At 36.4% G+C, this 72,089-nt stretch overlaps 2 protein-coding genes and 1 long non-coding RNA gene across 3 annotated transcripts; 1 reads left to right on the top strand and 2 right to left on the bottom strand.

Annotated features, from left to right (window-relative positions):
• Window positions 1–13,987: 13,987 nt before the first annotated feature.
• On the bottom strand, window positions 13,988–16,956 carry LOC110681798. Its single transcript, XR_002503344.1, has 2 exons — window positions 15,822–16,956; window positions 13,988–14,396 (listed from the first exon to the last, which is right to left on the bottom strand). It is a non-coding gene; the product is annotated as an uncharacterized LOC110681798 (long non-coding RNA).
• Window positions 16,957–25,044: 8,088 nt separating this feature from the next.
• On the top strand, window positions 25,045–28,912 carry LOC110681677 (putative clathrin assembly protein At4g02650). The gene is made up of 4 exons (XM_021857816.1): window positions 25,045–25,271; window positions 26,055–26,373; window positions 27,070–27,502; window positions 27,612–28,912. Exons 2-4 carry the CDS (start codon window positions 26,131–26,133, stop codon window positions 28,715–28,717), a joined length of 1,782 nt encoding a protein of 593 aa, XP_021713508.1. The 5' UTR covers window positions 25,045–25,271; window positions 26,055–26,130; the 3' UTR covers window positions 28,718–28,912.
• A 392-nt stretch (window positions 28,913–29,304) lies between these two features.
• On the bottom strand, window positions 29,305–49,076 carry LOC110681797 (phosphatidylserine decarboxylase proenzyme 3-like). The gene is made up of 15 exons (XM_021857922.1): window positions 48,490–49,076; window positions 39,314–39,397; window positions 39,114–39,205; window positions 37,306–37,461; window positions 36,135–36,220; window positions 35,295–35,405; window positions 34,306–34,406; window positions 33,298–33,345; window positions 32,945–33,091; window positions 32,092–32,187; window positions 31,924–31,997; window positions 31,722–31,812; window positions 30,991–31,077; window positions 30,849–30,899; window positions 29,305–29,848 (listed from the first exon to the last, which is right to left on the bottom strand). Exons 1-15 carry the CDS (start codon window positions 48,664–48,666, stop codon window positions 29,738–29,740), a joined length of 1,512 nt encoding a protein of 503 aa, XP_021713614.1. The 5' UTR covers window positions 48,667–49,076; the 3' UTR covers window positions 29,305–29,737.
• Between the last annotated feature and the right edge of the window lie 23,013 nt (window positions 49,077–72,089).

The raw sequence follows: 72,089 nt of genomic DNA, 5'->3' as shown, positions 1-72,089 counted from the left end.
TTGTCATGAAATCTTGATATATACAACCTTGAAGCACGCCTTGTCATCTAATCACTTACTCACAATCATCATTGCATCACCAAGTATGAGGTACTTTGCCTCCGCGCCTAAGTTACCCAAATACTTTCATCATCGAGTCATCACTTGAGATAGCCTAGGATGCTACAATCCTCGCACCATGAGATACAACGACCAATGCATACACTTGATTAAGCTCATTCAACATGCATCATCACTTGATTCAGTCTTTTCTTCTTGAGGAAGTTCAAAAACCTTGTTGTTCACCAACACTCTACACTTCAACCTCTTTTCACGTTTTTCTTTTCGGGAGAAAGTCAATACCCTCCACAAAAATGAAGGAAATTTTTTGCTTTTCAGCATTTTCGAGTCGCACGAACACAATGCACACACGAGTCATGTCGTGTCACTAAGTCGAGTTGAGTCAACACTCTATACACACGAGTCATATCACATCGAGTCGATTTGAGTATGTTGAGTTACACATCGAGTCGATCTAAGTACATTAAGTCTTACACAATGAGTCAAGTAAACCAAGCCTTGGGTCAACTTCAAGCCAACCAACTGTCAAGGTCCTTTGGCAAAATTTGATTTTTTGCAGGGCTCAAGCACATCACCTATACAACAATTTTTCAAAAATTGGATTGTTATCTCAATTGACAATGTTTTCAAGAGGGGATTGTCACGTATCTTCTTCATCTAACAATTTTTTCCAAGATTGAATTGTCATCTCCTTTGTCAATATTTCCAAGAGTGGATTGTCGTGCTCCTTCTCCATTTAGAAAATTTTTCCAAGTTCGGACTGTCATAAATTCATCAAATCCTTGGCAATTTTTCCGAGATTGGATTAACATTCACACAGTTCCCTATGCCAAATATTTCCCAAAGGATTATCATGGGTCTTTAATTTATTCAACTCAATATTTCGGCAAAGTTTTCCCAACGTGGATTGTCATTCATTTCAATAGTGGCAAATTTTCTCGAGACTGATTGTCGATCGAATCTTTTTTTGTAAATGTTCCAAGACGCATATTGTCGATTATGGCAATATTCTCCTAAAAGGATTGTCGCAGAATATTGGCAAATTTCCAAGGTGGATTGCTTTCAAGAGTTATGTTCCAAGGCGTGGATTGTCGATCATAGCAAAGTTCTTATGACGGATTGTTATAAAACATTGACAACTTTCCCTAAACCGGGTTGTCGCTCATCATTCAAGAGTTGTGTTGGCAACTATTCCTAAAGTGGATTGTCATCACTCTTAGATACGCAATTTAGCCTTTGAGCTTCATAATAATTGATTTAACATTTGATTTGATTAGTAGTCGGCCTGATTACAATCTTGATTGATGATCAGCCTGATGACGATCGTTTCAATAACTTAAGCGCCTAAATATTGGCTCACTACAAAGCACAAGCGCCTAAGCATCAGCTCATTACACTTAAACGCGTCGAAGCATTGGCAGAGCATATTGCACCTAAATATTGGTTAAGCACCTAAACATTGGTTAAGTCTACCTAAGCATTAGATGGGTGCATTTCATTACACCTAAGCATTGGTTAATCTCGCCTAAACATTGGCGAGGTTTGGGGATCTCTAAGCATTGTGATCTTTGACGACTTTCCCTAGGGTGTGGAAGTTGTCAACATTAGTTGGTCCCTTCTAAGCATTGGCGAGATTTGGAGATGGCGACATACTGCGGTCTTCGACGGTGTCACTAAGCATTGTGGAGATTGTCAAATGGTGAAGCACTGCCACAACATCAACAACAGCGGCAAAGCACTGCCACAACATCAACAACAGCGGCGAAACATTTTCATGGCGAAGCACTGCCACAACATCAACAACAGCGGCGAAGCATTGCCATGGCGAAGCACTCCACAATATTGAAGATGGCGAAGCACTGTCACCTTCGGCGATGTTCCCTAGGGTGTGGAAGATTGTCACTACAAATGAAGATAGCGAAACATTGTTACCTTCGATGGCATTCATGAAGCATTGTGGAGGTTGTAAAAAAAAGCATAGGATGTTACCAAGATGCGTGTACTCGACGGTGCAAGATACGGGTTTCTAACTCCCTTATTTGTAGAACTAACATTTTTCTACAGGTATCGGCGTTAAAAAGAATGATTTAAGATCGCAGAACGTTCTGAATCATTCTCCGTCTCTATCGATACTTTGACTTTTGTTTTCGAAACTTGCATTTCTCCAAACTTAGTCAAAGTAGGGGCTTCTATAGACACTTGATTGTGTCTCCCCAATAACCAAACCCAGTGATGAGTACCTTTCACGTCTTTGATTATCGAGTTAGGTGGAGAGTTGAAGAGTCTCGTGAATTTTCCTAATTCATGACCATTTCTAACCTTTCCTTAAATGTTTTAATCAAAAATAATTTATTCCGTGCCTTTAAACTCAAAATAATTCATTTCGTGTCCTTAAAATAATCTTTTTCGTGTCCAATTTATAAAATTGTCCAAACAGTTTTTTTTGGTCCAAAATCTGGGTCCAACAATTCTGTAGTTGGATGAGGTTTGAAAAGAGTTTTCCAACGATATATTATAAGCCCAAATCCGAGTTATAACGAAGAAGTTATGGCCAAAATACTAAACTGAGCCCAAACCAAGCCTTATCTGCGGACCCAATGACCATGTGGAGGGTGAATTACTCTTAAACATCATTCCTTAAACCCTTAGGATTTATTTTTAGTTTCTACATGTTTTTGAAAAGATTAAATTTAAGGATTTTAGTTCGGATAAAACACTTGTTTTTAATAGATTTAATTCTGATAAAATAAGGATAAGTATGGATACTCGACTAACCCAATTTGGTTGGAAGTCGGATTCCGTACGAATTTTATCATCTGAAAAGCATCGCGCAACGATGCTAATATCACACAAAGATATAAGCATCGCGCCGCGATGTAACCACTGTTACGCGATGAAAGGCGTTTTACTCCGAGTTGGATTCTGACCCTTTTTCTGATCTTTTCCCTCGTTTTTCCCTATAAATAAGGTCGTTTTCCTCCGTTTTCATTCACCAACAATCATCATCTCTCTCTCCCTCTCTAAGCTACAAGCTTCTTCTCTCTCTTTCTTAGCCTTAGCCTAAACACATCACACCATACGACCTTTGCGAGACTTGAATACTCCAAGCCCTTCTCGAAGTTGCCTTCGGCCTCGACGTGAATGGTTGATATTTCTGAGAGTTTGGTCCCTAATCTATATTCCAATACTAATTTAATTTAGTGATTTATTTGATTATTTCTTTCTTGAAGTTACTGACGTGTGTATTGTTTTGATAGAAACAGATACGAGGCATCAAAGTGAGTATATCTACTATCCTTATTCCTTTGATATAGGAATCATGCTCAGAATATTACTTTAATTCCTAGTATCATGTTAGGATGCTTAATTAATATTTTTAATATTATCATGCTTTCTAGTATCATGTTGGGGCGTTATTTTAATATTTCTAATATCATGCTTTCTAGTATCATGTTTAGGATAAAGCTTTGGTCTTTATTATTTAGTGACATGCTATGGTTTGTTATTAATCCGTTTAGTATCATGCCTAGGATCTTGCTAATTATACTATTGATGATATTATTATGATGATTGTTGTGTCAATAATTATACGTTGCTTGATTATTCATATATTGTTGTTATTGCTTGATCGCGCCTTTATGTAGGTTTAAAGGGAATTTGTACTTGAAATCACGACTAATAAGATAATTAATAATTTGGTTTTAGGCTAATATGATTTTAATTCAAGTGGTTGCCAATAATATTTATTTGGGCATTAATAATCAACCAACGTAGATTAAACAGGTATAGGGCTAACTTGTTGTATGTATGTTGATCGGAAAGCGCACATGAATATCATAAGAATTAAGTAGAGGTCGATTTAGGGCGGGTTTCAATCTCTTTTAGGTTGGATTCGTACCATCATCCCCGAATAACCAATCATGGTTCCGGACCACTATGAAGTTAGCTATCTCTGTGATCGTGAATGGGTGTAACCTTCACACCCGTGAACGGTTTACAAGTTCATAAAACTTGTTGGTGAATCTTTATCTCTAGTTTCTTTCCCTTTGGACGCTACCATGATTAAAACATGATCATAGTGGGGCTCAAATTAGAGTGTTGAAATATTCCCTACAAGTGCAAATAAATGTTTTGATCATATTTTTTGTGATTGAATTGCAGCGATTTGGACATTATTTATTAGTGGGGGTTAATGGTATAACTGCTGCAAATCAAATGAACATTGTTTAAGGATATAAATTAAACAAAATTATTAAAATAATTAGGAAAAAATGAGTTGCTTCACATAACCCGTTAAGGATTTGTTAACACTAGTTCAGGTCCCGTGTAATGTACAATATTACTAATTTTTTTAATGAATGATAAAGTTCTTACTTCAACCACTCATTATAAAAATATATATAATTTTCAAGGAAATTATCTAAGCTGTATGGATTAAAAGTACCAAAACTTATCAGTTTTCTTAATTATATTGTCATTGTAAAAGTTTTATTTTCCACGGTTCCAGTTTAAACAATTGACAATCTTTATTGTAGAAAAAGATAACGAATTACTGACAAATGACAATAACGTAATTCAATAACAAAAGTAAATAAATAAGAGAATCTATTTTTATATTACGCAAAATAAGAGAATCCTTTTCAATTTTATTATTATTATTACTACTCCATACGTATTATTACATAGAACCAATTTATTTAAGTACAGAAGGTACAGTTAAGTACCCTTATTTTAGTTACTTATGAAGTATATGTTAGTATGCTGTCAATTTGCAAACTTTTTATTGTCATCATCCTTTATGTAAAATGGTCATTGAAATCAAATAATCTGATCATTCATTTAATATATAATAAACCCAATTACCTTAATTACCCTTAGTTTTTTTTCACCTTCATTAATATTTGCTTGTATATTTCCATAATACACATTGTGATTTGGCTATTTATACATATCCTTACATTTTTGTCATTTATCTTGTTAATTTTATTTTTTCCTATGGTTAACATATTATCTTATACACTATGTAATATCCATATTCTCCTTATTTATAAGCAACGAGATATACAACTAACAATGTGATGTAGTTAATTTAGGTATTTTAGTTATTTTAGTTTGATTGATAACGTAGCACGTGATAAATTCATTCATTATTGTCATTTACAATTTCTATCATACATGTGATTAATTACATGAAAGTGTGTGTTTCGCATAAAATAACTTCAAAGATAAGACAATTAGTAGTATATGCTCTCATTTTTTTTTTTTTTTTTATATTACTTTAATCTTTCAATTCATGACCATCCTCTAATCACCCAAAATAAAGTTATGCTACTTACCCATAACCTTTGCTAGCATAAATTACAAAATATTCTAATTATTGTCATTTATTGTCATTTGTACTTTAATCATTTGTTTTTTATTTACCAACTTTTATACATCTTTCAATTAATATGTTGTCAATTACACCACTAAATTGTGTTCTTTGAACTATAGCTTACAATCATTAATTAAAATTAAAAGTATAGTCCTAACTTATCTACCCTTATAATACTGTTTTTTTTTTTTTTTTTTTTTTTTTTTTTTTTTTTTTTTTTAATATTATTGTCACCTTATTATAATAAATATAACGTCATTTAAATCAAACTAAGTGTTCATTTGAAATATAACTTGTAACTCATTCATTGAAATTGAAATGTACTCTTATTTACCTTTCTTTTTAATATTGTGAATAGTTAATATTATTTTCAATTTATAATTTATATATTGTCACTTAAAATCACTATATTATGTCATTTGAGTAATAGGTTTAGGTTATTTATTTACATTAGAAGCCATTAAAGGTAGTCTTATAAAAGCTACCCTTTAGCTAGTTAGTACGGAATATTGTCTAAGTTTTATATTATTTATATTGTTGTCACCTTATAATAAATATGATGTCATTTAAATCAAACAAAGTGTTTCATTTGAAATATAACTTGTAATTCATTCATTAAAATTGAAATGTACTCTTATTTATACCCTTTTAATATTGTCAATATTTTATATTATTGTCAATTTATAATTTATATATTGTCACTTAAAATCACACTATCTTGTCATTTGAGTTAGAGGTTTCGGTTATTCATTTACATTGGGAATGTAGTCTTATAAAAGCTACCCTTTAGTTACTATTGTCAATGCTTTATATTATTGTCACCATATAATATATATTGTCATATGAAACAAACTATATTGTCATTTAAATAATAGCTTTCGGTCATTCATTAAAATTATAAGGTACTCTAATTGACATCTATCTTTATACTATAATTTATAAATTATTGTCATCTTAAAATAGATATAGTCCATTTTATAAATTAAAATCATCCTAAAATATAAACGGAGTATTTTCAATACAACTAAACTAGTTTGCGGCCATTCATTGAAATTGAAAGACACTCTTATCAAGCTACCATGCATTACACTATACTTCATTTTATAAATTATTATCACCTTAAAATATAAATATCTACTCTATACTAAATTTTTACAGAATATTACTACTTCTGTTAATTATTATGTGCAACTTTGGGGTATTATTTGTGAGATATAAAATATTTCCAAAGTTGCACATAATAATTAACGAATGCAGTATTATAATTGACTAATATGTTGTATTTCTCTACAAACTTCTATAATTACTCACACTTTACATCAAATCGTTGCAAATAAAATAAAACGGAGGTAATATTATTTTATTTACCAATACAATATTGTTCATTTTTAAAATTATTGTCCACTTATAAAATACATAATGCCATTTAAAGCAAACAAAGCTGTCATTTAAACTATAATTTTCAGTTATTTAATGGGGAGAATGAAAGGTAAACCAAAATTATCTAGGAATTATCTATGCTTCAAAATATATCCTATATCCTATCCTATATATCCTATATATAAAGTGAAAGGGTATTTTGGGTGATAAATTTCACAATTCCTAAATTACCCCTCTCAAGTTGCAAAATTACCTCTCTTATTTACAATTATAAATTAAGAATTATTTTTTCTTAAAAAAATTTCCTATAATAAACGCTCCCTTTCTTCCACATAAATTTATATTTTCAACTGTTCTCACTTCCCATAACAAATAAAACTTCTCTTATTTTATTTTATGTTTGGGGAAAAAACTCCTCCTAAATTTGCTCATTTATGGTTTTTTTTTTGTTCTACTTTCTTTCTCAAGCTTTTAGTAGATATTTCATCTGTATTCTCAGTTTCACAACTCCTGATGCACATGACTGGTTTATTTGGGTGATTCTAGGTTGATGGCGGGCGTCGATTAATTACTTTTTTTTTTCTTCTTCTTCTGATTGTTTATAGGTAAAATTGGTCGCAACACCTTGAAGTATGGCTTAGGTGCATCGAGCACCCTGACTATGCGTAGTAGCCAAGACACCACCAACTATGGTGTTAGGTGCGACGCATGCCTTAAATGAAAATTTCTAACCACTTATTTTATCGGTGGAGGTGAATCCATGCGTGCTAACTGGATGAAAGACTACATAACTGTTTAAGAGAGTGAAGATTCACCTCATCCCCATTTATGTTACGCGTTGCACCTAACACCATATGTTTTGGCTACTGCGCAAAGTTTAGGGTGCTCAGTGCACCTAAGCCATACTTCAGGGTGTCGTGGCCAATTTTTCTTTTTTTATATTGTAGCTCTTAGCTTATATTTATAAAGTAACAAATTTGTCACATAACGAAGAAGAATATAATTAAGTTTCTAAAAAATATTATTTATATCAACAAATGGAACAGCTTAACTTACATGAATCAAAAGTCAAAATTTATCATATTTCTCAATTATATTTTCAATTACACCACAAAATAGTGTTCTTCGAAATACATATTATAGTCATTCATTGAAATTGGAAGATATTCTTATTTTATCTACTCTTATAATATATATATATATATATATATATATATATATATATATATATATATATATATATATATATATATTTTGTCATTTAAAGCAAACTAAGCGGTCGTTTGAACTATAACCTTTAACTTTAATCCATTCTTTGAAATTAAAATGTACTCCTATTTTACCTACCCTTTTAATATTGTCAATGTTTTATATTATTGTCATCTTAACATTTTTTTACCAATATTTATAATGTTTAAACCACACTATGTTGACATTTGCACAATTGAACTATAGCTGTCTAAATTGAAATGTATTCTTATAAGAATCACTCTTACAATATTGTCAATGATTTACTTCCTTCATTTCTTTTCAATTGCAAATTAATTGTAACACTTTTTTTAAAACGAAAATTTCAAATTAGTTGCGTAATACACCACTTTCCTTTTTAGTTAATACTTTATATGTATCTCAATCTCTCAAAGAAAAGATATTTTCCTATATACTCTAAGGTTGTTTTTTTTTTTTTTAATTATTTGATTTATTTTACAATTTAATTAGACAAAAAAATAAACAAAAACAAATAATAATTTAATTAAAATGATATTTCCAATTACAAAAGTATAATTTTTTTAATGTAATTTATAATGCGACTTAATTTATTGTTGTTTTGTATTTTATTCGTTGTTGTTAGTTATATGACAATAATATGATATCTTTCAAAAAAAGAAAAAAAAATTGTAAATATGATATTTCATTGATTACATATCAGGATAAAATCTTTAATGTGAAAAGATAATAATTTAAATCCTAATCATTATTCGTTGCTTTTTACACTTGAAATTAAACTCTCAAATTTATATATCATTTTGTATATTTCTTGTGATCTCTTGATCTCTAACAAATTATCCGTCTTTTCAATTTTTTAGACATAAAATGTTTAAAGAAGGTAAAGTTTTTTTATTGCGTTATAAGTTAAAAATTTTTTTTTATGAAAAAACATCTTATTAATTGGGTATTTAGATAAAACCATTAATTTCATAAGATAATTTTTATTTTTTTAATAATTTAAATCCTAATATCCCACGATTTTTTATACATAAAATCTCATAAAAATAACTTTTGTAATTAGATCAAACTCATAATATTTTTAATTACTTTGCTATTGTTTGTTAAGGATAATTTTTTATTAATTTTATGTAATTTATTCCCCTAATAAATATTTTGATAAGAACATTAAAAATAATAGTTATTAGATGTAATATTTCGATGTAAAAAAATTTGTATTAAAAAAAAATTTCGATAGGATCACCAACTTTGTTCACAGCCATATCTCTTCCATCTGATAAAAGTGGATAAATTAAACATGTTAGCAAAAATAAAATTTATATAAAATTAATCTTTATAGTCTTATAAAATAAATTAAATTATTTACCAAAAAGTGAATAATTGTTGTGAAATTAATCTAAAATTGTAATTATACAAAATTAAATCTATGCATTGGAATTTTTTTATCGCCCCCAATCGTCCAAACAATAGTATTTTGGAAAATTGAATCATCATTTTGTTGTCGCTGACAATATTGCTTCTTATTTGTAACGACTGAAAAGTATCTAATGAAGTAAACTTTTCCTTCAATCAATTTTGAACAAAATTGTAGAACAAAGTTGACTTTAATTGAGGCATGAACGTAATTACCCTGTAATTAAAAAAAATTAAGTTAATTTTATGACTTAATTAAGCTACCTAAATCACAAAAAATTTGGTTTAATCATAAATTAATTGATAAAAACTAAAAGGTTCATTAAAAGATTTAATAAATGTAAACGATTTATAAAGATATAATACCTCCTCATCAGGTGAGAAACTCGTACTTTGATATTCCAAAGATTTTTGTTCGAATATAATTCTCTGATTAAATTAGATCTGCATGTAAAAACAAAATTCAGTAAACAAAACATAAACATATAATCATTAAGTATCCCAAATAATCACAAATATACATTTAAACATGGGTTTTAAAAATTAGGCTAAGAATTACCTAGCCATTGATGACCTAATAAAACTGACACAAAATTAATGACACAAAATTTGCTTGGTTTGGTTTGTATTGATACGAAATTTTGTTGATATCATATGATGCGTCAATTTATAATGGTAAACATCACAAATTTTAATTTAATTGTAATTAAGGAATAATTTTTATTTCTTATCATACACACTATCAAAATTTATCTTATAATAGTAGGTATATAAATCCTATATCTAAAGATGATTATTTTAAAAGATAATTTTTAGTTTTTTTGAATAAATTAAGTCCTAATAAATCAATATTCGTTGTTTTTACTTACGTGGCAAAATTCTTAAATCTCATTCGTCACTTTTGTTTAGGTGGCAAACGAATTTTTTAATTCCAAAATAAAATAGAAATCTAATTTTTAATTGGTCGAAAATATACCTTTGCTTATGTGGCGCGCCGAATGCTCTTGAAAAATGCCTACTTTATTTATATATACTAGATAGAACCCCGTGCGATGCACGATTTTTTCATCTATTTTTAATTATTTGATTTATTGTATTTGATAATTTCAGACAACAAAAGTTTAATATTTTTTTTACTATAATTTATAATGATTATTAAATATAAATAAATTGTAAATATGATATTTTTTCCGTTTTATAAAATCTTTAGTGTGAAATGATAAATTTTTAATAATTTAAATCCTAAATCATTATTCATTGTTTTACCATATCTTTAATTTCGATAGCATCACCAACCTCGTCCACAAGCAACCTACTACATCAATGGATAAAAATGTTAACCAAATTGAAATTGATGCAAATTAAATCTTTACATTTATATAAAATAAATCAATATATTTACCAATAAATGAAAAATTGTTGCGATATAAGACCAAATCTATGCATTGAAATTTTTCATCACTCTAAAAATAACCAAAGCCATCCATATATTAAGTATACAACATCTAATCGTATGTCATTACATAAACAAATAATTGTTAAGTATCCTAAATAAATACAATGTAACTAATAAGATTTTAAAAATTACCTAGACATTGATGACCTAAAACTAACACAAAATTACTAATACAAAATTCACTTGATGGGGTATTGTATTGATACGAAATTTTATTTGTTTCGTATGATGTGTTAGAGCTGCATGTAAAAAAAAACATTTAGTAAATAAAACATAAACATATAATCGTTGAGTATCCCAAATTAATACAATGTAAGTAATAATTAGAAATATTAATTTAAACATAGGATTTTAAAAATTAAGCTAAAAATTACCAGACCATTGATGACAAAAAATTAACATAATATTACTAACACAAAATTCTCTTGATGGGGTTTTTTTATTGATACAAAATTTTGTTTATGTCGTATGATGTGTCAATTTATAATGGTAGGTATCACAAATTTTAATTTAATTATAATTAACGAACAATTTGTATTTCTTATCATGAATACTATTCAAAATTTATCTTATATGATAGGTTTCAAACTTTATTATAAGCGTTTATCATTTAAATTTTTTTTAGTATTTTTTTTTGGATTTCTTATACTTGCAGTATTGAATTAATAAATTTATCTTTTCCTATATTTTTACTTTATTTTTTTTCATTATAATAATTTAATTCATGGATTATAATCTATGTGGCATTAAAATTTTAGATATATCAAATCTAATTCGTTACTTTTATCTAGGTGGCAATGCAAGGTTTTTTTTTCATACATAAATCTCAAGAAAAGATAGTTTCCTATAGACTCTAAGTTTATATATATATATATATATATATATATATATATATATATATATATATATATATATATAATTATATGATTTATTTTACTATTTAATCATTTTAGACAACAAAAACACATAATGTTTTAATTAAAGTGTTATTGCCTATTACAAAAGTATAATTTTATTTTTTTTAATGTAATTTATTATGCGACTTATTTTTTTTTTTTTTTTTTTTTTTGTATTTTATTCGTTGTTGTTAGTTATATGACAACGGAATTTAATAATATGAACAAATTGTAAATATGATATCTAAAAAAAAAAAAGTTGTAAATATGATATTTTATCGATTACATATTAGGTTAAAATCTTTAATATGAAAAGATAATTTTTTTTTTCATTTTTTGAATAATTTAAATCCTAAATCATTATTAGTTGTTTTTAAAAAAATTGAAATAATAATAATAAATAATAAAAACATATATACTATCTATCTTCTATTTCAATAGAATCACCTACTTTGTTCACACCCATGTCTCTTCCATCTAATAAAAGTGGATAAATAAAACATGTTAGCAAAAAAAATTATATAAAATTAATCGTTATAGTCTTATAAAATAAATTAATATATTTACCAGGAAGTGAAAAATTGTTGTGAAATTGATCTAAAAATTGTAATTGTACAAAATCAAATATATGCATTGGAATTTTTTCATCGTCCCTAATCGCCCGAACAATAGTATTTTGGAAAATTGAATCATTATTTTTTTGTCACTGACAATGCGTGCAATATTGCTTTTTATTTGTAACGAATGAAAAATATTTAATTGAGTAAGCTTTTCTTTGAATTAATTTTGGACGAATTGTACAAAGTTGGCTTTGAGGTATGAACGTAATCAAAATTAAGTTAATTTCATGACTTGATTAAGCTACCTAAATCGCAAAAAAATTGTTCTAATCATAAAATTAATTAATATAAACTACAAAGCTTTATAAAAAAAATTTAATAAATGTAAACAATTTATAAAGATATAATACCTTCTCATCCAATGGGACCATCAGGCGAGAAACTCGTACTTTGATTTTTCAATCATTTTTGCTCGAATCTAATTCTCTGATTAAATCAGATCTACGTGTAAAAACAAAATTTAGTAAACAAAACATAAACATATAATCGTTAATTATTCCAATTAAACACAATGTAAGCAATAATCACAAATATACATTTAAACATGGATTTTAAAAATTAAGCTAAGAATTATTCAGCCATTGATGACTAAAACTGACACAAAATTCGCTTGATTTGGTTTTGTATTGATATGAAATTTTGTTGGTGTTATAGGATGCATCAATTTATAATGCATCACAAATTTTAATTTATTTATTATTAAGGAATAATTTTTATTTCTTATAATAAACACTATCAAGATTTATCTTAGATATATAAATCTTATATCTAAAGATGATTTTATAAAATAATTCTTAGTTTTTTAAATAAATTAAATCCTAATAAATCACTATTCGTTGTTTTAACTACGTGGCAAAATTCTTAGATCTTATTCGTCGCTTTTTCTTAGGTGGCGAGTGAATTTATTATTTCTAAAATAAAATATAAATCTAATTTTTAATTGGTCGAAATAATACCTTTACTTATGTGGCGCGCCGAATGCTCTCGAAAAATGCCTACTTTATTTATATATATTAGATTAGATTTTTTTTATTCTCTCTTTCTTTCATCTACAAAAATTGTCTAGAAGTCCACAATTTACCAAGTGATACGTCTTAAAAAAAAAAAAAAAAAAAAAAAAAAAGGAAGTCACCTTATAATAGATTTGTCACTTAAACCAAAATATATTGTCATTTGAAGTATAACTTTCGGTAATTTATTGAAATTGAAAAGTACTTTTATTGATATCTACCCTTATAATTTATAAATTATTGTCATCTTAACTTATAATATGTTTGTCACTTAAACCAAAATATATTATCATTTGAAGTATAACTTTCGATAATTTATTGAAATTGAAAAGTACTTTTATTGAAATTGAAAACATTAACATCAACGACTTAACAACAACAGTCTCCTCTGATTTCTTAAGGCTCTCATGTTGTTCTGCTTAGATAGCAATACGGCAGGGGTAAAAATAGATGTATGATTGTGTTAATAATAGGGCTAAAAGCTTATAATATATTAGTGTTTGTGATCCTAAGACACAATCACAACTGCAAAAACACATAAACACAAGAGAAACATAAATAGGCCTTAAAGATTATAATAATTAGTGCTTTGTATAGACTTAAGTCAGATGATACATGGGACCAAAACGGGCTATTTTGGACAATATTGGGCATATTCGGGCAAAATGGTGCCTAGATGAGCTTAGTTTAGATTCGTCAAACTAGTTTCTTCCACACTTGGCACACACCACCTTCTCAGGGATACCGCCTTCAATCCCCGGAAGTATGAGCCAATTTACAATGGTGCGGAGTATGAAATTCCTACACAAAAACCACTTACCCTTGCTTGTCTAGTATTGTGTCCCCTTTTGCTCTAGCCATATCACTTGGTCCGAACCACATAGTAGCCCAACCTTAGTCACTTCTACCAAAGTCTTGATCGTTCTCTTTGACTTCAGCCACTACTAGACCATGGTTGAGCTGCTACACAAATATGCACAACAAAAATAAAAAAAACCCATGAAAAAATATAACCAAATAATTAGGCATAGAAATACGATATTAACATGCTTCACAAGATTGTAATTTGAGCTGAACTAATAATTCCATAATCCCTAAGTTCGCATTTGAAACTACATTACCCTCTTACATCCACAACCCCAAACTTATGAAAAAATAAACCTTTGCTCCTAGTTTAGCAAACAATGCCTTAGTCCATGAAGGTAGATAAATATAACAGTTTCATCTACATCTATGGCTGATAAAAGTAGACTTTTGTCCATGAAGAGTGTACTAGGTTAGCAAAAATATTAAGCAAGCAAAGTTTGGCAGGACATTTATCTAAGAATAAACAAGTCTAAAGAAACCATAATAGGCTACCATTTACAAGAATAATAATTACTAATAAGATCCACATCCACTCTACAGACCTCACAAGAGCTCAATATAACTATATCATTTTCAGTTTTGGTGAGGTCACATGCATAGCAATAAGTAAAAGCATAAGTATCCAATAATTCAATAAACCAAACATGCCTCGTACACCTATTGTTTCACAATATAGTCAATATAACCAACATAAACATTTGAGTAAAATAGCAAGGAAGACCTGGGTTAAGAGTTAAAATAGCAAGAGAACAACATATCAGCAAACACACAGAACTTTTTGAACTTGAAATCGAAAAACCATAGTTGGCATTCACATTTGACAAAGTAACTCCACTACTAATCCCAAAGCTCAACTGGAGTTAATCATATGCAAGTTCAAAACCAGCAGCATCACTGCATATAAATAATAATGTAATGAATATGATCAACAAGGCCATTATATTATTCTGTGAAGCTCCTAAATCATACTAGTACTACACTAAAACCGATCACCAGCTGATGCAAATCTCGCCATCAATTTAACTCAAGCCCATGGAGACTTGTAGAGTGGCTAATACCAATCAAGTATGATCAAGATTACATGTGCAATCTTTAGTCTTTAAAGTATTTTGGGCAAAGACCATGGAATAAGGATTCAGTCCATCCCGCAAGTGGAAACAACAAGGTGCACTGAAAGCCATAGTAGACCAATTAAACAAAGAAAACATTAGATTTGAATTGATAAAACCCGCTCACATAATCAGGTTTGAGACCTGATATAGAGTAGTACATGCTAGTTGTAAAGCTTTAATCCTTTAAGTCTTTAGCCCATCCATAATACATAACTATTCTTTAATTTGGTTAAGATACAGGATGAGTAAATGACAAATGGAAATTTAATCAAGAAGTTGTACCCTAGTGATATAAATGCCTAGTAAGTTGTAACGCTAAATAATTACATTACGCAAATTAAAAAATAAGAAATTTAATCAAGGAACGACAGAGCATTGACCTTAACACCTAAACCAAGTCCCTTACCCATAGAGTTGAGACACAACAAAATCGATATCAAATGCATCAGCAACGGTTAAAAAATTGTACAGGATGTGAAAAGCATCATTACATATTCAGGTTACACAAATCTGCATGAAAGGCAAAGAAAATATTACAGTAAAAATCAAAGAGAATAGTCTCCATGTCTTTAAATTATATATATATTTTAAAAAAAAAGTCAGAACCTAAACACCTTACAAAAATGAAATATATAAATACCAATCACTACTAAGTTAAGAAAAGTCACTCAAACAAGTTTTTGGTATTCTAAAAGCTTCTTACAGAGTTTTTAAAAAAACTAAAAAGGACACTTTTTTGTTCCAACTTTAAATTTATACTTTTAATCGGTTTAAGCAAGACTTTGGGTTTAATTTCATACCCATGGCTCTGAGTTTAACCTCTTCCACAGCCTACTGTCTGTCATTCAAATCTTTCCCATCGCTCAAACTTTCTAGTTGTCAAGAATGTTTGGGAGTGCCTAAAGCTGAAATTACAAACAAAAGCCTGAAAGCCATATTTCACTACACTCCAAATTTTAACCACTACCGGGCAAATTATCTACCATGAGCCCTGGGCACAAGCAATGGGATTCTTGAATGCAGAGTATTCCCAATATGTCATCGATGAGTAGGGTGGGGGGATTGTCACTTCGGTGACCTTTGCAATCTGATATTTTTCAAGGTCTTTTAGTGAAAGATGTACTCTTCAAATGCTCAAAAGACAGCAAAGATATAATGCATTTTGGGGAAAGATGAAATTATATGCAGGCAACTGAGTATATATGCAGGGGGAAAATAGGTGTAAAATTCTTGGAAAATTAAGCACAGTAAAATTAAGAGAGGCCTCTCTAATTAAAGTTGGTTGAAGGCAGTACAATCTGCAATGTGCACCTCTAATTACTTATAAATTCCAACTACATTAACAATATTTGCAATATACACCTAACAATATCTGGAATATACAAACACAACACATACAGACAAATTCATCGCATATCGAACAAATTAATGCAAACAATTAACTCATAAACCAGTTTCATCGCATATCAAACAAATTAATGCAAACAATTAACTCATAAACCAGTTTCATCGCATATCAAACAAATTAATGCAATCAATCAACTCATTGAAAGTATAATGAGTGATAAATTGTTCCCTTTCAGAGGGTATAATGCTTTTCAATTCATTGAAAGTATTTACTGTGTTTGAGAATATGCATACAATGAACAATGTTGTTGTTTTTTCGAGATGATAATTTAATATCAGTGTATACAATCTTTGACATGATAGGTAGCTCTTGTATGTAAATTGGATCTTCAAATTTCTTAGTTATGAAGTATTGGAACAATTTGAGGTTATTTTATTGGATACATGTATTTGCCATGTGTTGGTCTGATATTCGAAGTAAATGCTTTATGGAAATCGGATTGGTGTTTAAGTTGAACATTAGGGAGTATGCACTTTTGCTAGAGCGAATTAACATTGTCCCGGCCCAATTTTGGCTCAGTCTGGGTAGATGTTTTTCAACCCAGAATTGGCAAAAATAATTTAATAAGTTTATAAAAACTCATTTTGCAATTTTTGACTTGATGGGTAACTAATCTAACTATTGTATGTGAATTGGATCTTTGAAGTTCTTAGGCATGAATTATTGTAGCAGTTTAATATTATTTTCTTGGATACATGAATTTTCCTTGTCACGGCCAGATAATCGGAGGTTAAGCCTTTGGCAATTTGGATTAGTGTTCAAGTTGAAGAATAGGGAGTATATGCTTAAGCTGAACAACAGTGTCCAGCCTAATTTTGGCTAAGTTTGGATAGATGTTTTCCGACCCAAAGTGTCATCCGTTCATGATTAGCTCTTAAGTAAGCTTTATTTGAAGGAAAATTATGTCGAGTAGCAACCTGCTACCTTTTCTCTTAAGTTTTTCTTATGGGTAATTAGCAACAGCAAGATGCTGGTGGTGATGTCGATAGAATTCATGATAATTGGAAGAAATCATATTTAATGGCACCTTTTTCAGCTGGATTTAATAGCTGGCTTTTGATAGTACAAATAAATTTGATAGTTGGTTGATTATTAATGCACAAATAAATCTATTGTTGGCGATCACTCGAATTAAAATCATATTAAGCCTAAGTCAAATTATTAATTATCTTATTAGGCGTGATTTCAAGTACAAAATTCCCTTAAACTTGTAGAAAAGGGCGTGATCAAGCAATAACAATAAATCATAAATAATCAAGCAACATAATTATAAATTGACACAACAAATCGTCATCATCAAAATAAAGCAATATCTCTAAAATAATATTAGCAAGATCATAGGCATGATATTAAACGGATTAATAACAAACCCTAGCATGTCACTAAATAATAATGATCAAAGCTTTAGCCTAAACATGATACTAGAAAGCATAATGATATTAGAAATATTAGCTAACACCCTAAACATGATACTAGCAAGCATGATAACATTAGAAATATTAATTAAGCATCCTAACATGATACTAGGAATTAAAGTAACTTCAAGAAATATCAAATAAATAAATCAATCAAATAAGAATTGAAATAAGGATTAGAGACCAAACCCTCAAAAATATCAATCTTTCACGTCGAAGTCGAAGGCAACTACGAGAGGGGCTTGGAGTATTCAAGTCTCGCAAAGGTCTTATGGTGTGTGATGTGTTTAGGCTAAGGCTAAGAAAGAGAGAGAGAAAAGCTTATAGCTTATAGAGAGGATTAGGTGATGATTGTTGGTGAATAAAAACAAAGGAAAACGACCCTATTTATAGGGTAAAAAGAGGGAAATGATCTAGAAATAGAATCAGAATCCAAATCGGAGTAAAATGCCTTTCATTGCGTGACGATGGATCCATCGCTGTGCGATGCTTCCATCGTTGCGCTATGCTTTTCAGAAGATAAGATCTGTACGGAATCCGACTTCCAATCAAATAGGGTTAGTCGAATATCTGCAATTATCCTTATTTTATCAGAATTAAATCTATTAAAACACATGTTTTATCCGATATAAAATTCTTAGTCTGATCTTTTCAAATGAGGATAAATTAGAACCTTCTAGAAGATTCTAGAAGCTAATAATCAATCCTAATGGATTTAGGACTCAAAACAACCTTTTAGATAATTCTAGAAGCATGTAATAAATCCTAATGGGATTAGGAATGAATTAAGGTAAATGGACCCTCCACATGATCATTAGGTCCGTAAGTAAGGCTTGGTTTGGGCTCGGTTTAGTATTTTGGCCATAACTTCCACGTTATAACTCAGATTTGGGCTTATAATATATCGTTGGAAAGCTCTTTTCAAACCTCATCCAACTACACAATCACTGGACCCAGATTATGGACTAAAATAAACTGGTTTGGACGTTTTTATGAATTGGACACGAAAAGGATTATTTTAGGACACGAAATGAACTATTTTGGGTTTAGAGACACGAAATAAATGATTTTAGCTTAAAACATTTAAGGAAAGGTTAGAAACGGTCAAGGCTAAAGGGAAACTCACGAGATTCTTCAATTCTTCACCGAACTCAATAATCAAATATGTGAAAGGTACTCATCACGAGATCTGGTTTTTGGGGAGACACAATCAGGTGTCTACAACACCCAAATCACATAAAGCTTTATCAATGAAGACATTTCCAATATGACAAGGTATAGAAAAATTACCAGGATCCTTTAATTTTGGTGGAGATTTATTTTGCAATAAAGCACTACATTTCTCTGTAAAAGCTACAGTCTCTACCTCATTAAAGGCTCTCTTCCTAGTCAATATATCTTTCATAAATTTAGCATATGCAGGAACTTGTATAATTAATTCTGTGAAAGGAACTGTTACCTGCAAATTTTTCACAACCTCCAAAAACTTACCAAACTGCTTATCCAACTTACTCTTCAAATGTCTATTAGGGAATGGTAGTTTGATAACTGGTTTATGTACATCTCCGATCTTATCTTGAGTTATAACCTTCTCTGGAGTTGTACCCTACAATGTATCATCAGAAATATTAGTGTTACCCTGGGGCCTGCAGGGCTAGTAACAACATCATTTGATATAAGAGAATCATGATTTGCAATTTTTCTTATAACAAGTTCATCATCTTTGGGCATAGAGGGCCCATCATAGTGTGAACCACTTCTCAAAGTAATTGCATTAGCATGATCTGTAGGTTATACTGGCTGCGATGGTAGGGCTCCCTGCTGGCAAATTTGCAGAGTAGAGGAAAGTTGCACAATTTGATTATCTATGATTTTATTATGTGCTAGGATGGAATCAATTTGCGCATCCCTACTCTGCATCTGTTTCTGCATATTGGCTAACATCGTTTTAATTCTGACATGGCATGATCAGTAGATAGAGGTGGTGTTTGTGGTTGGGGTCTCTGGTTAGGAGGTTGGTAATATTTTTGTTGTGGTTGCTGTGGGGCTTGTTGTTGTGGAGGTGAAGGGTTTAGCACATTAGTTAAAATTTGGATGGTTCCGGAGACCAGGATTATAAGTGTTGGAGTATGGGTTATTTTGCCTATAGGCTTGGAAGGCATTAACTTGCTCCATGGAACTCCTACAATCTTGTGCCCAATGACCTACAATTCCACAATTTTCACAAAAAGCATCAATAGTATTATTGTTAACAGCAGAAACATTAGTTATGGAAGCAGGAATAGCAGTACTAATATTATCTAATTTCTGACAAATAGAGGATAATTGAGCTTGCACAAAGGATACGGAATCGACATTATGTTTCCCTTTGTTTGCAAAACCTCTAGGATTCCCATATTGGGAATTATGAATTGCCATCTCTTCGATCACTGTTCCCGTTACATCTTCTTGAAGATTCATAAATCTTCCATTAGCTGATGAGTCTAGGATTGATCTGGATGAATTTCCAAGCTCGTTGTAGAAGGTTTGGATTATCTGCCACTGTGCTAGCCCATGGTGGGAACATTCTCTATGCAAATCCTTAAATCTTTCCCAAGCTTCATATAAAGATTCATCCGCTTCTTGGGAAAATATTTGGATCGAACTCCTTAACAAAGCTGTCCTCTCTGCAGAGTAATATTTATTATAGAAATTCATAGCAAGAGAATTCCAGTCAATAATACCAAGGGCAGTCCTATTCAATCCATTGTACCACAATTTAGCCTTACCACCTAAAGAAAAGGGAAAAGAATCTCCCTGATTTGGTCCTGCGTGACCCCAGCTTGTATAATAGTGTTGCAATATTGGCAAAAGTGCAAAATATGAAGATTTGGATCTTCACCCTTAGCTCCGTTGAATTGCTTCCTTTCGATCATAGTAATAAAATAGGGTTTAATCTCGAATTGTACTCCCTCGAGATTTGGTGTAGGAGTAAGGTGCGGAAAATCACCCAGGGAGGGCTGCGAATAATCGCTAAGCTTGCGAGGTGGAGATGGTGGCGAATGCGCCATCTCTGATTCTGGTTCTGAAGAAGCATCTGTGTCGGTAGAATCAGGTGGGGGTTCCAAAGGTATATTACCCTCGAAGTAGCTTGTACTTGTCTGAAAAGGTTTTTCAGTCTATGAAAAGAACGTTCGATTTCAGGATCGAATGGAATATAACCTGATTTAGAACTCCTAGGCATAAACAAAGAACTAAACAAACAAATATGAGAAACTGTCTCAAAGAACTTGCGTTCTATGAGACGAAGGAAAAATAATCTAGACTACAAAAATAACAGAAATAAAAATAAAACCGTTTCCCCGGTAACGACGCCAAATTTTGACAGGATAAAGTCGTATCTCCTAATCTAAAGAATTACCTAAGTCCTCTAATTAAAGTAGATAGGGAAGTTGGGTCGAATCCTCAGGAAAACAAGTCTATCTATTCCTAAATAATTAATATAATCTAAACTATTAAGTAACAAAGTTGTTTATATGAGGATTAAACTAAGGAGATTAAATAAACTAAAGCAAATAAAATTAAGGATAAAGTAATAAATCAAAGCCTAGGGTATAGGTTCACCAATAAATAATATTCCAGGGTAAAACACAAAAATCAATTAATCAGATCATAAAGGGCTTTCGCTACGTATTACAATCACAGAATTTATCTACTGGTATTAAATCTCATCTCTTGTATCTTGACTTAACCATTTATAAATTAACTTGCCTATTGAAACTAAGCCTAAACATCAGTTCTCATCTCTCGAATCTGGAATCAATATTGCATAACTCATACAATTAAATCAGGCTTAATCTAATTGCATAACATTAAATCAATCAATAGGAAATCAACCAAAGCATTGAAAATTAACCATTATAGATCACCCCTTCATATTATTTATGGATCCCCACAACCCTAGAAATAAAACTACTCACACATATTTAAATCTAAACTAAGCAAAACAAATAAATAAGACATGATTAATCAAAGCAATTAAATTACTGAAAATAAAAGGGAAAGGAATCGCTACTAAAATAAACGGAAATATGGAATTTCACAAACCAAAATTGTTGAGAGAACAAACCAAAAGCTTAAATCTAAAATCTGGAAATTAACTAATGAAAAGCGTAATCGTTACGCTTAACAAAAGCCTATTTATACTTAAGCTAACAAATCCTAAATTAAAGCAAATTAAAAGTCGCTAAACACTCCTCAAAAATACGCGCCTGGTCGGGCGCCATCTCGCCCAGTCGGGCCCGCCTTCGCTGGTGAACTTTCTCTCGCTCGCCCAGAAGGGCGCGCCTTAGGGCGAAGAGCTATCCTTCCCTATCTGCCTCACTCGGCCGGGTGCGCCTCATGGCGAGGGCTTCCCTGGTCGGGAGAGCTCTCGGGCATATATGGACTTCTCAATTGGGCTATTTCTTGGCCCAATCTGCATTTCCTCTTATAACTCGGTCCAATGCCTCGAACTCTTCTTCTTCACCGAGCCCTTAATCACCGGTTTGATTGCTCCAACTCGGCCTCGGGCTTTGGAGTGTGGTCATATGAATGCGATCCTACTCCAATGTTCGTAGTGGCTCAAATAAGTCCGGGAAAATGCTCCAAATCCGCAATTTCCTATAAAACAATACCAAAACTTTCGAAAACACTTGAAAACGCATACTAGTAATAAAAGTGGCTTCGTAGAGCCAAAAATACTCCAAAATACGACCAAGGGACGGGGGAAAATCACTATATAAAAGAGACATATCACTTAACAAAAGCGTATTTTTATTTAAGCTAGAAAATCCTAAACTAAGACGAAGATTAAATCGTCGTAAAACTCCTCAGAAACACGCGCCTGATCGAGCGCTTGACCGCTCGCCCGGGCCCGCCTTCAGTTGCTGAGCTCCCTTTCTCGCGCTCGGCAGGGCGCGCCTTCGGGTGGAGATGTACTCTTTCTTTCTACCTCACCCGGACGGGCGCGCCTCAGGGCAAGGGCACTCCCCGGTCGGGCGAGCTTCTGGGCTACATGAACTCTTCGATTAGGCTCCTTCTTGGCCCAATCCGGATTTCTTCTTTTGGTCTTTATGAATTGGTCCATTGCCTCGGTCTTTTCTTCTTCGCCGAGCCCTTAATCACCGGTTTGATTGCTCCAACGCGATCTTGGGCTACGGAATATGGTCATATGAATGCGATCCATATCGAATGCTCATAGTGGTCCAAATAAATCCGGGAAAATGCTCCAAAAATCTGCAATTTCCTATAAAACAATACCAAAGCTACGAAAACACATATTACTAATAAAAATAGCTCCGTAGAGCCAAAAATACTCCTAAATATGACCAAGGAACGGGGGTAAATCACTATATAAAATGGATATATCAATTATAAACCGAAAATCAAAGAGAAAAATCAGAAAAGAAACAAAGATTGGGCTTTTCACCAGTAGAAACCGAAAGCCCCTTCAAAATTTAACAATGGAGCCTAGGGTTTTAAAGAGATGAGAGAGGTAGAAGAGTTTAAATGAGTGATCACCAAATGGGGTTATTTTCGCCGAATGAGGGGTTACCACTAGTGTTGTTATAAAATGGATATATCAATTATAAACCGAAAATCAAAGAGAAAAATCTGAAAAGAAACAAAGATTGGGCTTTTCACCAGTAGAAACCGAAAGCCCCTTCAAAATTTAACAATGGAGCCTAGGGTTTTAAAGAGATGAGAGAGGTAGAAGAGTTTAAATGAGTGATCACCAAATGGGGTTATTTTCGCCGAATGAGGGGTTACCACTAGTGTTGTTCATCGTCCCAAGATTGGACCGAACCAAAGACCGGAATATTAAAATTCAAGATCGGACCGGTTTGCTTTGACCGGACTAAACCAAAGATCGAAATTTTAAATTTACATTTTTGAATTTTTTTTCTATATTTTTGAATAATTTTTATTATATTATGAAAAATATGAAAATATAAATACAAGAAAAATGATTATTTAGTGCCTATTTTGAACATCTAAAATGAAATAACTTATTATATTAAAATGTTTGTAGCATATTGAATGTACAAATTAAACATTTAAAAGATTTTATTCATATTTTTACCAAAAACATCCGATTCGCTCCAAGACTTGTTTAATTTTAAAAATTTCTCAGGATCGGAACCGGTTTTAAACTCCTCCCTGTCCATTTTCCCGGTTGAACTAATTTTTTAACACCCTTTTTAAAAGTGAAATAAGTGAAAAATAAGGAAATTCTTCAAAATAAGTGAAATTATTTTATTAATAGTCAATACTAGAGAAAAGGGGTTACTCGAATTAATTGATGTTACTTGTATAATAAGTTGGGGTAGATCTAACGGACAAATAAAATAAGGTTAATCGAATGAATAAATAAGTGTTATTCTTATATCTTTCAAAAAAAAAAAAAAGTGTTATTCTTGTAAACTAATGTGGCCACACTGTGTGGGTGACCACATATCCACGTACAAAACTTAAACAGATATTATTGGCAATTCATATTTTTAACACCAATTTTTTTGCTCTAACCCCTTCATTGTATAATTAATATAGATACTCGTAATTTTTTTTTACAACGTAAACAAATATCAAAGACTAAAGGAAAAAGTAGTAAAGTTAAGACTACAGCTATTTGCATTAGTTTAGAGTCGAATATATTTACCCTAAAATATAGGAATATTGTATGGTTGCCTTGTGAGATTATTTCCGGCTCATACGCTATTGAGATTTGTATACCAAATCCCAAAACAATTAATCAAATGAGAAAAAAAAAAATTGAAAAAGGGGGAATGAGGATAAGAAAATAATCTTGTTCTCATTTCCTCATCTTTATTTTTCGATCATTCATAACAATATAGTGTAAATTAAAATTGATTTAATTTGTACAATAGCATTTGTTATTGTTTTTATTTGTATATGCTTTATAGATTAACGAGGGGATTAATCATTCCAATTGAATTTCAAACGACAAATTATCAAGTTATTACCCTATTGATGACCATGGATTGACAATTGTGTAAGTATATAAATTATTTTTATTTTATTAGGAATCAAGAAAATGGTAGATCCTTACAATTTTTTCTATTGTGTTCATTGAATATTTGTTAATTTTATCATTTAATTGCGATAAATTTTAATGTCCTTTTTTTTTTTGATCAAAAATTTTCATGTCCTTGACTACTCATTTTATTTCCATACTCAAGAATGTAAAAATTCTTCAACGTATTTTAGAAATTCATTGAAATGTTCTTTTCAATTTTCTTAAATATAATATAAGATGTTCATAAAAAAAGAAAGTAGAATCACACATTCATAAATCATAATTGAGTCTTATACATTTGTTTTAAAGAGAGCAATTTAGAAGAACAATTTGTCACCATTACACATTTGTTTTAAAGATGCTCATGAATGTAGGTAGTACAAATTTGTTTTAAGAAAGCAAAACAAATCTCTGTAAGATTGATTATTCTGGTTTCTTAATAGAGTCATTTGCACCTTCATATACAATCATCATAAATATATATGTGAGGTTTTGTGAATTATAAATACTCCGATTACTTATTTTACCATCATATTTGTCTTCTTATCTAACTTTATTACTTTAATCTGTCTAATTTTTTCTGCATGATTGAGATAAGTACTTGGCAAAAGTTTGTATACAATGGTAGGTGTATCGGATACATTGTTCTAGTCATCTCAAAACCCATATAAGTCAACAATGTGGTAACTTTTTTATACTATATACACCCGTTCTATATAAGACCATGGCCTGCTAATACATTGCATGCATGTTTGGTAGTGCAGAGACAACACCAAAAAAAGATATAAGGAAAAGTTAGATAGCCACAAAGAGCCTCAGAAACTGAATAGAATTCATGGCATTTAGAAGAGCCATAGGGGCAGTGAAGGATCAAACTACCATTGGGCTAGCAAAGGTAGGAAGCAGCACCTCGTTATCGGACTTAGATATAGCCATTGTTAAGGCAACCGGCCATGATGAGTATCCAGCTGAAGAGAAGTACTATGATGAGATCTATAGCTTGACTTGCTACTCTCGAGCCTTCATTGGATCTTGTGTTAGTACGATTTCTAGGCGCCTTAGCAAGACCAAAAATTGGGTAATGTGACTATGTACTTATGATTTGATACAATGCTCAATCTTTTGTTTGATTTGCTGATTACTCAAGTTAGTAGGCAGACATAAATATGCAGACATTAGCTTGCTTCCCCTTTTCGCCTTTTATGATCAAATTGTAGCAATTGAAAACATCTAGCCTAGGAGTCTTGCAGTATTAACTAGTGTTGGTTGTCAAAAGTTAGTTGAAGAGGAATAGTTTTAACATCCTCATCAGATAACTTCGTCTTAACATTACCAATCTACCATAGAGCATGATTGCTCGGCAATTAATCAAAAGACATCACAAAGTCTAAAGTTTGCAATTGCTAGTAAACTTATCACATAATTCAGTAGCTATCAGACTGTCTTGTACAGTGGCGAGGCTCAAAAGTACAAGGACATAATGTTTACAACTAGCATGCCTTTGAAGCCTCATGATACTAACCAACTAAACAAAAAAGTCTCTGAAAGACATTTTGAGCCACAGCTTCCAAGCCAAAGCAGTAACTTCAAGTCCATGAAGAGTGCCCATATATAGCAAGGTCCATCATATAACCAATTGACATGTATAGCGAGCATATCACTTGGGTTTAAAAACGAAGATACTCATAACATATTCACACTTGTACCTAATGTAACCAAATAAAGATAACTCTCACATATATATTGCAATATTTTCGTACTTTTAAACATACAGGTAGTAGCCTTGAAGACGCTAATGCTAATCCAAAAGCTGTTATCAGAAGGAGACCCTGCCTTTGAACAAGAGATATTCTACTCGACAAGGCGTGGGACTCGCATGCTCAATATGTCAGATTTCCGAGACTCACGGTCTAACTGTTGGGACTACTCAGCATTTGTAAGGATGTTCGCCTTGTACTTGGACGAAAGACTTGAATTCAAGGTACAGGGAAAGAGGAGAAATCATCACCATAGAACACGCTCCTATTCGTCCTCCTACGAAATGCAGCAGCTGGAAGAGACATACCGTGATTCAAGTAATAATGTTTCTGGTTCTGGTTCTTCTCCACGGACAGTAGCAACTACTGACCTTTCCACTGAACAAGTATTGTCTGAGATTCACTACTTACAACAACTTCTTGAAAGGTTCCTTGCAACCAAACCATCAGGTTTTCACCTCCCTGCTCATCATCTTATTATTCCATGTATGCATAAAACTTGTACCCTTAGCTATTTTCCTCGTACTAACGAATCGTTGTTTCTTGGTTGAAATTTAAGGTTCCGCAAAGCACAATCGTATTGTAATAGTAGCTCTGTATTCAATTGTGAGAGACAGCTTCCAGATATATTATGACATTACAGACATACTAGCTATTCTGATCGATCAGTTTATGGAGTTGGATATCCCTGAATGTATCAAAGTACATGAAATTCTTTGTCGTATTTCAAATCAATTCGACGAGCTCGATTCATACTACGCCTGGTGTAAAGACATAGGAGTGGTACGCTCCTCTGAATACCCTGAAGTAGAGAAAATCACCCCAAAGAAGCTTGATCTTATGGACGAATTCATAAGAGAAAAAGCAGCTAGTATCGTAAACAAATTGGCTAACATGGACAGAAACAAAAAGGAGAAAGAACCCGCCTCACTAGAGGAGAAAGAAGAAATTGTTAAAGATATGAATACAGTAAAGGCACTTCCTCCAGTAGAAGGTTTCCCACAAGAGGAAGAGAAGGAACATGGGCCAACGAAGAAAGATGAACCGCAAACCAAAGAGGCTGATCTAATAAACTTGGGAGATGATGCTCCAACAAATGAAGAGCATAAGGATAACGTTGCCTTAGCATTATTTCATGGAGCAACAGGCAACGGCCTAACCCCACCTCCATTGTGGGAGGTCTTCAATGACACATCAAATTGGGAGACGACACTAGTCCAATCAGCTAGCCGCTTGCCTCGCCAAAAGGCTTCCCTTGGGGGTGGCTTTGACACAATGCTATTAAATAGAATGTATACACAAGGGGCAACTAATGCAGCTTTAGCTGCTAATTGCATGGGGGGAACAGGGAGTGCTAGCAGTGTGGCTCCAGGATCCCTTGGAAACCCCAAGATGCTAGCATTACCGGCTCCATCATCATCTTCAGGCTTCTATTCGCCAGTCGTAGACCCATTTGCAGCTTCATTGGCTGTTGCCCCACCACCTTATGTGCAAATCTCAGAGTTAGAGAAGAAACAAAGACGGTTGATTGAGGAAAAACTTATGTGGCAACAATATCACAGGGATGGTATGCAAGGCCATGCTGCACTGTCAAACATACAACAAATGCCCACCAACATGGGGGGTTATGGTCATGGATATAATGCTTATCATTACCGATATTGATGCTGAAATGAATATTAATACCATAGAACATACACAGTAGGAATTAAGGTATTTGTTGTAAGAATGAGAGCCTCTGTAATTTAAAGCTTGTAGTAGTGAAGTTCAATATAAACTCCAAGGTTTGTGAGTAGTCAATGTCGAACATTAATAGTAAGCAGTATAATTATAATAAGCGGTACTTAACAACATAGTTAGACTATTGACATACTAACCAATTAGAGGCCAGAAAAAATGCCACTTTCAGTACTCTACTGGGAATCAAAGAGAGACTAGGTAACTGAGAATCACTTGAACTCCTTTCTATACACATACAGACAGAGTTCACTTTCTAGTTGCGAATGATGCGATAAAAAGCTGGTGACGAAGGGCAATATCAAAGAGGGAAATCTTACATTACCGAACAGTTGAACACTCAACAGCAGCGTGAACAAAAATAATAATCTAGTGAGTTATTCTATATTTCAGACAAGAAGAAAAGGCCAAACCTATATATTGCAGTCTAGTTCATATCAAAATCTTAAATTAAACAATTTAACATAAAGGTTCTGCCATAGACCATTCTTCTGTTACTGGCACACTACCACCACTACAAAGACTACATGTCTATATGATATATAGAAACTGATCAATAGAAACATCAGACTTTGATCACACTTCATCATGCACTAAACTAAGATGGCATCATTGTTAACTATACAATGGGACAAGTTACACGTCTACCAAAGAAGTTTGTTCATCATTGTCTCGTCATTATCATCAACTACCTGGATGTTGGCAAGCATTACAAAACCCAAATCCCTATCCTATTAAGCGTGGCAATTGTAAGGAGAGGGATTTAAAGTCACTAGTTCGTAAGCAGACAAAAACAGTTGAAGATTATGTGACAAAAGTAGGAAACTGAAAAAGGAAAAGAAAAAAAATGGCAAGAGAGAGCTGCAACACACAGGCTCATGATTCGGTGTGCAATGAACTATTGCACTGCACCAAATTGTATCAGGAAATGACTTGGTAGCCATAGCTTCATCGTATATTTGTTTTGGTAGATACACCCAGCGTCATTCCTACACGAACCAAAGTCTCAAGAGATCGGGCACTATTGTCTAGGAGGTCCTCGTCCAGTTTTATTGCGCCCTGCAAAGAAAATAAAATCAATAGAGAGCATGTCATCGATCTCCAAGAATCATTTTATTCTAGTAAAATTTAGATTGGCACTATGATTCTACTAAAACGAATGCAAAATACGGAGTATGATTCTTGAAGATCATTATTCAGTTCTACAAAGTTAATTTTTCTTGACCCAATTTGCATATTCACTTCTATCTATACGGGTTCCTCTTAATTTATACAATTATGGTTGACATAAACAACTATTTCCTCTGTTTTATGTTTAAGGCCCTCTAGTCCTCCAAATTGATTGGCATGCATTTCTAACAAATTATCTTTGACAACAGTAGCAGTGTGAATAAGAGCATTATGCCAGGAAATTTTCCATAATTTATTGTTAGACACGACTGGTATCGAAGAGAGTGATCTGAGAAATAGTGATTGCAAAAAAAGCAGAATCAGGGAACCTCCAAATATGGCATTTCTTCTTACTGACAATATTCAAACAGTTATGCACGGAGAACAAGTAAAAAGCAGAGAGAAAATGATAAGACTTTCTGCGGATAATATTTATAAAACAATTGTAACTAAAAACTTGTTAACAATTTCAGCTTGAGCCTAAATGTGGACCATCATATTGCTAACTAGAATAATGCATTTAATCTAAGAGTGAGAAAAGATAATACTAGAATAAAACTTAGCTTGCATATGAAAGGAATTAACGGATTTTGAGACTATAACTTGTCTTTATCAAGAACAAAGTTCTATTACATAAAGCTTTTGTATCTAGAGTCAAATATTAATTAAGTTCTGAGTGATACTTGCGGTTTTAGTTCTGTAAATGAAAGGCATCATGACACCTCAAGGGCATGAGTATTTTTGTCTTCGGCCCACCCTTTTTTTAAGGGTGAAATATCCTAGCTGTCTTTCTTATACATCTATTTATTCGTACTACATATATTCAAAATAATTATATATATAAATAAAATAAAATATAAATTTGAATGTAATTTTACAAGTGAAATACCTTCTCAAACACACAAATTACAGTGCTTCCACCAAATGAGAAGTACCCAAACTGCAACATCAGTAAACAAAAATTGTCAAGGAGATTGTAAATGGAGAAAATAGGGACAACATTCACCAAGTAGAATTCAGGAAGTCCCAACCTCCTCGCCCTTCTGAACATAGTCACCTTGTTTCCTAGTAAATGTAATGCTGCCAACCATTGTTGCTCCAATCGCAACAAAAGCTACCTGCAACCAGATTAATGATAGCTTAATGAAAAAGAACAGCTTCTCTTCCTTGGGAAGTAGGAACACTAAGATGACCAGTCTAAGCAATACAACAGCAGTCATTCAGATATACAGTATTTGTGGCAATGCTTTAATAGGACTTTCAGCAGCTAGTCAAGTCTAAAGACTGTCAGGTTTCCAAGGAATGAGATGCAGGAGCATATCGGTGGAATATAAGAGTTCTATTACCTATATACCTTGCCCTTTCAACCTATTCTGTTTCTTGCAGAGTTAACTAACGCTTACTTAGCAGTGGATATAACTGAATGGTTAAATACTTAATAGCAGTTTTGTTAATAAACATTCACACACAAGTAATATACTACGTATGATTTTTAAATATTTACATCACACAAAGTAGAAAATGAAGTAAAATCAGTCCCATTGATAAATTTAAATGTAATGGACTATGTTGTGAACATGAAAAACAAGTAAAGGTGTGTAACAAAAGAATCTACTTATTAACAACAAAGTCCAGCATCAACTTTGATAATAGTTGTGAAATAAAGAGCTCAGAAACTTTAACCTCAAAATATGCAAGTAGGTATTCCACTGGTAACATTTATAAAACCACGTTCCCGAAAGAAGCTTATAGCAACACTAACCTTTCCAAAACATGAAGTTGAAATGATAGACACAGCTCTCTTATTCTCTGTGAAGACATCACAAAGGCTATTTACAGCAATAGGATTAACCTGCCTCATAATCGGAAAAGAGAAAAGTGAAAATGAGAAACAAAAGGCAATATGGGTAAAAAAGAGAAAAGAATGTCTGATTCTATAATCACTTAAATTTCAATAATTCATAGTGTATAAGCACCCAGGTATATGAACAAATCGCTCAACGGTCCCCGAAACTGGTAAGTGAAAACGATGATAATCCTGCAATAATAGTTAGATTATAATTATGTCTAAATGGTAGAAGGAAGCTGGCTGGTTAAAAAAATCTTCTTAAGATATTTACTTTACTAACTACCTGAGGAGCTAACCGAAATATCACCAATGTTCCGCCAATAAAATGACTGGCAGAAACATCATTTCCCAATAGGCCTTGAATAGAGAATTTCCGACCCTACATAATCATAATATCAGCTAGGCGGCAAAACTAAATTTAATCATACAACTAGCACACCACTGACCATTGTTCTTTTATATTTTATATACTCTAATTTTTAAGATTTATGGTAAGGCCAAATTTTCTATAGCAGAGCCAAAGCTTGTCCCATGAGAATCCACCGAATATTAGTGTACTCTAGAAGTCCCCTATAGGATAAAAGACTACAGAAGACAGGTCTAGGTAAGTTACAGGGGCAAGGTCTTAAGAGACCTAACTATATTCAACATTTATTACTATGTTGCTTATCACGCCATATACAAGATACTTCTTCAGTAAAATTATGATCAATTCATATAGATTCAAGGCAATACGATGTATTCAATAGTTTGCAGCACCCATCCAGAAGCAAGTATGATACAGCAGTAAAAAATGACAAATCCCATATCAATATCTTCAGCTCTATATACATTCTCTCAATCCCTATCATAAGCACACAGTTATTAACAAAAATGTTTGGCAAGTAGAAGCTCTCAGATATTCAGATGTAATAAATCAAATAAAGAGATAGTTGCGATATTGTATCGATGGTCAATGAAACAAAACAAGTAGGATAACTCTTTCTGCTGTCAAGCTGCCATGTTTTGTAGAGCAAAGTATGAGGATGAAAGTTTCCTTTAACATTTCACTGTACAAATGCAAAGATCAACTTGTATTGAGACTAGTTCCACAAAATACAGTTTTCTCCTTTAAATATACAAATGGTATATGGTACCTTGATCCAGAATCTAGTGCTGTCTTCCACATTTTTAAAAGCCGTTAGACGAGAATCTGCACCACATACTGCAATATCATCACGATCCATGAAGGCAATGGGTCTTGCACCAGGCTTTAGTTCCCGAATGAAAAATTCATTAAAGGTCTGTACGATCAAAAGTGGTTAATTGATTGTGAGAAAATGACATAAGGTTTAAACCCATTTTGATAAGAAATGAACAATGGAGACCTAAAAAAAAGTCTTCATCAAATCATGACTCAAGGACATCCCACATCATGCTTAGAACAAAATTTACAATGGGTGCATCACGTAAATATAAAATCAAACCATATAAATTCAATAATTTATACCTTGAAGTGATCCAGAGGGTATTTTGTTTCAGATAAGTTCAGCTGATCCTGCAAAATATAAAGTGTATATAAACAATTTACTATTCAGCATATTATATTAAGAACATATGAGGTATGATTGACATACAAAAATAGAGTATTTGTTACTAATGAGCGAAAGATCAATTTTCTTTGCACATCAGAAAAATGAAGGTGAACTAAAAATAAAAGAATAGTAGAGATAGGTAGTCATATTCTGTGTTATAATCAGTCATTTAAATTGTTTTAAAATGGCATAACACAGTATTTGAATAACTTTTAATTAATCCGGTAGTTTACATGGAAGCAAGTAATGAATTTGAGCTCTCTAATGTACTCCTTTTTTTTATTTGATCTAAATGTCTAGTGAAAGTTATCTACTTAGCTCTTCCTCAGGTAAATAAAATATTGGATGTATGAATCCATACAGCAGCTAAGATATTCTGTATACAGTCTTAGCTCATCCCATCCAATATAAATCCCAACACACCATATCAACAATCTACTGTTTTACTGATCAAGGAGAGCCCAAAATAAATAAAATTGATTATCACTATTTTACTTGCATGGTGCATGTTAGTCAATTTTTTATTGGGCCATAAGAAAATTGATAATCACTTCACAATCTGCCAGCTAAAATGGTAGTGTTATAATTTTATATTCAGTTACTTTTTAAACAACACAGAGAAAAGGAAATAGCGGGAATAATTAGACAAAACCATAAATGCAAATATTGGACCATAAGAAAGAAACAGACCCGCCCTTCCCAATAACAACAACAAAGCCTTAGTCCCAAAATGATTTGGGGTCAGCTAACATGAATCGTCATAAGGAACCGTCCGAAAGGGAAAAAGTGCCTAGTAAGATAACTGATTAAATAAAAATTGGCCCCTATAAACAACACAGCTAAAAGAATTTGATTGTATAAAGGAAGAGGACAGTTGTCATCATTACCAAACCATCAATAAAGGGAGAACAATAGTACCATACCTTGAAAAGTTCAATAAATTTTGGTATCTCTTTTGTAGAACCAGCCGAGTTCATTTTTTCTCCTTGCTTTTCAGAGAGTTTTTGCATAATTTCTTTGCCTCCTGCACCACAATCATGAGTAAAATACAGTTTACATACAAACATAAAAATAAAGGCAATTGCAATATAATCTACTAATTTCTAACAAAATTGGGAGGGGGGGGGGGGGAAGTAGAAGACATGGAAATTTTAGCTATAAAAGTCCAAATTATACAATTGAAAAAAGGTAGCGCAATGCAAGCTTATAATTCATATAAATTATTCAAGGTGTAAAGGAGCACTGTTGATACAGTCTTGAAATTGACAAGTACCATAATTCGTGAGATTAAATATCTAAAAGACCAAAACAATCTATGAAAGAATACTAGAATAGTACTCTCACGTTTCTTTGTTCTACCCAATTACTGTGGATACAAAGATCAAGTAGAAGAGAGGAGGAAAGACATCCATGTATTTCTACTGTTTAGAGGACAGGGATAGAATAAGGTATGAATAATGGGTTTAAATGGGTCCTATGTAGTAACAAGGGTAGGCAACAGGGGAAAATATATTTAGCTATAAAATTAAAGTGATAGTAGGTATAACACAATGGATAAGAACAGATAAGGACTAGAAAAATAAATAAATAAATAAATAAAAGTAAAAAAATTATACAAATGGAGGGAGTACAATGAACTCGTCATAGAGTATTTTAAAAAAAAAAAAAAAAGTTTCTATGAATTACATTTTCTCTGTAAAACTTGTTAGCCAGAGCAACATATTAAGATAGGTGTAGAGCTGTTGAAAGTTCCAAAACAGCATGACAACATAACAAGTAAAAAACAGACTAGACATAAGGACATCTGACTCTATAACTTATAAGTATCTGACAAGTTGGCAAGGCTGAAAAATAAGATCAGATACAAGCAAAGCCTCTTCTTATTAAATTTATTACACTTAATTGATTGTACCTTTTCCGAGAAAGTAAAGCCCCGGTTTATTTTGATACAAGGATCTCATTGCCAAAATAATCTTTCCATCAATCAGTTCTTCCACCAGCCTCTTTGTTGTACGATAAAAAAACCTAGAGCATCAACATTACATTTTATCAACAGAACCGAATAATAAGTGTATAATTTGAGATGCCAATTTATCAGAAAACACGATATGTACTCCAGAAACATATAGTAACTAAGGCTAATATAATATAATAATTTACGCCAGCATAACTAACATTTCCTGCATACCCAAGATACAGCCCACATAACGTACTTCAGATACTAATGAAAGGCAGACATGGGGGATGTGAAATGGGAACCTAAAAAAGATGGACGGAGTATATGTATTCAAATAACTCACAGACATATCATGATCATATTGATCCCTATTAAACTTGTAATGTGATTGAATTATAATGGAAGTTGAATACATTAGAATCTCAAATATATTCATTTCTTAATGAGATATGTAACAATGTAAGGTCATAATATACAAAGTATGTTATATGAATTGATGGATTTGGTTCCAAAGATATTGGCTTTATATTTGTATGAGGGAAGCTAATGGTTCACATTTAGTTACAGCCAGAAGAACTACTCTAATATCCGGATTGAAGGACCCAACATAAAACTCTCATCCTTCCTGGCCAATGATGAAACTCAAAAGAATCCACTAGCAAACTATCCTTCTCAGAAGAATAGAATAGCAAAACAACAGTTCCAGGAGGATAAAAAGAACCAGCTATCTTAGCATATAGGGAGGAGAGTGGTAATTAGTGAAATAAAGCTCAAAAAGACCTTCCTCTTTCCATACCAGAATATGTCCTGCCTTTGAGCCTGAGTTCAAGCCAATGCCATAAGAAGAGTACTGTGCCCACTCACTCAGTTTGAGTAGCCATCTAAACACAGCAAAACAGAAATAAAATATGAATATTATTATAAATCTAATAAAAACTTCAAGAAAAACAGCAAAAGCGAGGTTACAAAGCTATACTGAAAATATGAGGGGTAACAAAAATACAGTTGGGCTGTTCACCGGTTCAAGAACGGACCATATTGGACCGAAGACCAGCAAGACCCGCAGATCAGAACAATTATGCTAGGACCAGACAAGAACAGACTACACAAGACTGTTACAACCAGTCTAAAACCTAGACCAGATCAATTCAGGCCGGTTTTAAGACAATTTGTATGTTTCTATACTTCGTATTATTTTATTACATTATAGAAAAGAAGAGGAACATAAATACACCTTCCGTTTTTTTTTATTTCAAAACTTCCTATAAACAACCCTTTTTTTTAATTGCAACACTTAAATGGAAATACTATTAACTATTTTATAACATCTCTCTTCACATGGTCCCCGCCCATACCCAACCCATTCTGTTTTTTAATAATTCCCTTCCCTCAATCCCTTACTCTTACATAAACTATTCACCCACTATCACTTTTACATCATTTTTTTATAACTTAACAAAGCCCACTTACTTAATAATTTAACAAATTCAAATCAAATGCATAAAACTCCTTGCAGGTCAAAGGGTTGCAATTAACCCAAAAAAAAGGATTGAGTAAAAGAAAATTGATAGTTCGATAAATTTTTTGAAAGTATAATATTGAATAGCTCATAATATACATTATAAAATCTTCCTCACATATTTAAGGAGAAAATCAATTAATTTCAAGGCTTATATGTATATTTTGTAACAAAAAATTGGTCTAGTCCAAGACTGATTTTTAAAGGATTTGGACCGGACCAAACCAAACCAAAGACCATATATTATACTTTTCAACTTGGAGATCGGACCAATTCTTTTTTATTTGGTTCAATCTCGTCCAGTACATTTTTTTTATACGGACTAGTTTTGCACACCCTAATTGACCCAGGGGCAAAGAGCCTAGGAGTGTAGGCTGTGAGATTCAGCATTTGATTAATTAATTAATAACCGGAGTACTAAAACTTGCATCAGTGAGGTATCCTTACCCATATGAAGCCTGCTTATCTGTTAAAAATCCCCCACTCATTGCATTGTTTCCTGTCCCTTCATTGAAACACAAGGTCATATGAACCATGCTACCAACCTGATTGGAAGCGTCAAGGAGCTCACCACAAACTGGACAAGAGTTAATGAGGGATTCCCTGTAAAACAACCAATTAATAATAATTCAGATACTCAAAATATAAGAAACTCACAAATCATAGCTGAACAAAGAACACAATTCCACACTATTGCTTACAAAAGCACACAAATAATAAGGGCTGTTTGATTCACATGGGGTAAATGAAATGGAATTAAGAAAGGGTAAGAGAGAATTGAAAGAAAAACCCTTTGAATTAAATTGTTGTTTGGTAATATTTGGTCATTCAAAACTCTTTCTCCTCTGACCATTGCACCACCACCACCTTATCCCTTGTTTATATGTCGCTACCACCCTTCCTTGCCGCCTACCCACCACCGTCGTCCCCCCTTCACCTAGCCGCCACCTCCCCACCATTCCCGCCCCTTCGCCTTGCTGGCACTGCAGCCCTTTCTCTCCTCTTTTTGTTTCATCACCACCATTGAAGCTCAAATTTCAGGTTTTAATGGTCAAATTTGAATAAGAAAACTCTACAACTACAGTTTTCATGGTCAAATTCGACCTTTCAAAAGCCATAATTGAAAATAAGAAAAGGTAATTACTCATTTTTAATCCTTTTTTTTTTCAAATTTTAGGGTTGTTGGTAGCTTTTATATGGAAGGGGGTTTTCAAGGGGATGAAATTTAAGGGTGAGTGGGGGTGGTTTCGAGGTAGGTGAGGCGTGATTTCAGGGAAGGTAAGGCCAATTTTGGATGAACGGTGGGGTGGTTACGAGGTGATAATGGTGGTTTTAGGTGGTTAAGGTGTGGTTTGATTTGTTATGGGTGGTGGTATTGATATATGGTGGTGGAGATGAAGGTAGTGGTGGTGGTAATGATGATGAATGTGGCGGTGGTTGGATGGGTGTGGTTGCAAGAAAGGGAATGGAAGTACCATAGGGGGATGGAAAGTCATGGTATAGGGAATTACCACGTGGGTAATTCAATCTTCAAATCCTCCATCACTACAAATTGCAATTGTTCATTGACTAAGTATTCCTCTCACCTTTTGCTTTTGTATATGTTGCAGCAAATTTGTCTTACAACATCCAAGAGTGACATTAACTAGTTGACTTAAGTGGACATTGGATTTAGGAATCACCAACATGCATTAAAAGAAAACAACCTGATCATTCTGTTGGCACTTAATGGCAGTATTCCTACTGATTCTTAGCTATATTAGAGAAGCTTACAAGTTAAAAAAAAAAAAAAAAAACAAAAACAAAAAACCAATTATCTTAGGTTGAGATAAGCCCTAACCTCTAAGAGACCTTGGTGATGATGTTAAAAATAATATTGATATAATCCAAACTCCATTAAAGCCTTGCATAGATCACCTTCTACTAATACTTAAATTATTTGCATCAATAATCTATTCTCCTACAAGTATCATAAAAAAAATTTCATTACTACCATATTTCATTCTAGCAATTTTTTTTTTTTTTTTACAAACTAAGTACCGGGCAACTAAGCTGATAGCAATTTAAACCCACATTTTATTGAGGAAATTCATGTATAAAAAGTTAATAACATAATTTAAAAATTTTAAAAATCTACCCGTGAAGGCGTGAACCGATAATGAGATCCCAATTATATTTCTTAGGCTAATTAAATCAAGCTCTTACACAACATACTTTTCTTTTTTTTTTTTTTTTTTTTTGAAGGAACAACATACTTTTCTTGATGATAGGAAAGGAGGGAAGCCAATTCGTCGATGCTAACAACTCCATCCCCGTTTTTATCTGCATCCTTGAAAAGCTCGTCTTTCTACAAAGAACGGAATAAAATACAGTTTCTCAGAAACATAATAAAGATACAAACCAAACTTTCTAAAACTACACATATTCATCCTGAAAAGTAAAAAAGATGACAGACCTTGTCAGCTGCAGCTTGATTGCCAAATGCATCAATCAACTGAGAGAATTCAGAGAAAGAAAGGCAGCCATCTTCATTATAATCCTACAAAAAAAAAAAAAAAAAAAATTTCAGACTTTGGATATATTTATAATGTTCATTTAAAATAAAGGAAAAGGTAAAGGTAAAACTAAAATAAAAGAGCAACAGCAAGTAATAAGCTAAGCACAAAAGAAGTATCACTCCTTTCTTTGTAACACCTCTCGTAATTCCAGCTTATGGTGGTAATAAACTAATAATATGACAACAGCAATACAATATGCAACTTCCAAAGCATGGAAGCCATTGTTAAAATTGCTCAAAATCTTACATGTAGGGATAATAATCCAATTTAAATTTTAGAAACTTTTTCAGTATGTATGTAAAAGTGTTAGTGATGAAGATTCTGATGACATCAGAAATGGAAAATTAGCTAGTAAATACCATAGACTTTATATTGAAAATGAGCTAGCAAAAGATCATGTTGACAGGAGCAGAGCACAAAAGTACATCATAGTATTCATGGCAAAGATCCAAACAACAGCTAATTCATACCAATCATGTATGTTATTGCTGCTTGGAAATATAAAATGAAGAAAATCTGGGTTGCTGAATTGGTCAAGAAATTCATATCAAAGCTCAATGAATCATGTTGACAATGAGAAGGATAAAAAAGTGTTGGGAAGCTTGGGAAAAACGTCAAAGCTAGCAATGGACTTCTATACTTTATACATCAACGTATCAAACACAACAACCAAATGTATAGCTCTTCCAAATGGATAAAATCGTGCAAAGATTCTCATATAATCCTTGTACCACAACACTCCAAAGATACTAACTGATCGCTGATGTCTGTGCGGAAAGTCTGTTCTCCCAGCGTAACACAGGCCAACCATTTGTCTTTAAAAGTCATCTTTGCCTATATATATAAATCATAAACTTTATTACTTTGAGTTACATGCTAATCATGTTACAAAATAAACTTCTAGACAAAAGAAATTTCAGTTTTTAATCTTAAAAGCCAATGCCCCCCCCCCCTCTTGAGTTCTCCTAGGTTTATTTTGCCCAAATAGAGCTCAAAAATGAGGGTAACAATAACTCATGCTAAGACTAAAAATTTAACTTCATGTGTTATAGAAACCTATACGGTATATGGTATCGCTTTCCCTCTTCATCAAACAATCAAATGCAAATCCTATTAGAGAAAATGTTGCATAAAGGCAAGAGGAAACCAAGTTCTGAAACAAGTATACAAACAAGTATTCATTCTATTTTCTACTGATTGTCCCATTTTCTTTTGCCACGATTGGCAATTTAGTTATGACGGGGATGAGTTTGGATCAATGTATAAAAAGACTCAAGGCGCACCAAGGCGTTTCAGAGCTCTTTGCGCCTAAGGCGAGGCGCGCCTCATTGAAGTGAGGCGCATATAATAAACAATAAAAAAAAATCTGAAAAAATCTTTGTGCGCCTTAGTACCCTTAAGCTGCACCTTGGCACGCCTTAGATACGCCTCATCGAAGTCACCTCACCTAGACCACAAAAAGCACATGACCCTTAACGCCTTGCGCCTAGGTGCGCTTTTTCAAACACTGGTTTGGATATCGCATCAGGGATGATGAAAATTAATAGGTGATTCATACTAGTGACGTGATTTCCAATGAAACAGTCATGTACAAGGAATCAAGGATCAGTGTTTGAAAAAGCGCGCCTAAGGAGCTGAGGCGCAAGGCGATATGGGGTAAGCGCTTAACTTGGTTTGGCGAGGCGTTTTTGGTTAGGTGCCGGTTAGGCCCACACTAGGCACACCTTTATATAGTGCGCCTCACTTCAAAGAGGCAGCGCCTAAGAACACGTTAGACAAAACAATACAACCCATTCCATTACACCACAATCTCCTAGTCGTGAGAAGGACTTCTCAGCCTCATGATCCTAACATAAAATACATGAATTATCAGTATTGATTGATTAAGGACAGAATGGCAAGTGGGACCTTGCAATGAAAGATGAGATGAAATCTTTTTATTTCAAGGCAGACATGGAAAGTAGCTGAGTTACCTATGGGTAAAAAAGGCACTTCACAAGAATCACAACAAATGGGTATATCAAGTGAAAAAAGAGCATGATGGTTCTAAGAGATAAAAAGCTCGATTAGTAGTCAAAGGATTCCAACAAAAAGGAGTTGACTACAATGAAGTTTGCACATGTTGTGAAACTCAATACCTCTAAAACAGTGTTGAGTATTATTGCCATTGCAGATCTTCATCATGGGCAATTAGACATGAAAACAACATTTCTTCATGGTGATTTGGATGAAGAAATATACACGCATTGACCATAAGGTTTCTTAAAAAATGGGAAGGAATATACGGTGTGCTAACTTAAAAAAAAGTTTGTATGGCCTAAGAGAAGTGCAACGCAAACCACTAATGCTACATTACGAGATATCAATCAAGTTATATCATCTTACTACTTTATGTCAATGATAAACATAAAGGTATTTTGCAATTACCTCAAGAATAGTACATCAAATGTGTTGACAAAGATTTAATATGAGTAACGTTAAGCCAAACAACACGCAAGTCACTTTTGATTATCCAAGGACCAGTCTCCTCATACGGAAGAAGAAGATAAAGAATATATGGCTAAGTTTCTGCTAGGAACCAGCCCGAGCCCAATTTCCGTTTTACATACTCTAGAAGACCCAAGAAGAATCTGTTATAGGCTTGCTGAGCTGGATGTTTGTTATAACCAATTTTGGGGTAGAAGGGTATAATAATAATTTGCTGTAACAGTTTGTTATCAGTTTGTTATTAGTTTGTTATGGTGCTGGCATGCCTTAGCTTGGGATAGGCTGTTAATTGGGGGTATTAATAGGAGGTTTGTTTTTGTAATGAGATATTAGAAAATAATTAATTACAGAAGTCTGTAGTTGGGAGAGCTCCTTCCTCTCGAAAGAAGGTGTATTACTGTTTTTCCTTGTTGAGTAATACAACGTGCTAAGGCTGCCATTGTTAGCTTAGTCTCCAGCCTACATTGTTACACTGATTCCCAGCAAATTTGGTATCAGAGCCGTAACGATCTAGGCAGGGACAGTGATGGCTCGCTTGAACCACGGGCAACGCTTGGATCTCCTGGAACAAGAAATTGTTGGGTTACCTGCGCGCGTGGCCCGAGAGATCTCCACCGCGATGGACACTCTCAAAGCTGAAATCGCGAACCAAATTACAGCAGGACAGGAGAGACTCCGATCGGAGCTCCGATCTTCTCAAGAAAACGGAACCCCCGATAATTGGGACAACCCGTTTTCTTCGCATCCACAACCGCAACCGGAGGAAGGATTTCACGGGGGTCATGTGAACTGGAAATTGAGGAAACTGGACTTACCGGTTTTTGATGGAACGAATCCAGATGGTTGGATCCTTCGTGCTGAGCGATTCTTCCACTTCTACCGCCTCTCTGAAGAAGACAAGCTAGAGGCGGCCGTGGTGGCGTTGGACGGCGACGCACTCCTCTGGTATCAATGGGAGAATCGGCGGCAATCCTTGCGGTCGTGGGATGCGCTGAAAAGAATAATCCTACGCCGTTTCAGAACCACCGCAACGGGCTCGTTGCACGAGCAGTGGCTGGCCCACTACCAGTCCGGCACCGTGGTCGACTACCGGAGGCGGTTTATTGAGCTCCTAGCCCCCATTGATGATGTTCCTGAAGAAATAGCTAAGAGCCAGTATTTGAATGGTCTCAAGGATGAAATAAGGGTGGAGGTCCGTTTATTAGATCCGGTTTCGTTGGACCATGCTATGGAGTTATCTATGAGGGTTGAGGAGAAGTTGAAAATCAGCCCAAAGCCCAAGTCCTTTGGCAACCTACCTTCCTGGAGAACCCCAAGCCCATCTGTTAAAAATAACCCAAACCTAAACACCAACTTTCTGTCCAGCCACTCAAATATCCAGAACCCTAACCAAAACTCCACAAACACAAACACTACCCATAAATATCTTCCCCCAGCTCGACCATTCCCTAACAATACCAAACCCACCGGCGAAATAAGGCGGTTGACGGAGAAGGAGCTGCAACAAAAACGGGAACAAGGCCTATGTTTCCGTTGTGACGAGAAATGGAACCTAAACCACCGTTGTAGCCGAAGGGGGTTGAGTGTGATGCTCATGGAAGAAGAGCTGGATGAAGATGACAACGGTGAGCTATCTATGGTTGAGGCGAAAACCGATGTACTCCAGCCACTTTCTCCAGGTCCAGTGGTCCAGTTATCTCACCTGAGGTATCTTTAAGTTCTGTTATGGGTTTAACTAATCCTAAAACAATGCGTATGGTAGGAGTAGTAAATGAGAACCCCGTGGTTGTGATGATTGACCCCGGGGCTACTCATAATTTTGTGTCTAGTGAAGCAGCTCAAAAATTAGGTCTAAACCCCATAGAAACCAGAAGTTTTGGAGTAACTCTCGGTAATGGAGAAGCGGTGCAAGGAGAAGGGATTTGTAAGGGGGTTTTGCTCGACATTCAGGGAATCTCAATCATTGAAGATTTCCTCATACTCCCTCTGGGTAACTCAGACATGATTTTGGGAATTCAATGGTTAGAGAAGTTAGGCACAATTGCCACGAACTGGAAAAATCAGACACTGAAATTTCAGTGGGAGGGAAGCACCATCACTTTGAAGGGTGATCCACATTTGGGGCGGACTGGCATTTCTTTGAAGGCCATGTTCAAAAATTTACAGAAGGAAGGGTTTGGTTACTTGTTGGAATTGAACCACTCAGAAAAATCAGAGGAGAAGGAGCCGAACATTCCGGAGGTTTTTAGACCTCTAATCCAGGAGTTTCAGCAGGTTTTTCATATGCCTGCTGGTTTACCACCTCAGAGACATATTGAGCATGCCATTGTGTTACGGAGTGGGGCCAATCCGGTTAGTGTCAGGCCATACCGGTATCCTCAAACCCAGAAAGATGAAATTAAGAGGTTGGTGTCGGACATGCTCAGCGCAGGGATAATTCAGACCTCAACAAGCCCGTATTCCAGCCCGGTTCTCTTGGTTAAAAAGAAGGATGGATCCTGGCGTTTTTGTGTTGATTACAGGGCCCTTAACAAAGAAACGGTCCCCGACAAATTTCCGATACCCGTCATTGATGAACTGTTGGATGAACTGGGAGGAGCAGCAGTCTTTTCAAAACTAGACCTCAAATCGGGGTACCATCAGATTCGGGTGAAGCCTGAGGATGTGCATAAAACAGCTTTCCGAACCCACGAAGGACATTACGAATTTCTGGTAATGTCGTTCGGGCTGACCAACGCCCCTGCTACTTTTCAGTCTCTCATGAATGAAGTGTTCCGACCTTTTTTAAGGAAGTTTGTTCTGGTATTCTTCGATGACATTTTGGTTTACAGCCCCTGTGTGGATTCACATAAAAATCATTTACAGCAAGTACTGCAAACTTTGGCTGACCATAGCCTGTACGCCAATTTCAAGAAATGTGAATTTGGCAGAGAAAGAGTAGCGTACTTGGGGCATGTGATCTCGGCTGCAGGAGTGGAAGTTGATTCTTCCAAGATACAGGCTATGCTAGATTGGCCACCGCCCATGAACCTAAAACAACTCAGGGGGTTCTTAGGCCTCACAGGGTACTACCGCAAATTCATCAAAGGGTATGCTAACATTGCCCTTCCCTTGACTGAGTAGCTGCGAAAGGACAACTTTGGGTGGACCGAGGAAGCCACTTTAGCTTTCAATACTTTAAAAGCTGCCATGGTGAATGCTCCAATCTTAGCTGCACCTAATTTTTCTATGGCCTTTGTGATTGAAACAGATGCTTCGGGGCATGGCTAAGGGGCTGTCCTGCTACAAGCAGAGCACCCTATTGCTTATTACAGCAAGGTTTTGGGGAGCAGAAATAGAGAAAAGCCCATATATGAGAAAGAGCTGATGGCAATTGTGTTTGCTGTTGAGAAATGGAGGCATTATTTGTTGGGCCGACATTTCAGCGTCCGTACAGACCAGCGAAGCCTGAAGTACTTGTTGGAGCAAAGGGAGGTGGGTCAGGCATATCAGAAATGGATAAGCAAATTACTGGGATATACTTTCGATATTCACTATAAACCAGGAGTTACTAACAAAGTAGCAGATGCTCTTTCCCGCCAACACAATCCCGAATTTGAGTGTGGAACCATGGTCTCTTCATGTGGGCTGAGATGGGATTATGTACGGGCTTTCATTGACAAGGATGAAGCTCAACAACGCATAATTTCTCAGATTAAGAATGGGGAGGCAGCCCCCAAGTGGTTTTCTCTGGAAAACGAGATCTTAAAGTACAAAGGCAGGATAGTGATCCCGAAGCGATGTGAGCTCACGACCAAGCTGCTGAGGGAGTACCATGACTCCGCAGTAGGTGGGCACGCTGGTGATCTAAAAACTTATCAACGTCTAGCAGGAGAATGGTTCTGGTTTGGGATGCGCAAAGACGTGACACAGTACGTTCAACACTGCCATATTTGCCAACAGAACAAGCACTCGACATTATCTCCCTTGGGTCTTCTCCAACCTTTGCCAATCCCGGAAAGAGTTTGGGAGGATATATCCATGGATTTTGTAGAAGGGTTACCGAAATCTTCGGGTTGGGACACCATACTTGTGGTAGTAGATCGATTATCCAAGTACGGCCACTTTATTCCTCTCAAGCACCCTTTTACTGCTCAAAGTGTGGCATATATCTTCATGGCAGAAATTGTTAAGCTACATGGGTTTCCCAGTTCAATTGTTTCGGACCGAGATAAGGTGTTCCTTAGCGTTTTCTGGAAGGAGTTGTTCAGGTTACAGGGCACTCAACTCATGCGCAGTATAGCTTATCACCCTCAGACGGTCAAACTGAGGTTGTGAACAAAGGAGTGGAATCTTATTTGAGGTGTTTTGTGAATGGCAAACCCCATACATGGGCACGATGGTTACCTTGGGCTGAATATTGGTATAATACATCATTCCACACGGCCACTAATTACACCCCTTTCAAGGCTCTCTATGGACGGGACCCCCCTCAATTGGTGAGATTTGCTTCTGGCAGTACCTCTGTGGCTTCAGTAGAGGCACAGTTACTAGAGCGTGATGCTGTACTCGATGATCTGAAATTTCACCTAACTCAAGCTCAAGTTTATATGCAAGCTTATGAGAACAAGGGAAGGCGTGATGGGGAATTTCAGGAGGGTGACCTGGTATATCTGAAATTACAGCCTTACCGGCAAAGATCCCTGGTACGAAGATCAAATGATAAGCTCTCTCCTCGTTTCTATGGCCCTTACCAAGTGCTCCAGAAGATTGGTAAGGTGGCCTATAAGCTGCAGCTTCCCCCTGGTACGAAGATCCACCCTGTTTTTCATATTTCACAGCTTAAAAAAGCCTTAGGTACTGGTCACCGTCCCACTACCCTTCCTGCACAGCTGACTGCGGACTTAATTTTGGAGGTTGAACCATGGGAAGTGTTGGGTGTGAGGAATTCTCAAGCCTCTATGGAAGTTTTGATTCACTGGACGGGTTTGCAAGCCTTTGAAGCAACTTGGGAATTTTTTGATGAAGTTAATCTCAGGTTTCCTGATTTCCACCTTGAGGACAAGGTGCAAGCTTGGGTGGGAGGTATTGCTAGGAACCAGCCCGAGCCCAATTTCCGTTTTACATACTCTAGAAGACCCAAGAAGAATCTGTTATAGGCTTGCTGAGCTGGATGTTTGTTATAACCAATTTTGGGGTAGAAGGGTATAATAATAATTTGCTGTAACAGTTTGTTATCAGTTTGTTATTAGTTTGTTATGGTGCTGGCATGCCTTAGCTTGGGATAGGCTGTTAATTGGGGGTATTAATAGGAGGTTTGTTTTTGTAATGAGATATTAGAAAATAATTAATTACAGAAGTCTGTAGTTGGGAGAGCTCCTTCCTCTCGAAAGAAGGTGTATTACTGTTTTTCCTTGTTGAGTAATACAACGTGCTAAGGCTGCCATTGTTAGCTTAGTCTCCAGCCTACATTGTTACACTGATTCCCAGCAGTTTCCTTATGCCCAGCCATTGGGAGTTTGATGTACGCAAAGGTTTATGCAAGACCAGATATTAAACCTGCAGTGGGAAATGTTTGCTACTTCATATGTCAAATCAAGGTTCATTAGGAAGCAGCAGAATGGATATAAAGTATCTACGAGGTACCAAGGATAAGTGTCTGTACTTTGATAAAGGTGAATAAAAAGTACAACCATAAAAGCACCATAGATTATATATTTGCAGTTGGAAATACAGCGATAAGTAGATGATACTGCTTCAAGGTTGTTTGTTAACTGAGTTGGGATGCAGTTAAGAAAATAATGTATTGTACACTGAGAGTCAAAGTGCAATGCACTTGGCAATAAATTCAGCATTACAGTATAGAACTAAGCATAACGGACTTCGATAAAAATCAAGATCTCTATTAAAAGATGAAGTGCTAACACTAGAGAAAACACAAGGAACTACGAATCTGGCGGAGATATCTTAACAAAGAAGTAACTATTGACATAGTTGGCATGCTTAAGTAACATACGAGAAAGTTGTGCTGAATGGAGTAAGGCGTGAAGGCAGATTATGATCCCTCTTCAAGTGAGACATTGTTAAGCAATGACATCCACCAATTGTTAAGGATTGACATCCACCACTACTGAATAGCATATAGTAATTATATCCTAAAAATTTGAAATCAAAAAGTTCTTAACACAAATTATTTGTACTCTCTAAGTTTCTTTAATTTGCTTGAAATACTTCAAAAAAAAGTTAGTAATACATAACAAAAATACTACGTATATCCAATTATTATGTAGAGTCGTAAACTATGTGACTAGTGCAAAAAGTTAACCGGGCCACTTTAAAACAAAAGGAGTATTAAAATGTTGAAATTATGAATACACACTATGGATTACCATTTTTTTTTTCCAATTGAATAATAAATTAAAAGAATTTTGTATAAAAAACATAAAAGAAACCTAAACTCGAAGTGAGTAAAACAAAATAAATAAATACTTCGTAATATACTCACAAACACAAGTACGAACGAGTGCCGAGTACGTGAATCGTATAAAAGTACAAAGTACGTAAAGCAATAAAATAATAATAAAAAGTCAAAAGAGAGAAAACATACAGAGATGAGAGTAAGAAGAGCGATTCCGGCGAAATCATCTGCAGAAACCAACTTAAATCCATTTCCAGATTGCTTCAAACGACTATCACGCCGCACAACACGCCGCAGTTTTTGCCGCAACTTTGCTCTGCGACTATGAGATGATGAAGAAGAATCTTTCGAATTTCCATGACCCATTTTCTCTCTTCTATGTCAACAATTTACACGAAAATGGCGAAGAACAACCAGAATTTCCAATTTTGAACTACTTTTTCAAGGAATTAACAGTCGAATTAATGAAAATTAATGGGAATAAGAATAATAATTTAAATGGTCGGTTACATTTTTAGAATTGAAAAGGCAAATGTACTGAGCAGTTGGAGAATTTGACCTTGCTTTTTTTGGTGGGTGGATGTTAGGGTGGAAGTGGGGCATATTACTTATATGGGGTACTGTTGATTCGTTTTCTCTTTATAATCAAGGTTCAACATGGAAATTCGTATTTTTTCCGGCTTTTATTGACCGAATACTCGTGACAAAGTAACAGGCAAGGTAGTGGTTAGGTTAGACACTCAACCGTTCACTCTCAATAGTTGTGCAAGCCGGATAACTATTGGCGCATAGTAGCTATGGAATTAGTAGTGTATAGGATGGCAATTGTGAAAATAAAATGAAGTTTGGTGAAGGAGAGTGGGCCCACATGTAACGGTACAGTAAAAGCAAAACGGGGGAAGGAAAAAGAGAAAAAGAAGCGGGAATTGGAAATGGAGGGAAAAAAAAATGAGAATGGAAGCTCATGAATAATGGCGACATCACTGTTCTTATATTCTTGAATTCTAAAGACCAAATTGCAAATAAATAGTGGTGAAGTAGATTATCAGGATGAGAAATCATTTAGGCCACATTTTGGGTGTCGATCTAGCCAAAGCATTGGTGGAAGATGGCGAAGTCCGGCATGGATGCGCAAGGGAATTGCGAGTCGACGCTGAGAATGTAAGTATTTACCTTTGTTAGTGTTGTTTTTTTAAATTGAGGGTTATAATTGAGCGTTTGAAGTGGGTAATTATGAAATGTAGAGTTTTTTAATTAGAATAATAGGGTTAGGGCCGTTTGTTGTAAATTTCATTTGAACTTCAATCCAAGTAATTGAGTCAATATATGGCTAATTGGTATTGTTTAATTGAGGAAATCTTTGATATGAATGTTGATTGTTCATTGTTATTTGGTAAAATGGGTATTGTACTTGAGTTGATGAAATTTGTTGTTTGTATTATAATTTTTGGGAATGTGTTGTTTTAGAATGGGAATGGAGTAAAGGATGAGTATCTCCTAATTCTTTTAGTGTAATTAATTTATTTTAGAACCTGTTGGTGTGAAAAATTGGAAAAAAAAAAAAAGAAAGAAAAGGCAAAAAAAAAAAGCTTGTCTTTTTTCGAACCAGTTGTTGTCAAAGAAGGGAAAAAAAGTATTGAGCTTGTGGTTTTTCCTTGACAGTGATGGGATTGTGGGTTTGCATGGGAAGTTGTTGTGGTTGGATTGATTTGTTATGAATTATGTGATGATATAGTATGTTGGGTTTGGTGTTTTTGTGTATGATTTGGTTATTGGTTGTTTGTTGTAATGCTTTATCTAGAATGAGTCATACTTGTATATGTGAATTAGGTGGATGTTGGTGATGGCTATAGAGATGGTGGCGAAGATGATGTATCTGTTTATGAGGAGAGATTAGAGAGTGATGATGGATTTAGAGAAGGAGATGAGCAGGAGGTTGAAGAGGGGGGAGGTCTAGAGGTTGAGGATAAGGGGGCAGATTATGAAGAAGATGAAGTTGAGCCTGGTGTTGAAGGGGAGTTTGATGGGGCTGGTGTAGAAGGTTCCTCATTCATTGTAACACCCCCAATTTACTAGCTATTAATAAATAATAAATAAAGGAAAAATAAACAACCTTTGAATAAAAAATGCGGAAGTATACACCTAAATCGGAGGTATTACCGCCACACTCAACAACTTGTCAAGTGTTAAGGCTTACAAAATCCCAATAATTACAACCCAATAAACTAGGTGAGCTATTTATACAACTTTACAGACTTGTTATAAAATACTAATCGAAACACTTGAGCTCCTTTAGCTATGATCACTTGATCAACCTGTTTAGACAAACTTGACTGCTCACCATTAAGGACAAATTCCAAAATAGATCGTCGCAGGGCCACCATAAGAAAAAGACATGGCCGCAAACACAAGTAGCACAACAAAACAACACACACGTCAGCAAAAAAGCTGAGTAATCACCACCGATCAAAATACAAAGAACAATAGAATAATTAATATTATTAACTCACTTAAAACAATGTAGTTCGAAACTACATTACACATATACACCTCAAGGGTAAAATAACTCCGTACTCTGAAAATAACCTTTGTCAAACTCAACCTCAAATAATAATACAATCCTTTACTCAATTAACTCATTTATCCCATAAGTGTGCCACACTCTTTGTCTTATACCTAGCCTTGGACATGAGTAATTCGAATAAATAAACCAACAAGTATAAAAACTTGAATACTCTCAATAACCAGAAAACACCTCTAAACATGACCAATATGGGTCAAATCCCACTGTAGGGGACCACAAAAAAATATAAATAAAGATTGTACCTCATTCTTAACTCATGATCATTATCTCCTTACCAACATGCCAAGGACTAAGGTAATTAACATCGAGCCTCAAACCAAGAACAAAATAATAATTCTCAACCCTTTTGATCTCATACTTGATCAAATAACCATTCACAGGTTAATAAACAATATCTCAACAATGGCACAGGTTCCCAAATTATATAACGTGACGTACTCGATTCATATAATATCTCAACACTTACAGGGCAAACATACTAGTTCCTAAATATAATTAACTCACAACCCAAAAATAATACTCTGCATTAATAACCCTAAACCTCAATAAAACAATACTCCCTATAGCAACAACATTAGAAACCCTAATATATATATATATATATATATATATATATATATATATATATATATATATATATTTATGCAATCAATCATATACAACAAGAAAATTTAAATCATATAATACAACACAATAATCACACATATATAAATCTTGATCATACAAAGTATAAATTTTGCACACAACAATACAAAGTATAATCAATACAAACAATATATCATCATACAATTCCAAGAATTAAGATTAGTGTGATTTCATATAATAATAAAAATAATACAAACGTCTCCAAATTGATATGGTATAGAGTGATTACCTTTCCGGAAATAAAACTCCAAGATCTTTCGTAAAAACTAAGGTCATACATAAAAGAATTCTACAAACATGTGCTTCTTTTCGCTAATGATAATTCATGTAAAACGATCTCGGCAAAGTGATAATGTCATCAAATGAACTTAATTTATCATAAGCCCACAAATTGAAGGTATTGTGCGTGAAACAATTATGTTCATGGAAGCACGCAAATTGCAAAGGTTAAAGTTATAAAATAAATCACGTACGGCTGCCTTGATCAGTAATTTATATATGATGTGTAAAATCTTTAGGGTTTAAATAGTTCATATATGCTTACAAATATAGTCATATTTAGATTAAAATAGGGTTTAAGATAATTTTATAGGATAACATAAACAGAGTATAAGATCGAATTTATAAAATAATTTAAAATATCTTATTTAGCCATAAAATATATTTGATAAAATTTTAAAATATTCGAGTATTACAATCTACCCTCCTTAAAACAAGTTTTGTCCCCGAAACTTAAAATAGAAAAATTATGGGTATTACATTCATAACCCCAAAGAAGAACACGGTAATGGTGAACACTGTGTTTTGTGTGGAAGAGGAAGTACCACCCCCAACTTTGGGCATGGTATTTGGGGGTTGGGATGAGTTGGATACCTATTTCTGGAGTTATGCTAGACAAAAGGGTTTTAGTATAGTGAGGGCTGCTTTTGGGTGGGTGGATGTGAAGAAAGAATTGGAAAAGGGAAAGTGTTGTCAGGAGAGAAGGAATGCTAAGTGGATTTGTGACTGTTATGGTTATGCTTCAAGGAAGCGTAAACAGGATGCACTGAAGGAAGGGTTGATGCAAGATGAGGAGACACTTCAGAAACGAAAGACTAAAGAGTGCAGTTGTCCTGTGGAGTTGTATGCCAGTGTTAATGAGGAAGGGAACTGGGTTGTTCGAAGGCTGAATTTGGAGCACAAAGGTCACATTGTTACTTTGGGAAAATCAAAGGATGTAGCAATGTACCGGAACCACGAGTTAATGGTGAAAAACAATCACTTAGTCAAGCAGGTGCATATGGCGAAGAAGTCTAAGGTGAAGGTATCCCAAATGTACAGTTGTTATGCTCGGGAGCGTAATGGAGTGGAGGAGATGACATTTACACAAAGAGACTTAGAGAATGCAGTGGCTCAGAAAACCAGACTTGAGCTTACTGAGGGTGATGCAAATGGCATGATAGAATACTTCAACAAAAATGAGTGCCAACAATCAGAATTTTTTCCATCTATGTCGGGTTGGGAAGGACGACGCATTACAAGATGTTGTGTGGGTAGACGCAAGGAGTAGAGCTGCGTATGAGGAGTTTGGAGATGTTGTGTGTTTTGACAGTACGTATTTGACAAACAAATTTCACCTTCCCTTTGCTGTGTTTATCGGTGTGAACCATCATGGGCAGAGTATTTTGTTTGGGTGTGCATTGATCTCTCGGGAGACGGTGGAGACATATGAGTGGGTGTTGAGGACTTGGCTACATTGCATGGGGGGTAAAGCTCCTATCTCAATCCTAACGGATCAAGATCCGGCGATTAGGAAAGTTGTAAACTTGACTATGCCTGAGAGTTACCATAGGTAGTGCATATGGCACATACTTCAGAAGTTTGGGAGGTATGTTGGTAAGCATGAGGACTATGAAGCTGTAAAGGATGAGTTTGAAAATATCATTTATGGTAGTTTAGATGCTGATGAATTTGTAGATCGTTAGGCGGACGCAATTGATTATTACAAACTAGGAGATAATAGTTGGCTTGAAAGTACTACACTTCCATATGTTTTGTTTGTTTTTTTTTTCTGTTAGAGTATGCAGAGGTGGTGTAGCTAGCTGTGTGCAGGGGACTGGAAGCTATTTCAGTTTTGACTTAGAGTAGGAGCAGGTTTAGTGGTAGACTTTTGTAGCACTTAATGTTATTTTTTTCCAATTTTCATATTTGTGGCACATTTCAGAGACAATGAATGTAGCATTCACAGGAGTCCAGGTGTATGAGGTTTGTTTGGTTTTAGATAAGCCAGTAATTGCAATTTTTTGAAATGTAGGGTTGTATGAGGAAAGGCACATGTGGATCCCAGCGTATCTGAAGCATTTATTCTGGGCCGGGATGAAAACGGCCCAACGATCGGAAAGTTTCAATCACTTTTTCAAAGGTTATGTTAACAAGCATACAACGTTGTCTGAATTTGTGCTTCGATACTGCGGTGCAATGCAGATAAGGGCCGAGTCAGAAAGAATTGCGGACTCCAACACAATATCGTACGTCAGGAATTTAGCTACCGATTTCCCAGCGGAGGAAGTGTTCCGGAAGTGTTACACAGACGCCAAATTCAAAGAAGTTCAGCAGGAGCGTTAGAGAATGTTGTACATACGTCGCCTAGATGACTATAAAGTTGGTGAGAATCAAGTTGAGTTTGTTATTGAGGACGGAGTGTGGATCAAGCCAAAATATGCAAAGAAAGAATTTGTGACTAAGATTCGGAGATGCTATAGGGTGTGCTACGATAGTAATACATATGAAGCAAGTTGTGATTGTAAACACTTTGAGTGCCATGGAATCATTTGTCGACATATGATCTTTGTGTATGACCATTGTGGTGTTTCCATTGTTCCTGAGAAGTATATTCTACGTCGTTGGAGGAAGGATATTCAAAGGAAACACACACGAGTGAAAGTAGCTTACCATGATCCACTTAAAACCGATGAAGCCAGGCAATATCACAAATTGATGGGGATGTATGAACTTATTTGCTTAAAGGCTTCAGCTTGTAAGGAGGGTGTTGAGGCTGTGGCAGAGTTGTTACAATTGATGGACCTCAGAGTCGATGAAGTGTTGGCAATGGTTGCCAAAAGACAGTAACAGGCAGCTAAGGAATAATGAAAACGAAGGTGAGGATGATGGCGTACAAGGTGTTGTTCGGACGCCTTCTTCTGTGGCTTTGAACAAGGGGCCTGGTTGTGCAAATACACCAGCCACACATGCATTTGGGTTGTGGAATACAATCCATACACCAGTTAGTGGGTTTATGGGGAGTTGTGATGGATCCGTCTCGGCAGTGATTAAGGATCCACCGCTGCCCAAGAAGAAGGCCCATTGTACAACCAACGTGAGGTATCCATCTTGCACAGAGAAAAAGGGAAAAGAAAAGGCTTCTAGGGTGAAAAATGCAGCAAAGAAGCAAGCTGCGGCGGCACATAACAGTATGTTATTGTCAACAAATGACTATGTACGATCGGTTGGAGGGATTCAAATGAGGGATGAATAGTTTCCTGTGAAAGTGTACCTTATGATTCGCAGATTGCCACTGTAATCAGGGTGGTACATTTTCAGCATATGTAGGGTTTGAAGGTCAGAGTAGAAGTTGTCAGAGTTCAAATCCATATTGATTTATTCTTTTATTGTTGTTGTTGTAAACTTTTATTCTTGTTGTTCTGTTTATATGTCCTGAATATTTGCTTTTGATACAACGTAAACTAATATAGGTTTGTTTGATTATGAAGTAGCTGAGAACAATACAGCTAATATTGTAAACTACTGTGTTTGTGTGTGTTGTTCTGAACTGTAAAACATATTATTATATACAACAGAAACACAAATTTAACAAATCATAATCTTCAAGTTAAAAAAAGAAATGTCATTATACAGATCGTATTTATCATACATGATGGATGAGTAGACCATGTACTATTGTATAAAATATTCCCTAACGCATTTACAAGTTAAACAAGATATTGTATTTTCAGCATCCTCGTGATAAAGACCAGCCCATGCAGATAAGTTCTTCTCGTGTTGTAGTTTTTGTTTGCAAAATATTTGTGGTTGTGGCATATAATCTACAACCAACTAATATCTCATCTAATTTGACATCGTCATGTCATGTAACTTCCTTCTGCACTGGACAATTCCTGCAGATCCGATGCTGTTGATAGTGTTCTCCAAAAGCTTAACACCTTTTTCTTCTTCTCCGATGTATATATATACGAGGCTTACTATATATGCTGCCTCTGTATTTTGCAATGCAGTTGCTCTTTCCAACCTCTTCAACCCTTCGTCTACCACTATAGTGTTGAAGTATTGTCGCTACAGTAACGTAAAATAGAAAAAATTTAACAATTATCAACAGGTTTTTTTTAATATTATAATGAATAAAATTCTCAAGTAATAAGAAAGAAGCCTTACAAATCGAAACTCAAGCAGAGCTTCAGGATGTTCATTCTCCATGCATTTCATGAAGAATGTGTTTGCCTCTTCTCGATGTAACCACCTTCGTGTTTCAATCCAAGGGAGGTGAATTTGTTGAAGGACCCTTTTTTCTTTGGCTATCCTTCGCAGGGTCTTGCAACTTTTATCATGTCAAACGCCAGAAATTACATTATTAAAATATTTGTGTATAGGGGGATGAGAAACAAAGTACAAATTATAAGTAAAATGAAATCCTACTTTAATTTGCACCGAAATAAATCTACATGAGATGACTTAGCAACGCAACACAGAATGATCGCTAACACTTCCGACGGAAGGATGTCAACCATGGAAGTTGAAATTTTTCGCCTTTTCGCTACTACATCCATGTTTTTTTTTTTTTTTTTTTTTTTTTTTTTTTTTTTTTTTTTTGCGTTTTTATGGAATCTGACCTCTGTTTTTTGGAATAGAAGGAAGTGAGTTATTTTTAAATCTTTGTTTATCTTTGAAAATGTTTGAGATAAGTAACTTAGTCAGTGAAATGCCTTATATATAGACTGTAAAATGACGGTTCACATTCTGCAAGGGAGTGGATGTAGTGGGTGGGAGATCTAATGATGATGGTTAATTAATGTTAAGCGCAAATGATGATTTACTGGGGGAGATAAATAAATTCGGCACGCATAATATGGGGAACTGCCATTTCCCTGACCCTTCATTTCAATGTTATTTCAACGCATGCATATAATAATTAATGGTACATGTCTTAAGCAATAAGTGTACCATTGCAATATGTTTGGGCTTATTACAAGCCAACTTTGTGTGATTTTATGTTTGTACTTGTAAGTGAAGTATACGTTATACTGATTACAATTTTAAGTATGTGATAATAAAAGTTGAATAATGTGCTAATTCAAACAACTAAACTTCAGTGTAGTACATGAAGTAGGCTTCAAGCTCCGAATGCAATACATCTAAGACAATTAGGGTACTACTGTAGTCAGGATGGTACAAATGACCTTCTAAAAAGGACCACTGAAAAGAAAAAGGCATGTTTCGTGTGCAGGGTGGTACAAAACCTTCATAGGAGGACATTTTATACTCACATTTTTTGGTATCACTAATATCCTTCGTAGTGGGTTTCACATGTATCTTTGGTACAAATAACTATGTAATAGAGTTGACCGCCGTAACCAATTCATAATCTTTTAGAGATTTGTAGTCACAACCTTTGGGAAACTCACGATCATAGTTGGACATCGTAGCACAATTTTTAATGACGATTCACGTTTTCACTAATATTTTGTTAATAAGACCTACATGTGGGAGTGCTAGAGTATACCTCAATAACTTATTCGTAACCTTTTAACGAAGTGGTAATGAAAACCCCTATATGTACCTTAAGTTCGTAATCACAACCTTCGAGATACTTACTGATTAGGGGATTTTTCCCTACCAATCACCATCTGACAAGTGGACCAATCAGGTTATGCCATGTGTCCGTCACATGGGCCAATAGGAGCCTGCCACGTATCAAGCATTGATTTGTCCACCATAGACCAGTCACGACACGACACATGTCCTCCCCATGGCACATGGGAAAACCGGCCACCTAGGCCCAAACCTTAGAAGAAGCCCAGTCAGCCTTAGGTTAACATAAACCTAGGATTTGGCATGCATCCCAAGGCATATAATTATGATCATTAATCCTCATCATGGGGGGATTACGTTCATTAATTACTCTCACCTAGAGAAAACACTTTACCTTCTTTTCGCATTAATTACTCCATAAACAAGTACTAACTTGACCGTCGGAGGCGGAGCTCCAACCACCCGGAGTCTCCGTTTTTTTTTGCAAGTACAGGCGCACGGTTCCAGTCTCGGAATTGAAACTCTCCCGCAGGACATCAGAAAACCCCGAAACATTTTGGCGCCGTATGTGGGGAGAGTACTTTCGAGATGGCAACACAGTCTGTTCCAGTAGAGAGGCGTCCAGAGGACGACCCTCAAGTATACTCAGACCATGACAGTGAGAATGAGGTTGAGGTTGAAGCACACACGGCCTCAGACAGGACCTTAAGGGCCTGACGCACCCGTCACAACGAAAGGAAAGAACGGGTAGATAACCAAGCTGGACCCAGTGATCCAGCCGGCACACCGCCTGATCAGCAACAGGCAGCTGAAGGTTCTGCTCCCATTACAAGAAACGAGCTCATGACCTTCATGAGGGGGTTCAAGGGGGAGATCCAAGAGTTGATTAATAAGAAGACGCCTGCTTTCTCTAAGGAGCAGTCGGCCAGAAAACCTTCTCATTCAGGAAGAAGGAAGCCTGTTCAAGGTCGAGAGGCGACCCCCCACCCTAACTCTAGGAAGTGGGAGCCGCCTATGATTGACTTGACAAAGTATCGTTTTCCCTCACCAGGGAAGAGGAAGCCCATTCGTCATGTACAAGAGGATGGGTCAAAGAAAACATACTCAGATGCTCGGCTACTGCTAGAGCAGAAGAGGAATGACCGACTGTCAGAGTCGGCTTCCACTTCAGACTTCCAAGATAGTCTGCACAATACCTCTATGAGGTATACTCAATCAAATTATGAGAGTCAGACAGGCGGTACCTCCCGTCGGTCTGGAACTCCTAAAGAACAGGCGGTACCAAACATGTCATACGTACCGCAACAACAATACTTCTTGCAGCCTCCCTGACAAGGGTTAAATCGGTCGCTACAATCTAACTCTCAATCAAACAATACTTATACGAACACCCTATAACCAATTACAATGGAAAATAAAGGTTCGGTCCACGAGGAACGAGAGTAATTGCAAATCAATCTTAAACCTAAGCTAGTTCGAAATCAATGGAAAAATGGTGTTCTAAAATACTACTAATAAGATGGAATAAATCAATAAACTAAGACACTAGGGAGAACGGGAATTCACCAAACCATCGGTAACTACGCAACAAGGAATCACAGAGACAAACGGGATATGCAAAGACTATATGTCTGATCAATATCATGTGATAGGAAGACAACGGGCAATACTAAGCTTGGATTTCTCATGCACTTAACATTACTCGATACATAATCAAACCACATTCAATAATGAAATACTCAATTCACAATCTCTTGTTCAAATCAAGGATATCATGCAATCAAATTCAAGATTCTAGGTTAGGTACTCCTATTATAATGAATTAACATGCAATCACATATAATCAATTTAATCACAATCCGTTTATCAAAATCAATCCTCAATTACATAGATTACCTAGGCCGGGTTTCATCCCGAAACCCTAGCTAGGAGACTACTCACACATATTCATAATCAAAGCAATAATGAATTCCAAAAGCATAATAGATATAAACATGAATTCAGATTAAGGAATAATAAAGCTTGATTAATAAACAAGAATGAATAATACCAATTGTATTGATGCGAATCAATGGAAAAGTTCAGAACTTTGATATCCGTCGTCAATGAATAATACAAAGAATCTTCACAAATCTTGCTTCAAATCAATCCAAGAAAACTAAAATCTCTAGAAATATCTCTAAGAAAACTAATGAATCTCTAATACTAAGAACGTTCTCCAATAACTCTCTACAAAGGCTCTCAAAACTATCTCTAAAACTGTCTGAGGAATCCTCTTAAAGTTGGGCCTTATATACGTCTTCTAATGCGGAGAAGTCAAGCGCGCAGTTAACCCTGGATCAGCACGGCCGTGCTGTATTTGACACGGCCGTGCTAGCTTGTCAGTAAGTAAACCGGATTTCTTCTTCAAATTGGCACGGCCGTGCTATATATGGCACGGCCGTGCAGCTTCCTGGCACGGCCGTGCTAAAAATGGCACGGCCGTGCTGAATATGCTCTAGCACGGGGCTCATACTGAAGCTGACACGGGCACGTGCAACATCTGGCACGACCGTGCTAATGGCCTGCACGGCCGTGCGGGTGCGTGGATACTGACACGGCCGTGCTATTGGCTTGCACGGCCGTGCTGCCTTGCCTGGGGTTGCTTGCTTATAGGCCAGCACGGGTGTGCCTATGGTAACACGGTCGTGCTGCCTGTGCTATGTAATCAATGCACGACACTTGAACTTCCTTAACTCCTCGGACTCCGGTCAAGGCTAGCTCGGTTACGCATCAAGGGCTCGGGATCCGATTAAACTCGGTTGATATTACCTGAAAACACATCAAAAACAAACCGAAAACCCGTGAAGCACGTAATATGGGGAACGTAAGCATAACAAGGTAATAATCGGCCAAAGCGGCCCCAAATACATCCAAAATCATCCTAAAATATGCTCTAAAGCGCGCCCTAAAGTGCGCTTGTCAAAACCCCCCAAGCTACACTTTTGCTAGTCCTCGAGCAAAAACCAAGGGAAACACACACAAGATCAAATAAACTATGCCATTGCGAACAAATCAAATTAAGCACGGAATGAAATCAATGGATCCTACTTAGAACAACCATGCACGGAAGGAAAACTCACTCAAACAAGCAACGAGACACACAATCCAAGATATCGTTGATCAAATGCGAACAAGACCTAAACCAAGCATAGAGAACAAAGAAATCATGCTTCCCTCTAAACCCGACCAAACCGGCCACGTCCTCCCCTTTTGCTTCAAATCACCACCCTAATTGGCCCCTCGTGATTCCTCGAAGGAACCGGAAGAAGTGATGTTTTGAGGAAATAACAAAGGTATCCCGACATCTCGATTACGCATAATCTTTCCATAGGGTTGAAAGGTATCTCCCTCCACCGTTTGAGAACCGAACACCTCTAAAGTCTAAGGGTCTTAAAAGGGTTGTAATGTATTGGCAATGGGTAAGGTAGGTGAAAACAATTTTAAAAAGTGGGGTTAATTCCTAAATGAAGCGCAAGAATCACAATTCTAAAAAACAATAGTTCAAAAGATGTAATTCACTTTCCACAATCTCATTGATTCACATTCTTACACATCCCAAATTATCCATATAATACACACTCAAATGACCTCTTTCAAACTTCAAAACTTTATTTATGTGTCCTTGCCTTTTTCACAATTCGGACGGCTTTTCTTTTCTTCTTTTTTTTTCTTTTTTTTATTGATGGCAAAAATGACTTTCACATTACATATTTACAATTAGGCTCACTTTCACACCTGCTCAAACCAACTATCAAACTTTATTTCTTGATTAGTAAACAATAAGCTCAACAAACCTATCTAGGTAAACGCTTCACAACTAAGGATTGGTAAAACATTGGCCATCGGGTTTGTAACACGGTTAACCAATAATGGAATTAAAGCTCAACATGGTTAGCAAGTAAGATGATGTAAAAAGACAATCAATTTGTAACAAAACAAAAGGAACAAAATAAGAAAAATGAAAAAGGTGCCCTCTTCCTCCCTGAAAAGTGTCAAGTCGGTCTCGGGAGCTACTAGTCAACACAAAGATCGAAAAATGCGTAATCAAGGATCCAAATATGCCACTCAACAAGAATGATGAAGGCTAGAACAAATAAACCTCACGGGATCTAACAAATAAAGCAACTACCAATCAAGGGGGTCAAATCCACAACCGGGAAGCGACTCCATCTTACCACAGCCCAAAGGCATAGAGTTTCACATGACAAAAGTGTTCTATTTCTACCCTTCGCCTAGACTCGTCCACATTGATCAACAATAGACTCGAACTGTGTATTTATCACTGGCTTAAGTGGAAATAGACATTCCATACACATTCATTCACATTTCGAATCCAACATGAACAATATTCCAAAATTTTGCAATTAGACAAGTTTATTATGATCCAAAAACATAGGAAAAGACTACGAGGCATATCATATAAGCTAAACCACACATCCTCATAGCAGAAGCTTTTCCTATCTAACACAAACATATGTACAACTAAGCCAACTGAATAAGTTGAAAGGCACATAACGAGGCATAAAAATCACATAAAATCCCAATCGACAAACAAGTGATCGAATGATATCAACATCAACGATCCCAGGTTCCTTAGAACCGATCAAACATCCTCGAACCATTCAACTTCTTCCTAAACTAAACTATCCTAATCACACAAAAAAAAAGAAAAGATCTCACCAAATTTGCTTCCCGGGAGCTCCAATTAACGGCCATAGCATCGTTCTTCAAACTCATGCCGCGTCTCAAATGTTCCCAATCTGCAAAAAGGAAAGACATACTAGCAAACAAGTTAAGGTTAGTCTAGGAAAGCAGTAAATGTTTTTTTTTTTTTTTTTTTTTAGAATGAATACAAGTAAGACCCCCCCCAAGCTAGAATCAAACGTTGTCCTCAATGTTTATACATCAAGGACTTACAATAGTAAGGAGAGGGAGGTAACTAAAGGGAAAGGGAAAGGGATCACGAGCTAGGCCCGCCCGGGCCATAAGGGAAACGGGAGGCCATATCATCAACACTCCTCTTCAGGTCTCTGAAGGCGGAGGTCATATCCTCGTTCGACCGGCGCAAATCCGCTACCTCGAGCTTCAAATCTTCTATTCCTTGGCGGAGCCAGGCGAAGTCTTGCGCCGGGATCTGCTGGGCCGCATCCGGGCCACCCTCCTCGTCATCATCATCATCATCAGCATCGTCACCTCCTTGGCCCCCGTGGGCCTGCTCATCCCCCTGGTGAGGCTGGGGATTGCGGTCTACATACTCCGTGCCTCCGTCCTCGTGCCAGGCGAAGTCGGGGTCGAAGATCCAGTTGTCTTTGTTGTAAACCACCGTCCTCTCCGGATCGGGCAAGTAGGCGTATGGCTTGCCTGCTACGAGCCACAAATAGCAATCCGGCTGGGATGTCCCTTCAAGCCACTGCATGGCTCTCAAGGTGCGCATATCAAGCCGCGTAGTGCTTGGGATAGCCTGCAATTCAGAAAAATCAATCCCATTATATTGCGCAAGAATGGTGATCATGCCACCGATAGTAATATCACCCCTACCCCGGGCTACACCGTCGAGGTGGTCTAGTAACCACGCTCCCATGTCTAGACGCCCGTCCCCACGGGTGAGGTGCCAAATAAACTGTAACTCCCTAATGGAGACTACACCCGAACTATCTCCTCTAGCAAAGATAGTAGAGGAGAAGGTCCAGTGGGACAACCGAAAGGCGGGATTGACGATGGAAGTCGCCTTATCCCGACGGGGATCTCTATCCATTTTCCCCGTGATTTGCCGCCAAAACAACCCGGAGTTGTATTGTTTTGAGTGGCCATCCTTAGGACCATATTTCAGGTCGGATGTCCACCCAAAGGCGGCATTAACTTGGGCCACCGACATTTGAATGGTGCCTGAGTTCATTAGTTGAAAGGACAAGTACCGGGGTGAGTTATTCTCATCCCGATGCACGTACAAAGAAGACAAAAATTCGAGGGTAAGCCTCTTGTAAGTGAGAGCATGCATGGTAAGGAAAGAATCAAAGTTGGTAAATGAAAATAGTTGAACCATGTCGCTTTCGATCCCTAGAGCCCTAGCGGCTAAAGGGTCGTAGAACTTGGTAGGCCGGATCGGTCGGTGGGATAATCCTACAAATTTGTCCAAAAAGGACGGGTTATTAAAAACAATACCCATGGTGTCCACCGTGGGTGGAACCATGGATGAGGATGCATCGTCCCGACCCGGTCTCCTAGTCGATGTCTTTGTTCTAGGCATGTTTGATTCAAGAAATTAAGCACAATATACCAATTAACAAGCAAGAAACTATCCTAGCATGCAATGTACTACCCTAACACTACTAGTTCACCCAAACTTGCAACAATAAAGCACAATTCAACAACAAATATTCAATAAAACGAATGAAATTGGACAAAAATTGCGAAAATCAATGAGTTTAAGAACGAATTCACCGAGGACTCCACGAAGTGGAGTTGTGGCGAGCTCAAAGAGGGCCGAATTTTGCGTCCAATCACTTGAAAAATGCTCCAATGCAAGGAGGGTGCCGAGATCTTGAAAGAAGAATATGGGGAATTAGGGTTTGATTTGAGGAATTGAGGGAGGAGGTTGGGGGTTTGGGTTATTTTAGAGAGAAAAAGGGTAGGAAAGAGTGTTAGAGAGTTGGGGAATAATGAGAGAGTTTGAGTGAAATCGTGTTTAAAAAACACGAAAAACTATCCGGAACCCGCGCTGCACGGCCGTGCTATAACTGACACGGCCGTGCTGAGGTTTGGCACGGTCGTGCCGAATTTGGCACGGCCGTGTTGGCTTGGCAGGCTTTTTGCGAAATTGAATTTCAGATGGCACGACCGTGCTAAAATTGGCACGGCCGTGCTATTACTTGACACGGCCGTGCTGAAAATGGCACGGCCGTGCTAGAATGTCAGTGGGATTTTGAGGTTTGGCACGACCGTGCAGATTGTGGCACGGCCGTGCTGGATTCTGGCACGACCGTGCTGTCTGCTGCAGTCTGCAGGTTTTCTTTTCCTTCAAGGCACGCATCACTCTCTTCATTCCGACTTCTAACCAATCTTCTACCTGCACAAAAACACACAAGAGCACACAAAACTCACACAAATTAGGAGCTAAACCAACTACAAAACAAAAGAAACTACTCTAGTAAAAGCAAGAAAATCGGGTTGCCTCCCGGAAGCGCTAAGTTTAACGTCGATAGCTTGACGTGGTCACATTCAACTCTTGTGACCGCATTCGAACACATCTATCACACCAACATGGGCTCCCTCATAGTATGTCTTCAACCTTTTCCCATTAACCACGAAGGATTGCAACCCACTAGAATCATATAGCTCAACCGCACCGGAAGGGAAAACATCTTTGACAGTGAATGGACCCCTCCATCTTGACATCAACTTACCGGGGAAGAGCTTCATCCTAGAGTTATATAAGAGGACTTTGTCACCAACATTGAACACCTTCCGCTCTATCTTCCGGTCATGGAACTCCTTAGATCGGGACTTGTATAGGTTCGCACTGTCATATGCGTCCATCCGAAGCTCCTCCAATTCATGAAGGTCCAACATCCGTTGCTCTCCCGCGCTTGCTAGATCAAAATTTATCTTCTTGATAGCCCATTGAGCGCGGTGCTCTAGTTCGACCGGGAGGTGACATGCTTTCCCGTAGATCAAGCGGTATGGGGAGGTGCCTATTGGGGTCTTGAAAGCAGTCCGGTATGCCCAAAGTGCATCATCAAGCTTATCGGACCAATCTTTCCTATTCTTCGCCACTGTCTTCTCAAGGATGGACTTTATCTGTCGATTGGAGACTTCCGCTTGCCCACTAGATTGAGGGTGATAGGTTGTCCCGAACCTTTGATGTACTCCATTCTTTCGAAGCATCCTTTGAAAGGCCCCATGCACAAAGTGTGACCCGTTGTCACTTATAACCGCCCTAGGAACCCCGAACCTTGGAAATATAATCTTCTTGAAGAGTTTCACCACCACCTTGTGATCATTTGTAGGGGAGGCAATTGCTTCCACCCACTTAGACACGTAATCCACAGCCACAAGTATGTATTGGTTCCCCCGGGAGGAAGGGAAGGGTCCCATAAAGTCAATGCCCCACACATCAAAGATCTCAAGTTCAAGTATGGGTTTTTGAGGCATTTCATTCTTCTTGGAAATGTTTCCACTCTGTTGGCAAGCATCGCAAGTCTTCACAAATGCCCACGCGTCCCTAAAGATATGGGGCCACCATAGCCCACATTGCAAAACCTTTTGGGCTGTCTTATTAGCCCCCATGTGACCTCCGCAAGGGTCGGAGTGGCACATTTTCAGCACACTATGAACTTCTTCCTCCGGAACGCACCTTCTTAGGAGACCATCTACACCTCTCTTGAACAAAATTGGATCATCCCATATGTAATGCCTTGCATCTCTCCTAATCTTCTTCCGTTGGTGCTTGGAGTAATCGGGGGGAAACTCCTCACAAGCCAAGTAGTTTACCAAATCCGCAAACCATGGTAGAATCTTCTCCTTGAGGAGGTATAAAACATCATCCTTCAACTCATCACAAATGGGCAGCCCATCATCTTCTTGTTGCTCCCTCTCCATGCGCGAAAGGTGATCCGCAACCACATTCTCGGCTCCCTTCTTGTCCCGGATCTCCACATGAAATTGTTGTAAAGAGAGGACCCATCGGAGGAGGCGTGGTTTGGATTCCTTCTTCGAAATTAGGTACTTGATGGCAGCATGGTCGGTATAAACAATCGTTTTGGAACCAATGAGGTAGTCCCAAAATTTCTCAAATGCATGAACAATGGCTAGGAACTCTTTCTCTGTAGTGGTGTAGTTCCTTTGTGCTTCATTTAAGGTCTTGGACATGTAATAGATCACGTGAACCCTCTTCTCAACTCGTTGCCCAAGAACACCTCCAATAGCCGTATCACTAGCATCGCACATCAACTCAAAAGGTAGATCCCACCGTGGTCCTTGCACAATCGGTGCCGAAATCAAAGCTTTCTTAAGTGTGTTAAAAGCTTGTAGGCACTCTTTGTCGAACTTGAAGTCGACTTCCTTTTGCAATAAGGCAGTCAAAGGCTTGGCTATAAGAGAGAAATCTTTTATGAATCGCCGGTAGAACCCCGCATGCCCTAGGAATTGTCTTACCCCTTTTGCATTGACCGGTGGTGGTAGCTTTGCTATAACTTCAACCTTCGCTTTGTCCACCTCTATGCCTGCATTTGAGATCTTGTGACCGAGGACAATACCTTCTTCAACCATGAAGTGACACTTCTCCCAGTTCAGGACTAAATTCACTCTTTCACACCGTTGTAGGCACTTCCCCAAGTTCACTAGGCAATCATCAAAGGAGGCTCCCCCAATAGAAAAATCGTCCATGAAAACCTCCATCTCGGCCTCCAACATGTCCCCAAAAATGCTTATCATACACCGTTGAAAGGTGCCCGGTGCATTGCAAAGTCCAAAAGGCATTCTCCTGTAGGCAAAAGTACCATATGGACAAGTAAAAGTCGTCTTCTCTTGGTCATGAGGGTTTATAGGTATTTGGAAAAACCCCGAATAACCGTCAAGAAAGCAATAATACTTGTGCCTAGTTAGTCTTTCGAGCATTTGATCAATAAAAGGGAGGGGAAAATGGTCCTTTTTGGTAGATGCGTTTAGACGTCTATAGTCTATGCACATCCGCCAGCCGGTCACCGTTCTAGTTGAGATGAGCTCACCATTCTCATTCTCAACTACAGTCATTCCCCCCTTCTTAGGGACAACATGCACAGGGGAAACCCATCTAGAGCTTGAAATGGGGAAGATGATACCTGCATCAAGAAGTTTGGTGATCTCTTTCTTCACCACCTCCCCATTTGAGGATTGAGTTTCCTCTGCCTCTCAATAGAAGGCCCCGCACCATCCTCGAGAGTTATGTGATGCATACATATAGCGGGGCTAATACCCTTGAGGTTATCAATGGTATAGCCTATGGCACTTTGATGCTCTCTCAATACATCACACAACTTCCGAGTTTGATCCGCATCTAAAGAAGAATTCACAATGACAGGATAAGTTGAATCAGGGCCAAGAAATTCGTACCTTAGATGTGATGGTAGAGGTTTCAATTCTACCTTAGGGGCCTCGTTTACCTCTTTTGTGGTGGCCTTAGCAAGTGCATACATGGGTGTAATTTCCTTGAAATCGTTATCACCATCATCTTCCTCTAGTATTTGCTCCTCTATGTACCTGCTCTCCTCGGTATCACTTGGCTCAAGATCATGGTTAGTAGAAAGCAATAGTGTATGCATACTAGAGACAATCGAATCAATAGTGTCAATCATCATGCAGTTTTCGGAAGTAGACAAAGGATACTGCATGCTTTTGTTCAGATCAAATTCAAGGACCTCCTCTCCTACCTTTAAAGAAATCTTGGCATTCTTCACATCAATGAGAGCACCAGAGGTAGCTAGGAAAGGTCGCCCAAGAATAATAGGTATATGATTATCTTCATCCATTTCCAAAACTACAAAATCCACAGGTATCACAAATTTCCCAACTCGTAGGGGAACATCTTCTACCTTACCCTTAGGAAATTTGATCGAACGATCAGCTAACTGTAGGGTAATGTTGGTAGGAAGAAGTTCTCCTACCCCTAATCTTTGATATACAGAATATGGCATAAGACTAACACTAGCCCCAAGATCACATAATGCATTATCAATTTTCATTTTATTAATAGCACAAGGGATTGAGAAATTACCTGGGTCTCCCAATTTGGGAGGCATCTTGTTCATGATGATTGCACTACAATTTGCGGTGAGGTTAACAGTTTCCACCCCATCACAATTCCTCCTGCCACTCAAAATATCTTTCAAAAACCTAGCATAGTTAGGCATTTGTTTTATAGCGTCGGTGAATGGTATGGAAAGGTGAATTTGCTTCAAAGTATCTAAAAACTTACCGAATTGAACATCCAACTTATGTCTCACAAACTTATGGGGGTAAGGAAGTTTTTGCAATAGATTGGGTTCTTTGACTTGTGTTACTTCCTTTTCATTTAAGACCTCTACAGTTTTATCATTCTCTCCGGTCCTCTCCTCCTCACTCTCTATAACAGTATCAGTGGTAGGTGTAGTCACAGATTGACTCCTAGGGGGTACTACTTCATCGCTCCCCCTCAATGTCTTTCCACTCCTAGTGGTGATAGCATTTACAGAGTTTTTAGGGTCAATACCTTGAGGTGGGAGTTTTGACACTCCAACCCCATCCTTTATAGCACTAGCCAACTGAGAAATCTGGGTTTCAAGCATTTTATTATGTGTCATCACTTCATTAAACTTTTTGTCACTGGTGGCCATGAAAGTGTTGAACATTTTGGTCTGTGCTTCCATCATCTCCTCCAAACTAGTCCTTTGCGATGGTCCTTGAGCATTGTAGTTGTCATTAGAGGCTCGGGAGCCACGCGCATTAGACTGTTGGGGATTTTGATTTTGGAAGTTGTTCCTGTTACAATTGTTATTCCAATTTCCCCTGTTATTGGCATTAATGTTCTGATTGTATTGCCCTTGATTACCTGCATTTTGTTGGTAATTATTCTGATTACCAAAATTACCATGTTGATTATAAGACCCTTGGGATTTTGGTCCCTTTGGTTCCTGTTTCCCCACTGGTTTTGCTGTTGGTAGTCAGAATTATTACCCTGTTGATTATAATTGTTCCCTCTTTGATTAGGTGGTAAATATCTGTTATTGTCATTCCTAGGTCTATTATCATAAGACAAGGCATTGACTTGTTCATTATCACACTCATTACCATCATTATAGTTGGATTGAAATTGGGAATCTACGTTACAGGCAGAGGTATCATGGTCATAAGACCCACAGTTTTCACAGAATATACATCCAGCAGGCATATTATTAGAGTTAGAGTGCATACCTGCTCCCTTAGAATAGGATGGAAGATTTTGATGCGGTGGAGCGTTGAGCTTCTCTTTGATAATTGACATTTCCTTACCTAGATTTACAATTTGCGATGTCAAATTCCCGATTGCATTAAGATGGTCTACCGAATAGACCGCTCCTCCACTCTTTCTCATGGCCTCTCGCTCTCCATCTTGCCAATCCATGTGGTGTCGTACCACATCTTCTATGATATCAATGACTTCTTCTTCGGTTTTGTTCATAATGGGGCCACCTGCTCCCGCATCCAAACTGGTCTTCCCTTGAGGACTCAATCCTCCATAGAAAATCTTTAAAACTTGATATGTTGGGATTCCGTGGTGTGGGCACTCTCTTTGATACTCCTTGTACCTTTCCCATGCTTCGTAGATTGACTCCCCACTCCTTTGCCGAAATCCCTGGATCAAAGCTCTAGCATCGACCGTCTTCTTTTGGGAATAAAATCTTCCCAAGAATGATGTCGTGACATCATCCCAAGTGTGTAGAGAGTTCGGCTTCACCTCCTTCTCTAACCATTCGAGAGCTCTCCCAATAAGTGAAAAGGGGAAAAGCTTCAATCTCACGAACTCTTGATTCACCCCATTAACCTTGATGGTATTGCAGTACTTCTCAAATTCGTTCAAATGAGCCAAAGGGCTCTCATGCTTGGCACCACTAAACTGCCTTCTCTCGATGAGGGTGATCATAGCCGGCCGGATCTCGAAATCATTGGCCTCAGTAGTGGGTGGAGCAATCCCACTTGAAGCTCTATACGCCCCAGGAGTTCCCAACTCCTTAAGGGGTCGTGGTGCTGGCCGATTGGGTTGGCGCGGTATGTCTGCCATTGGAACCTGTTGTGTGTTGTGTTCCTTTCCTTGAGAGTTTGATGACGTCAATCGAGATTTACGATTGCTCTTCAAAGTTCTTTCGATTTCTGGATCGAAGGGTATTAATTCTCTCTGTTTAGACTTGCGCATACACACTAACCAAACCAATTAAATAGCAGGGCTACAAGTGTAGCCAAAAGGGAAAAATCTTTTTGTGCTTTTTTTATGATGAACTAGACTCAAGAAATCAAAAAGCAATTAACAAACACCGTTCCCCGGCAACGGCGCCATTTTGACAAGGGTTAAATCGGTCGCTACAATCTAACTCTCAATCAAACAATACTTATACGAACACCCTATAACCAAGTACAATGGCAAATAAAGGTTCGGTCCACGAGGAACGAGAGTAATTGCAAATCAATCTTAAACCTAAGCTAGTTCGAAATCAATGGAAAAATGGTGTTCTAAAATACTACTAATAAGATGGAATAAATCAATAAACTAAGACACTAGGGAGAACGGGAATTCACCAAACCATCGGTAACTACGCAACAAGGAATCACAGAGACAAACGGGATATGCAAAGACTATATGTCTGATCAATATCATGTGATAGGAAGACAACGGGCAATACTAAGCTTGGTTTTCTCATGCACTTAACATTACTCGATACATAATCAAACCACATTCAATAATGAAATACTCAATTCACAATCTCTTGTTCAAATCATGGATATCATGCAATCAAATTCAAGATTCTAGGTTAGCTACTCCTATTATAATGAATTAACATGCAATCGCATATAATCAATTTAATCACAATCCGTTTATCAAAATCAATCCTCAATTACATAGATTACCTAGGCCGGATTTCATCCCGAAACCCTAGCTAGGAGACTACTCACACATATTCATAATCAAAGCAATAATGAATTCCAAAAGCATAATAGATATAAACATGAATTCTGATTAAGGAATAATAAAGCTTGATTAATAAACAAGAATGAATAATACCAATTGTATTGATGCGAATCAATGGAAAAGTTCAGAACTTTGATATCCGTCGTCAATGAATAATACAAAGAATCTTCACAAATCTTGCTTCAAATCAATCCAAGAAAACTAAAATCTCTAGAAATATCTCTAAGAAAACTAATGAATCTCTAATACTAAGAACCTTCTCCAATAACTCTCTACAAAGGCTCTCAAAACTATCTCTAAAACTGTCTGAGGAATCCTCTTAAAGTTGGCCTTATATACGTCTTCTAATGCGGAGAAGTCAAGCGCGCAGTTAACCCTGGATCAGCACGGCCGTGCTGTATTTGACACGACCGTGCTAGCTTGTCAGTAAGTAAACCGGATTTCTTCTTCAAATTGGCACGGCCGTGCTATATATGGCACGGCCGTGCAGCTTCCTGGCACGGCCGTGCTAAAAATGGCACGGTCGTGCTGAATATGCTCTAGCATGGGGCTCATACTGAAGCTGACACGGGCACGTGCAACATCTGGCACGGCCGTGCTAATGGCCTGCACGGCCGTGCGGGTGCGTGGATACTGACACGACCGTGCTATTGGCTTGCACGGCCGTGCTGCCTTGTCTGGGGTTGCTTGCTTATAGGCCAGCACGGGTGTGCCTATGGTAACACGGTCGTGCTGCCTGTGCTATGTAATCAATGCACGGCACTTGAACTTCCTTAACTCCTCGGACTCCGGTCAAGGCTAGCTCGGTTACGCATCAAGGGCTCGGGATCCGATTAAACTCGGTTGATATTACCTGAAAACACATCAAAAACAAACCGAAAACCCGTGAAGCACGTAATATGCGGAACGTAAGCATAACAAGGTAATAATCGGCCAAAGCGGCCCCAAATACATCCAAAATCATCCTAAAATATGCTCTAAAGCGCGCCCTAAAGTGCGCTTGTCACTCCCCTGTTTGGAGGTTAGGCGGCAAAAAATGTC

Source organism: Chenopodium quinoa, unplaced genomic scaffold (genome assembly GCF_001683475.1).
Source record: "Chenopodium quinoa cultivar QQ74 unplaced genomic scaffold, ASM168347v1, whole genome shotgun sequence".
Taxonomy (NCBI): domain Eukaryota; kingdom Viridiplantae; phylum Streptophyta; class Magnoliopsida; order Caryophyllales; family Amaranthaceae; genus Chenopodium; species Chenopodium quinoa.
This window is presented reverse-complemented; position numbering and strand designations above follow the sequence as displayed.

Excerpts from the sequence above, each read along its gene's own strand:
- LOC110681677 (XM_021857816.1), top strand. The coding sequence starts at position 26,131 with ATGGCATTTAGAAGAGCCATAGGGGCAGTGAAGGATCAAACTACCATT. Across the intron at positions 26,374-27,069 it reads TTAGCAAGACCAAAAATTGG|GTAGTAGCCTTGAAGACGCT; the intron begins GTAATGTGACTA and ends TTAAACATACAG. Across the intron at positions 27,503-27,611 it reads CCTTGCAACCAAACCATCAG|GTTCCGCAAAGCACAATCGT; the intron begins GTTTTCACCTCC and ends TTGAAATTTAAG.
- LOC110681797 (XM_021857922.1), bottom strand. The coding sequence starts at position 48,666 with ATGGGTCATGGAAATTCGAAAGATTCTTCTTCATCATCTCATAGTCGC. Across the intron at positions 32,188-32,944 it reads GCACTAGATTCTGGATCAAG|GGTCGGAAATTCTCTATTCA; the intron begins GTACCATATACC and ends ATGATTATGTAG. Across the intron at positions 31,998-32,091 it reads TATTTCGGTTAGCTCCTCAG|GATTATCATCGTTTTCACTT; the intron begins GTAGTTAGTAAA and ends CTATTATTGCAG.